We start from the raw sequence: 72,089 nt of genomic DNA on the forward strand, positions 1-72,089 counted from the left end.
GTAATGTGCTCTAAGGAGGTGTGATTTCTAAAGCACACTAATGTGTTGCACATTAATTGGTCACTGTAGACTCTTCTGGTGTACTTTTAACATAGTGCTGTTTGAAACAATACTATATTAAAGTGCATATGGGAGCCTTCAGTGCATAGCATAAGGTCTACATGGACGATTAATGCACAACACATTAGTGCACTTTAGAAATCACCCCCTCCCCCTCACACACTGTACAGACAGGCCCTGAGATTTGTTCTGTCCTTCACGGTACTCCCTCCCTCTGCTGATATGCCAAATCTGTAATGGGTTTTTAGCATGTCTAGTGGACCAGTATCCTGATCATCTCAATATTGACATATTCTACAATAATACATCACAACACTTCACTGAATATTATTATATTATGGACTGTATCATAAAAACTATCTGTTTCATGGAATCTTGCCAGATTTTAGCCTCCTTAGGTCAGAAACACCCCTAACTTCATAGCTCTCCTGTGAGTATAAGGAAGCCTCATAATGCAGATGATTGGACAGTAGCCATGCCAGTTGCCTGTCCTTTTGGTATAGATGCGCTCCTTAGTCCAGTATGCCTTTGCTGATATCCCTGAAATAGATTTGGCAGGATGTCCATGAAGGTAAGGGAGTATGTTGAGAATAGAACACATCTAGAATCAAATTTGGTTCAGTATTTGGAATTAAATTTGGACCAATTTACCCTTTTCTAATATAATATTCCATGTTTCTGTACTGTTTTTCGGATTGGCTCTTTGTACTTCTGATTGGCTTTTTGTAACATTTCATTTCCTAGGGGAAGAAAGAAGAGATGCTTACAGATTCTTATACCAACACAGTCCATTTGCTAGAACACCATCTGTTACTTAATTATAGAAAAACACAAGATGTAACAAATGGAGGAAAAAGCTTCCATGGACTTGCCTGAATCTCCTCACTGAATTTTAGTAGCTTATGCTCTTTGTTTCCTCCCCTCCTCCCCCTTCTTAATATCTCCACTGCAGCTCTGAAGACTGTTGAAAGCCACCTATTCTGTGGCTTCTGATGTATGCGAGATGTTCACATCCACTCTGGCCCCTGTACACTTGGAAAGGGGGTCAGATGAGCGTAAAGCCTATAAGCTACCTGCAGAAGACCCCTCTCAAAAGTCCTGGTGTAGGGGATATGTCAGGGGGACAGAACAAGGAACAATAGCACTACTGAGATTTTAGCAGTGCTGCTGCCCACTGGATGGCTGGGGAGGATGATATAACTTAGACATTCCCCCAAGCCTGTCTAAATTGCTTGGGATTGGGAGAGCACCATACACAACTATAACCTGCCACTCCAACCACCCCTCCCCGGGCTTTAAATTCTGTGCTGCGCCTCTCATCCCTAGGTTTCAAGGCCAGAAGGGGTTATTATGATCATTTAATTTGATCTCTCACAAGCACAGACCATAAAATTTCAACCAGTAATTCCCGCATCAAGACCATAACTACTTCTTAAGCTACAGCATGTCTTTAGGAAAGAGAGTATTGTAGTATCTAGTACGTCTGCTTGCCCATTGTTGATCTCTTTTCAAATCTCACATGGAAATATACTTTCCCTAGCTTTAATTGTTTCTCTTTCTTTCCTATTACTAACCTTTGAACATTCTACTGTACCTTCTTCTATTGGATTTCACAGAAGATTGCAATTTACTGTTGTCTTTTACATCTGAAGGTGAGCCCCACCCACATCCCATTTCTCTATTTAAGCAGATTGGAAAAATGGTCAGAGAATAAGATGGGATTCAAAATGCAGGCTAATGCATGTGCGGTAAATAATACTAAACACACATCCTCAGTGGGATAGAGAAAGCTAGGAGCAGACACGGCTAAAGACACCTGAGTGATAGAGGACAGCAACTTAAACATGAGTTTGCACTGCAGTGGGACAGCTAAAATAGGCCATTCAGTTTGAAGCATCATAAAACAGGGAGTTACAGAACCTGTTTTTACAGCTCTGATGTGACCACACTTAAAATACCCTACTATGAGAAAGTATTAACAAATTTAAGGGAGTTCAGAGAAAAGCAACAAAAATAATCAGAGGCCGAAGGACTGACTTATGAGGAAAGGTTAAATAGAGCTAAGGACATATACTGGCAGCTTCATTAAGGAAGAAGAATATGTAAGATGTCTACAAATATTGTATTGGTGTTATGAGTACTCTGAAGTGAGCAGAACATTTAGGGTGCTACAAGGGCTATCTAGATAAGAGTAATGGGAAGAAATTAAGAAAGGGGAAATTTAGAGTGAATATAAAGAAAATCTTCCTGTCAATAAGATTTATTAGGCTGTGTCATAGTCTCCCAAGAGAAGTGATGAAAACTCCATCACCTGGGACAATTAAAGGAAGGGGAGAAAACATTATAAAATGTACCATAGGGAAATCTTGACTTTGCAGGGGCTGGACTGGATAATACAGTAGGTCTTTTCCATGTCTAACATTTAAGATTCAGATTGGCAGGCTTATACTTAGGTATTTGCCTCCTTCCTCATTCACCACTGAAGCTATTTTTACTTCTTCTTTCCTGCCATTTCTTTCCTCTAGATTATTTTTCTTTCCAGCCATTAGGCCTATTTTTATGTCTTTCATACTTGTGTTTCAGTTGAATCTCTGCTCCCTTTATGCCATAACTATTGGTAGATTAGCTTGATTATTCGTTTGCTCACTAGCAGCCCATGTGAGATTGAGAGCTATAATAAATTACATTTTGTGCAGCACCTTTCATCCAAAGATGACTCTGTCCTAAATAAGGGAATGTTGTTTTGGTAGAGCTATATCTACATTCATAGGGTATGTATATGTTGGCAATCCCTTTCCTTCTCTTTTAACATCTTCCTTGTCTTGCTCCAACTCTATCTCCCCGAGTTACAGAACTATAGTTCCCTTACTCTGCACACCCTCTTGCTGTCCTCAGCTCTCTCCCCTTTGGCTTAGATTTTGTTTTCTGTACCCAGGGGGTATTGTAACTCCATAAAGTCAAAATGTTGCCCCTATTCCCCCTTACTCTGCAAGAAGAGAAAGTTACATCATCCCTTTTCATGGAGCGGCTTCATTGCTCCATCCCGGTGCACCCTGGGAGTGACTCTGGTTGACAAGTAAGGCATGAAGAGTGTTATATCCTTGGGGGCAGCCGGTTTAGGAAGAAATCACTTGAGGCCAGACAGCAGACAGCTAACAAACCACCATTTTATTTACAGACTCAGAGAGCTCACCCAGCCGGCTGAAGCTGGCTGAGCTATCCCCTAATAATCTAACTCAGTTACCATAGGAACCAAAAATCATGACAACCAAATACACAACAAAGAGGACCAAAATCTCCTCTCACTCCCCACCTCTTCAACCCATATTTTTTTGGAGCAGAGAATACAGGGTAAATAGTCCCCATTCTCCCTCCTCAGCTAACAGTTGCAATCTGAGGGTTGGTGTATATAGGGCTTCTCTTTACTCCCTAGTTTGGCCAAGTAAGGGCTGTAATAATCTCCCTATCCCAAGCTTTCAGCTCCACCTCTTTCTTCCTCATCCTTTCTCTCTCCGATCAGGTCCCCTCTTTCTTGAAGCTTGACCTCAGACCACCGAAACACATTAATTCATCATACTGCTTATCTGTACTGCACATAGTACTGTTGCCACTGACACTGACAATGCTATTAGCAACGAAATCACTGTCACTTGCCCACTATTTTCTTCTCTTCTGGCTATTAAAAGTTGAGTGACAGGAAGGATTGTCAGCTGCATTTACGTCTATCAAAGTTTCCAAATCTAAACCCCAAGCAGATTCAAAAGCTCCCGAAACTCCACTTTCACAGTGTAAATGTGGGGGTGTGTGTGTGTGCATGTGTGTGTATGTGTGTGTGTGTGTATAGATAGCATAATTTCAAATGAACTTATTTTAAAAATATCAGACAGAGAAAAATCCAATTGGTTCTGGTGTTTGGATTGACTTTTGCTTTCCTCTTTTACTAAGTCAAAAAATCCATTTAAAGCAATGGTTACTGTAGCTGTTTGAGAGTTTAAGAAGCTCAGTGTTTCAAAGGGGATTCAAGTTCTGTTCTAACTTAATCTGAACCTGTTTGAAAATCTCCAAGTTTCAACCATCCACAAGCACAAACATGAAATCTGAACCATAGCCTGGGAATGATTCATTGAATTCCAAAAGGAAATTGGTATTTCTCAATTCTTTCTATTTATGCTTTGCCTTTAACATACAGTCTAGAAAATAATAGATGAGATGTTGTTATTGGACTACATTTTAATAGTTACAGTTTTTGGTTTCCTGTAATAAGAAAAAAGAACATACTTTATAAAAAAAGAGACAATATTTCACAAAGGACTAAAAAGTGTTTTTGGCAAAAGATTTCCTTTTTGGAAACTTTTATTATTTTCCTGAAATGATAGACCTTACTTTCTGTAAAGAAAACACTACCTTTCCGTTGTTTACTTTTGATACTACAGCCTTGAACAATGAACAATATTATTGTGATTATAATGTAAAATAAAAAGTGGCAGTTGATTATCTCAGGCAATAAGAGGGGAAGCATGTCTGAATAGAACAATATACTCTAGGCTCCCAAAGAATGGCCAACACAATGGAGCTGATCAGAAGCCTTTGGATCAGGCCCCACTGCAGGATGTGCCCACACAATTGCTTCATGGTCCCTCCCCACCCTTTTAATGCCTTGCATTATTGAAAGAACTCGTCAAGTTGATGAGCTCTACAAATGAGAAAAAAATCTTCTTACATGAGCCTTTATTCATTTGGGTTAACCTCTTCTTATGGCAATAACCTGAAACAAATGACAGATTGACAGGAGTATGAAATGGTTCTTTAATGAACTCTTGCAACTCATTTACAATCTCGACCTTCAGGCTACTGACATATAAATCCCTTTTATACTGTCTGAGCAATTATAGTGGATATGTGACTGATAACTGACTGCTGTGGATTAATGTCTTAGCTTGTAATGTGGGCTGACTCAGGCTTTACCAAGGCTGAATCCATTACACATTGCCTTCCTCTGATTACAGCTGTTTCTCTTGATAGTAGTTTTTAGGATCAAATTCATGAGTTAGCCATCCTTCAGACCTCATCAACACTCACAATTCCTGCTTATGTGATGGCAACATTCTAATCATAATATTTATTCCAATTTGCCTATTTATTAAACTTTACTTTATTGAATTAGTGGTAGAGTCTGACTAGTCCTAACACAGTTACACAGAGGGTTATGCAGCGGTACAGCCCCACTCCCAGCCACTTAAGGGCTACCCATATCTTGGAAGCAGATCTTGTGTGGAGTGCAGGGGCTATGCTCCATGTTGGGAACAAGAAGGCAGGGAGAAGTCAGAGAGGGGTGGGGAGAGAGCTAGGCGTTGGCTCCACCTCCCTGTTCTTTGCTCAGCAGATCTGGATGGATGCACAAAGGTAAGTAAGCTATCTCCTTTTAAGGGCATCAGTAAATAACAGAGCAAGATAGGAGCAAAGTATTGCCCCTGGCAGATGCAATGGCACACACTTCTTATTGGGAACAAAAAGCACAGTCCCCAAAATAAGCAGGCAAAGATAGAAAGAAAGAAGTTTCTCCTGCTCTAAAAGTTAACTTAAAATATGCCTGGCACATAGAAAAAGCTTTGAAATGCTTCAGAATATGTTTGCACCACCACCGAAAACATAGGTTTAAGTTTGTGTTTATTCAAAAATGAAATACATTTACTTATCTCAAGGTTGTGGTGGCATTTTGTCCACATCACAAAATTACTAAACAGTTGAGCGTTATCCGTTAGTGTCTGTTTAGGGGACAGCTATTATGTTCACAGCGCATACACAGAGAAATTACATAAAAATGGAAAATACTCTTTCTGGAATGTTGCAATGCAATATTACTTTATTTCTTTGAAGGCAGAACCCTAACACACAGGAACCAAAAACAGACAGACAAAGCAGGCTGCTCCCTAAGGCAGAAAGGTGTAACTTGCTCCTGGCTGGCTTCATTGCAAACTGACTACAGAAGATCCATATCACACACTTCTCTAGTCCACAAGCAGGATTGGGAAATGCCTTGTAACTGAAAATGATTGTTATTTTAACAGTTTTCAATACACCACAATGGCCAAACTAGGAATAGCAGAGGTATTGCAAGTCAGGGCTGTAGGAGATCGTATGCACTCATTTTGAATGCCAGTGGCAACAGCAGTGTGACGGGGTGAATTCACGCCACACTGGAGGGGGAAGGGTTAACTCCTCACTGTGGGCAGAGAAAGCCATGGCCCCAGATCCCTACCAGGCATGCTCCAGATATAGCAGTGGTATAAGAGGGAGCAGCCTGGCTCAGTCTGGGCTGACCGCTGGAGAGAAAGGATGCTTCTTGCTGGCTCCTGCTCAGGAACCACTGGAGACCTGGACCTCAGAAGCAAGAGGTGCCGAAACCCACACAGATGGCCAACTACCTATGGACACCTCAGGGAGATCAGAGCTACAGGAAGTTGCACCAGCTGAAGAACTCGGAGACCTCATAGATGCTCAGATCGCTGACTGGAGTGACAAGGTAGGAAGTAGTCCGAGGGAGACAAGCCATTGTCTCGAGGCCGGTCAGCGTGTTGTGGATGGATCCCTGCTGACCCAGTGGCAGACACTGTCGCCACTGCAAGGGCTCTGGGATGGGATGTAGCAGAGCAGGGAGGCCCCAGGTCCTCCTACCTGGTCACCACCCTCCTCCCGCCCCCAGGTGGCAGCCAACACCTATCCCCCCAAGAGGCCAATTGGAAGGCAACTTTACTGATTCTGGCTTTAATGATACAGCCCCACCCAGAGGGCTACCCTATTGACTCTGGTGGCTAGGCCTTACAGCCACATCCGGAAGATGACCCTGTTGGCTCTAGCTGCTAGGGCATACAGCCCCACCCAGACTGCAACTTTATTGACTCTCATCACTAGGCCATATAGCCACAACCGGAGGGATATCCCCATTGACTCTGGCCATTAGGCAATACAGCTGCACCCAGAAAGTGACCCTATTGGCTCCAGCTGCTAAGCCATACAGCCCCGCCCAGAGGGTGACTTTATGGACTCTGGCCACTTGGCCATACAACCACACCCGGAGGGGTATCTCCATAAATGATCTGGAGAAAGGGGTAAAAAGTGAGGTGGCAAAGTTTGCAGATACACTAAACTGCTCAAGATAGTTAAGGCCAAAGCAGACTGTGAAGAACGTCAAAGAGATCTCACAAAACTAAGTGATTGGGCAACAAAATGGCAAATGAAATTTAATGTGGATAAATGTAAAGTAATGCACATTGGAAAAAAATAACCCCAACTATACATACAATATGATGGGGGCTAATTTAGCTACAACAAATCAGGAAAAAGATCCTGGAGTCATTGTGCATAGTTCCCTGAAGATGTCCATGCAGTGTGCCGAGGCAGTCAAAAAAGCAAACAGGATGTTAGGAATCATAAAAAAGGGGATAGAGAATAAGAAGGAGATATATTATTGCTGTTATATAAATCCATGGTACGCCCACATCTTGAATACTGTGTACAGATGTCATCTCCTCATCTCAAAAAAGATATACTGGCACTAGGAAAGATTCAGAGAAGGGCAACTAAAATGATTAGGGGTTTGGAGAGGGTCCCATATGAGGAGAGATTAAAGAGGCTAGGACTTTTCAGCTTGGAAAAGAGGAGACTAAGAGGGGGATATGATAGAGGTATATACAATTATGAGTGATGTGGAGAAAGTGGATAAGGAAAAGTTATTTACTTATTCCCATAATACAAGAACTAGGGGTCACCAAATGAAATTAATAGGCAGCAGGTTTAAAACAAATACAAGGAAGTTCTTCTTTACACAGCGCACAGTCAACTTGTAGAACTCCTTACCTGAGGAGGTTGTGAAGGCTAGGACTATAACAGCGTTTAAAAGAGAACTGGATAAATTCATGGCAGGGCAGTCCATTAATGGCTATTAGCCAGGATGGGGTAAGGCCTCTGTTTGTCAGAGGATGGAGATGGATGGATGGCAGGAGAGAGATCACTTGATTATTACCTGTTAGATTCACTCCCTCTGGGGCACCTGGCATTGGCCACTGTTGGTAGACAGGATACTGGGCTAGATGGACCTTTGGTCTGACCCAGTATGGCCATTCTTATGTTCTTATGTTCATTGATTCTGGCTGCTAGGCAAGGCTGCCAGCAACCCCAGAGTATCATTAATGACTTTGGCTGCTAGACCTTACTGCCCTGTAGACCCAGGATAGCTTTACTGACTTTGACCATTGGACCTTACTGCCTTGCAAACCCCAGGGTGCCCCTATGGACTCTGGCCACTAGGCCTTAATGCCCAGCAGAGAAGGGCTACCCCCCCCAAACATTGATCATGTGACCCTATTGCCATGTGGAGCAAGACAATTCCATAGACTCCGGCCATCGGACCTTAAAGCCCTGCAGATCAGGGCATCTCTATGGATTCCTGCCCTTAGGTCTCAGAGCCTGGAGACAGAGGGTAGCTTGAAGGATGGGGTGAGTTCACCCCACATTGGACCAGGTCTCCTCATCCCATCACAGGCAGAATTATTTAGAAAATTTGGGACAAAAGGAGATTGGCTAAGATCTTGGATATATTTGAAAAAAATATAATTATGGAATGGCTATTATAATTCATATATATTAAAATCAAATTAAGGGGAAAATGTAAAAACAGGATCAAATGTGCCTTTCAGTTACCCCAGTGCAACACATTGACTTCAGTGGGATTGCTCAGCTTTTGCCGAGAACATAATTTGGCCATGTGTATTTAAGAGAATTTGTTTGAGATAGAAGTACATCCATAGAATATCTTTTTTTCCTTATCTGTCTCATTGTGATGAGTTGTTTTGTACTACATAATCTAACTTCAGTGGTGTTACACAGGTCATACAATTTAGCCAATCATATGCCGACAATGCCAAATATTAGTTTCATGACAAAACAATCTGCCATTATATAGCACCTTTCTCACTATGCATTCCCAATACATTTTACAACCCAGAAAAACCTACCTAAAAACCAAAACCTATGTTTAACTTGATTTAATATTTCATTAATGCAAGGCACTTCAACTGGACTGGTAGTTTTGAAGAAAAATGAAAAATGTATGAGGCCTCCGTTTTAGATGAACATTTTTAGCACTGTTCATAGTTTTTCTGGATGACACAGTTTTAAATGCTATGTGGAAAGTGTACTGTGATTACAACTGGCATCTTCCAGAGGGCAGAAAGAAACGCACAGTAACCGTACAAAAGAGTCATTTCTGAGTGAAGGGGAGGTTGTCACAGCTGAGATTTCTAAGAACCCGATCCAGCAGAGCACTGAACAGTGTGCTTAACTTTAAGTATGGGAATAGTCCAATTGGAAACATAGAACTGAAAACTGCTCCCATGCTCCAAGGTAAGCTCTTGCTTAAGTGCTCTGCTGGAGCAGAACTCAGATATTCTGCTGTTCAGGGCACTATTGATTTTCAAAGAGCAGTAATATGTTTTTTAAAATAGAGGTTAAAATAATCATTCTACTGAAATAATTCTTGAAAGGCTACTTGAATACCCAAATCATTTAAACTGAGATCTTCCTAGAGGTGTCTGGGCATATAAATATGCAATTGTAACAACTGAAGTTTTACTTCTGTCAACATCAACTCCTCGTGGCTTGCAGGTTGATTCTTCAGGGTCAGCTCCCTCTCCCCCTGAGAAATGCAAGGTTTCTCAGTGGAGCGACGTGTAATTCCTGTGCTGCCAAGATGATGAGGTGAGAGATTTATGCTATACGATAACCGGATACACATTTTTGACTTTTGAATCCAGAAAGTAATTGGTTTTCATCTTCAGATAAGCAAACTTTCCTTACTTCAATTATGTAAACTCCCATTGAAGATGGCTGCAATCCCTTCACTTGGGGCAGATCTTCAGATGGTGTAAATTGTCATAGTTCCATTCAAGCCCCCACAAACAAATCCAGTCTTTGATTCAGCTAGAACTTCCTTTTATTCCATGTAGGTTACATGTTATTCTTCTGTTAAAAGCAATTTCTAAGATTTCCCCCCACACTTATCTTTCATCACACCAAACTGAAATATTCCCAAACAGAAAATTAAACTGGGATCTTGAACATGTGATTATGGAAGACAACTGGTCTTTTTTACATAGCTATTGTGTAGTGAGTTGTGTGTGCCATGAGTAAGGATACGATTCCGTGACTTTCCGGGACCTCTGTGACTTCTGGGGCAGGGCTAGAGCAGCTGTCAGCTCTGGGGCTGCCAGAGTGATGACTTCTAGAACAACTGACTGTTGGCCAGCCCTGGGGCTGCTGAATAGTTGACCAGTGGTCAGCCCTAGGGCTGCCAGAATAGTTGACAGGATGCCAGCCCTGGAGTAGCAGAACAGTGGTCCCTAGAAAAGCAGCAGTCCTGGGGCCCCCAGAGCAGTGGCCAGCCCCACAGTAGTGCCCCCAAGAACAGCTGACCAGTGGCCAGCTCTGACCTGCTGAAAGAGCAGTCCCCAGCCTGCCAAAGCAATGGATGGGTCAGCCACCCTGAGGCTGGAACAGCAGCGGTGAGCCTCTGCTGCAGGAGAAGCCACAAGGCTGGAGCAGCTGCAAGCCCCTGCAGTGCTCTGTTTAGTAAAAGTCAGGGACAGGTTGCAGGCTTCTATTAATTTTTGTTTATTGCTGTGACCTGCCCCTGTTTTTTTCTAAAAATACCTGTGAAAGAATCTTAACCTTTGCCATGCACTTGAAGGCAAGCATTGTAGGTGCTTCAGACACTAGTTTCTACAGCCTTGTTGGGTTTTAAATAACTATCCCCATCCTGATGCCTATCAGTGCTGCTGCCAGCAAAAGTGATAGAACATCCACTTGAAACCACTGTTACTGTAAGGAAGAATTGTCAGATAGGGAAGCTATTAAGAGGAGCCTCCATGAGGTGCTGGGGAGAGTGAAGCATGTTGGATTGACAGCTACTGGGCAAGGAGTTATAACGGATCTTTTGTGGCGGGTGGGGAGGAAAAGTGTATTTGACTGATATATGTGTGATGGTGGGGAACACTATGGAATTTGTGCAATAATTAATAGACAGCAGGTTTAAAACAAACAAAAGGAAGTATTTCTTCACACAACACAAGTCAATCTGTGGATCTCCTTCACATAGAATGTTGTGAAGTCCAAGACTATAACAGGGATCAATAAAGCACTAGATAAATTCATGGAGGATAGGTCCATCAATGGCTATTAGCCAGGATGGGCAGGGATGGTGTCCCTCGCCTCTGTTTGCCAGAAGCTGGGAATGGGCGACAGGGGATGGATCACTTGATGATTACCTGTTCTGTTCATTCCCTCTGAGGGACCCAGCAATGACCACTGTCAGAAAACAGGATACTGGGCTAGATGGATATTTGGTCTGACCCAGTATGGTCGTTCTTATGTTGTTATGTTCTTAGGCGTCCTAAAGCACCTGTTTTGGTGGGTAACAGATTATAATAATCCAAAAATTTCAAAATTTGCCAGAGATTTTATATGGGTTCAAGAATACGTTTGATAAAAATATTGGATCAGTTCATATCTAAAATTTGTTTGCCCCTTCATACTCTCTTTGGGAGAATGAAAATATGACAGAGGATCAGTCTTCAAGCAGAGATTAATAATTATTGAAACATTCTGGGCCACTCATGTTGATTACCTTACTTGAGTAGAAGTCAATGAAAATATTTGTAAAGTAAAATACTACGCAGCGTGAATAAAAGTATTAGAATGTGGTTTTCTATAATATCAGAACATACATTATATTGATCACCTAAGGCTTTTTGTCATCATGGCTATTACATGTTGAAATGATCAGAGTAAGCATACAAAGAAAAGTCATGGATGTTCATGCTTAAAACAAAACATCAGAAGTGATATGTCTTCCACACTCCAAGAAATACAATAAGCATAGGCCTGGCTGCTCCCAGTCTTTAGCCCACCAATAGCCTAAATCTTTCAGTGATCTGCTTGTGGAATATTTCTTAGCATAATTCAAAGGCAAAACTGCAGCAAACAAGATAAAAGACATTAGAAATATCGTACACATCAGGATTTTTATTAATCAGTATGTCAGGTATTTCCTAGTGTAAAACTGCATCCACAAAAATGACCACCAGGCTAAAAATCTGGTCATTTACCTACCATTATTTTGTTATAGTATGGAATAGTTGTCTTCCTTTAAAAATAATGCTACTGTTAAGTGTTTTATTACTTTAGTGTGTGATCCTGGAAACATTTATGATGTGATTCATTTTGTCCATGTGAGTAGCTCTTGCACAGGACTTTCCCATTCATCTCATCTGACTATCGACCTTGAAACTGAATTTTAACCACTTCTACTCCAGTATGCCTAAATATTCGATCAGACAGTGTTTTGATTATTCAGATAATTCAGATGCTTGCTGTGTTGTTCTTGAAATTCAGGGGAAATGGCACCTATATTGCCGTTAGCAAAAAAGAGTTGGATTCCTGTAGTGCAGCTTGGGGGATTTTGCGGTTTTGGAATAAAAAGTTGGTCCAGCAGCAGTGAAGGTAGTTCATTTTAATAACCTAATAAATATTTCTGAATGACTCTCAGTGATAATCTACTCTTAAAATTCAAGAATAGGGCCAAGTAGAAAGTAAAATCAAAACAAACTCCCCCCCAGAAATTCCACAGAAAGGCCCTTTCCTCCCCAACAATTTCTATTGTCCCTGCTCATAAATCCTTGCAAAGCCATTTATTATCCAGTTGGGGGTAATATATTATTTCTGGAGTCTTATCACATTTTTTTTGCTTGTTAATTATTGCAATAATAATAACAACATATTAATGTATATCTTTGGAAACAATGTAGATACCACAGTGTATTCTCATAGGAATTCCAGTACAGTAATGCTTATTAAAGCATGGAAGTGGAGTATTACTGTTTTTCTTGAATGAGACTTCAGGGATGTTCTAGCAACAAGCCTCTTAAACTCATTGCAATTATTAATATATCTTAAATTAACCTTGCTCGCTGTACTACTAAATGTGATTTGTTGTATTTGCAGAGGCAGCTTGAAAAGTTTTATTTAACATCCAGATTAGCAACCAAATTAGTTCAGCGTAATTCATTCTAAGAACATGAAAGCATTAAATATTTATCAGGCATTGGTTGAAGAAAGTCACCAAGTTTTATTCCCCCCGCCCCACTTCCATAAAATAATCTTGAACACAGGCCCAGCTGTGCCATGCAGTTGCTCTGCTTATGGAACTCCTTTTGCCTTGAGGAGCAGGCCCACTTTGCAGGAAATTGTGGGCAGTGAGAATGGGCTAGAATTAAATTTGAATGAATGATATGTGTATTCTGCAAACTGAAGTTTCTCAGTATGAAGATCCCTACCTGATATAAATTGCAATAGCTGCTTTGAGTTCAGTGATTTATACCATTTGAAAAGCAGGCCAAATCAGAACTCTGATCCATCCTTATTCAGCAAAGCACTTAATCACATGCTTATCTTTAAGCATGTGTTTAAATCTCATTACTGTCAATGGGACTAGCTTGTGCTTAAGTACTTTGCTGAATAGGGAAGAATTTAAGCACGTGCTTGCATTCTCTGCTGAAATGGCTCTTATGTAGAAGCCTCCCAGAAATATTCCCATTGCCATGCAGTAGATAGTCTGATTGCAGTTTACATTGTAATTAACTGATATTCTATACTTACTGAAAGCCTGTATTGTACATAACCTTTTATCTATCTACAGGAATCTGAACTGCTAGATTGTCAAATATAGTCTACTATAGCAGTAAGTACTACTACAGGAAAGCAGGAATTCTGGCTATAGATCAATAGCAATAGTGCCAATTGTTATTCACAGCACTCATGCCCCTGGGAAGCCTTGATTCTAGAAGCACTAATTTCAGGAATCATGGTACATGTAGAAATGCAGTAACATTGTCCCATACATACAATCAGTTTAGCACCCATTCACACTGATGAAGAGTCAGTGGAATTTTTCTAGTTTTACATAAAAGTGAGATCACACTCTGGCCTACAGCTGGAAAAATGCTAAGCCTCTGAACATTATATTATTTAAAGGGTCTCAAATGTGGTTGTTCCATCTCTAAACTTCCCAGTAATCTGGGAAGTTTGTGAACACTATCCCTGGGCACCTCTAAGAGGCAATACTTCCCCACTCGCAAGCACTGAGTCCCTGTATAACAAAAGAAAATGTTTATTAAAAGAAGTTAACAAAGCATTAATTTGGGAAAACGCTGCGACAATGACTTGAAAGTATGCAACCAATAAGTGGAACATCCATCCCCCAGTATTATGATCAGTGTCCTTTTTCTCAGTTTCCCACCTTGTGGTGTGAAAATCCAAGGCGTAAATGTCTCTTTAACATGCCAGTCCCCTTTTCCCTCCTCTGTACCCTACTCAGAGTGTCTTGTCTGAGGTCAGCAACATCCACAGAATCCGGGTATGCACTTGGGTGGGTTCATCTCCCACCTCTGAGGGGAGATGCTGGTTGAATATTGCCTCCACCTATGCTCCTCAATGTATCTGCAGTCTCTACCACTGTTTGTCATTTCTTGTTCCTTGTCACTGCTGCTGTCATTGCCATCTTCACTGTCATTTTACTGTGACACTGTGTTCTGAGGTTCCACCACTCAGCCCAGTTCTCAGTGATTTCAGCTCTTTAGTGATTTCACTGGACAGTAGGGAACCTTTCTGATACTATCTCTTGTGTGTTGTCTTTTCACTGCAACACAGTTCTACAACAGGCCTGAAGTTCAGCCCTCTTGGATCAACTTATCTGTGAGTTCTTCTTTAGTGATCACTGACAAAGAACCAAGATTTTCAAATTAGTTTAATCAACACTGGAGGGAGATGGGTCAAATATCTTCTAGGACCCTTTAAACATGACCACCCACACATAGGATTATCTATTCTCACCCCATCTGACTCTTACCTGGATTTGCCATCATGACACCCTGCTTAGTGAGTGAGGTTCATATTATGGGGACCCCTGAATCAGGACATGCTAAGTACAGTCCTGCTGCCCTTTACTCATACAATAAGGATTACGACACCACTCCTTTCAATATTAAAATGAATTTTAGCCCCGAAGAGCCAAAACTGATCACTTTGGCAACGCAGGTCTGTCTGCTGATCCCCTAAGTGGAGTAGGTGTGTCTATGCAAATACATTCTGCTCCTGAGGTCTTTTCCCCCAGTACATCACTAGTTCTCAGTGAGAGTTCATTCAGACCTGACTTATAAATCCATAAATAATTACTTATACTTTGTAGTTTTATAGGCACAAATCATGCCACTGCTATTTACAGGCACATAGGACTGAAGCATATTCAAGTTCGTTAGAGCAGGATAATTTTTTTTAGACAAAGAGCTTTTTGGCCAAAAAATGCAGTTTCAGTCCAACTGAAACTATTTGCAAAGTTGACATGAATTCACAAATAGATTCCACTCAGGAGGACAAGCTGATCTTATACCTTCTACAATGCTGCCATTGGTTGGTGGGTATTTTGGGGCAGGCCTCTCTCAGTATCTCCCGCTGAAACTATTCCACTCTGTACAAAATACGCGAATAGTCATTGGGCCAGAGAGATAGAATTACTCTAACGTTGTGATTAGGGCACAAACTGGGGTGCAGGGGTGGGTGTGTCCCTACACCCATGAATACTTAATATATACACCTCCAATTTTGATGCAGGAAATCTACTATCAACCCTCAAAGCACAGCACAGTCTGGGCATTTTCAAGAAAATCACCTGGCAAACAATCCCTGATATCCACTTCCGACCAAGGTAATCACAAAACAAACTAAGAGTCATCTAACCCACTGTCAGTACACAGGGCCCCTCCCGATTGGCTTTCACACAAGTTCACATAACAGAGACAAAATACTCACTGCTCATTGGCCCACGATGCCAGCCTCCATCACATAGCAGTTTAATTTAACATCTTCATACTTTCTCCTAAACTGCCCCCATACTTGGGAACAGCTCCCCACAATCATCAGCAAAGCTACTTCATTATCCTCCTTCAGAACCCTCATTAAAACTCTCCTTTGCCCTGATGGCAAACTTGACAATGGCTAAGCTGCTGGTGTTCAGAGATCCCTACGTATCATGCCAACCAATCTCATCTCATTATTTCCTTTTACTCCCCTATCTATCTGTTGTCTCTTGTCTTATAGTTAAATTGTGAGCTTCTTGGGGCAGGTACTGTCATTTTGTCCTGTGTTGGTATGGTGCCTTGAACAACAGGTCCACGACTAGGGCTTCCAGTGCTGCAGTAATACAAATAATAATAATGATAATGGAAGACGTTACCCCATAATAATGGAGGACTTAGCCATGGTGATCTATGCCTATGTGGCCTCCGGTTTGGACTACTGCAACTCCATATATTTAAGTATGAGCATAGTGCTTAAAAAGCTTCAAGTAGTCCAGTATCTAGTAGCCTGATGTTGCACCTTCCTGCAGTAAAAGGGGTGAATCAAGCCCATTTAAGAATTAACATGTCATAACTCCTTGTGAGATAGGTACGTACTAGTATCCTCATTTTACAGATGGGGATCCTAAATAAAAATTAAAAAATAAAATAAAATAAAACAGTGATTATCCCAAGGTTACAAAGAGAGGGAGGATCTGAACTGGGATTACAACTCGAAGTGATCTTGGCTCCAAATCCCATGTTCAGACCGCTAGACCAGTATAATTGCAGAGTCTTCTATGTTATTTACACACCAACATTATGGAGGACTGCTTATTTATTATTGAGCTACATTTACAAGTTCAACACCCTATTCCCAGCAAAGTGACATAAATCTTCAAGTCCCTTAACCATTTTAATGTGTCCTGGAAACAGGAGGCTTAGCCTTTGAAGGTGAAAATAAACTAACTGTAGTCTGAGCAGCCCAAGGGATGATTTAGAGTCACAAAAAATAAACTGTGATTTAACAGCCTTGTCTGATCTTGTGTGAAAGAGCTACAGTGCTTAGATATGTCTGGGCAAGATGCCGTCTTATAATTATGCATGAGAAACCCACATATTTCCGCTTAATCCATGCAGTACTAATGCCTCCTTCAGCATGCTCCACTGTTTAAAATGTTCATTTTTGGTGATAAAGCTAATGAGTATAAATGTACTTCTAATCTAGCCAAAATGATGTTACTGGGATAGCATTATGAGCTGCAAGTCATGAAGACAGTCTGAGGCAATCAGCACTGAAGTGAGGTCCTAGAAGGTGTGATGGCTAAAAGTGTGAATAGTAAAACAAAATGCTAAAGATGTGCAGAAATATTCTGATGCTGGCAAATCTTCTCACTCATAAGAAAGGGAATACTTTGTTTTACTTCTTCTTTTAGAACTCTGAAGGATCCACACATGATATCATAAATTTCCTTGGGAAATTGAAACATAATCACATTCCATGGGTGAGATATTCTGTAACTCTGCAGGGATTTATTTTAGGTTATGGTGAATTAAAGTGTTTAAGATCATTAGTATTTTCTGTTAAAATATGAGAAGGATCTATATTAACCAGGGCTTCAAAGCGATTTGAAAGTTAAGGGTAAAAAAATCACTCAACTTGCTAGAAATTTGACTCATTAAAATTTGCAAAAGTTTCAGAATGGAATTCCATGCTCGACTCATTGGCACAGGTGGACCAGACATGAGAAAGAGTATATATCGTGTCTGTATCTATGGCGATAGATAGATAGTACATCTTAAATAAGAAATAATATACACACATGTATATAGAATTAAGGAAGTAGGTTGTACTGAGAAGTAAAACATCCCATAAACTGAAAAAATCAACAGTGTCACTGTCGTGCACTGGAGGGCCATTTTTCACTATAAACTAGAATTTTGAATCCATATACTGCCTACTTTATTACAACCTTAAAAATACAGAAGCGGGAACATGCTAGTTGTACATCCCAGTGAGATGATGTATGTTGGCAGAGCTGAATGATTATAAAATCTATCAGCCTATATAGCATTATGCACTTACGCTGTGTTAATGAGGGGTTAGAATTATTGTCATGGTTCTGGGTAGTAAAACAAATTGATTAGTGTGACCAAATCCAAGAAAAACCCTTCTTGTGTTCTACACTGGCAGATGAAGGGTATGCACACAAACCATCTATCACACCCATTTTCATTCTTTGGCTAATATGAGAAGTCAGTGAACCACTTGGCTTGGCATGGCATAACATTTCCAGTGAATATATTTGAAAGGCTGCAGCTTTCTAAAATCTATCACAGGAAAGCTAGTTATCCATAAACTTTTCTTTGAAAACAGTTTGTGTTTTAGCCAGGGAGATGGTACTTATTTCCTGGTATCTGCCTTGGCTGGTAGGCTAGTGACACTTCCCCTGTTGCAAAAAAAGCAAACATAATTCTGGGACGTATTAGCAGGAGTATTGTAAGCAAGACACAAGAAGTAATTCTTCCATGCTACTCTGCACTGATATGGCTTCAACTGGAGCATTGTGTCCAGTTCTGGGCACCACATTTGAGGAACGATGTGGACAAATTGGAGAAAGTCCAGAGGAGAGCAACAAAAATGATTAAAAGGCTAGAAAACATGACCCATGAGGGGTGATTGAAAAAAAACGGGCTTGTTTAGTCTGGAGAAGAGGAGGCTGAGAGGGGACATGATAAGTTTTCAAGTATATAAAAGGTTGTTACAAGGAGGATGGAGAAGAAATGTTCTCTTTAACCTCTGAGGATAGGACAAGTAATGGGTTTAAATTGCAGCAAAGTTTGGACATTAGGAAAAACTTCCTAACTGTCAGGGTGGTTAAGCACTGGAAAAAATTGCTTAGGGAGGTTGTGGAATCTCCATCATTGGAGATTTTAAGAGCAGTTTAGGCAAACATCTGTCAGGGATGGTCTAGATAATACTTAGTTCTGTCATGAGTGCACGGGACTGAACTTGATGACTTCTTGAAGTCCCTTTCAGTTCTGTGATTATGGTCAGTGGGCTGGCTTATGCATTTAAGACTATTGTTGATCAATAGCTGCATCCCCACTAATGCTAATGAGAAGTTTGTGTAAAGAGCAAGGGTAGAACCTAGCCTGTATGTGTAACTAAAACGTTCAGTTGTCATTATTTATTTAGCACCTTATTATCACTGAATGATACCAAATGTGACAAAATATGCTTACCTTTAGACCACTATTTGATGCCATTTGATTCTCTTCCTTCTCCATCCTGCTGTAGGCCTGACTTCACATGAGTAATTGGACATGGGTGTTGCCTTATTTTCTGGGAGAAAGGATTTGGGAGGCAAATAGATCAGCAGGCTGGAAACAAAATGACTCTTCCTAGCTAAGAAAAAGGGAAACACCCAGGGAACCATTTATAATAGACAAGATAACAATGGATAAGATAAGTCAGGAATGGACAGTGAGTGGACAGAGCATGCTGCACAGGGATTGTTTTCTACAAAGTGTCTAAGCCAATACCAAAATGTCTAATGCAATGTAAAGTAAATTCAATGAGATATGTAAACGTATATAAAGGAAAAGGTTTGCTGTGTAATTTTGGATGTGTGATACACCCTATAGCCACCCTTTACACTTGAGTCTGATCAACTCAGCTTTGTTGTATGCCAAATAAAGGAACCTGAATGATTAGTTAAACTTGGGGAACAGAATGGAAGAGGTCTTGGGTGAACCTCGACATAGTGGTGCTGTGATTTGGATCTGCTTGGCTAAAGCAGATGGTTGTATGCTTTAAAAGTGCAAACCAACCCAGCACCATGAAAAATCAGCGAATTAAAAGTAAAGCCCAACCACCAAATCCTATTTGAAAGTGTCATCCAAATTTTGTTTTAATGGGTTATTAATTATAAATAATAAAGCTACTTTGAATGGTGTAGTGGCCATTCAAAAAACTTCAAAACCTCCAACCATTAAAATCCTATCCAAAAGGTCTGTTTACCTGTGGTGTAAATAAATGTTACTAAGGCCATAAAAACAAAAACTTTATGGTGGAGTTCTGTAAATAAAAAAAAGAGAGAGATTTAAATGTCCTACACTGAAAACAGGTCCAAATGGTTTAGCATTATAACCTATTAAAATATTGTACAAAAATGTTCAGTTTATTTATTTCAGTATAACTGAATTTTACCAATCTGCAGTTAGCTAAATAATTGTGTCCGTTAAAAATTAGTAAGATATAATTAAAAACTGTTTAAAAACTTTCTAAACAAAAAATGTATACTTTAGAACGTATAAGCCAGCCAAGGAGGGAAACAACTACACCAGAAAAAAATTAATAAGATTGGCACAAAAGCTAAATTATTTTAAACTGATATGTTACTTTAAAACCAAGCTAACATAAAAATGCTATAAAAACATGACGAAGTAATTCAACAGAAAGTAGCAGCAAAAATACTGCATCCATTGAATAAAAAAGTCAAAGCCTCATTAATAAAGTTATGTTAATTAAATATAATATAATATTATAATTGTTTTTTTAAGTATACAATTATGTCATTGTGTTCTAATAATAACAACATTTGTAGTATGTCAGGAATACATGCTATGCAAAGTAAAAGAAAACTTGCCCTCTTCTATCATCACAGAAAAGTTAAAAAAATGTTACAAGAGAGGTGACAGCAGTTGCCTCAAGAAAGAAAATTAGCAAGGGTCCACTTCAATACCATGAAGTTAAATGTGAAACCTCTATAACCCATACAGTGTGAAATAAGTTTGCTTTCCCTCCTCAAATATTGTTGTGAGACAATGAAAGGTCTGGAAAGCCCTGAGACTTGTTCTGCTGTTTACACCTGGGTGACACTTGCACACAGAATTGCCAGCATGTGGGTTCACTCTGGGGGGAAAGTCTCCAAATTGCACAGTATGGCTGAGATGCTTGGACACAGATAAAGTAAAAACTGTCCATGCGGGTAATAACTAGTATTGTGTGGTGGCTGAAAAGGACCGCTTCTATCATGTACCCAAGAAATAATATTTTAATTGGCCTATCTTCTGTTTCACACCTAGGTTTCCTGTGGTAATATATAAAAAAAGATTTTTGTACCATTTTTTATACTGTAATTAAAATAAAATAAAAGTTAAAATTACAGAAATTGCTTCTGTGAATGCTAATATAAAAAGGAAAACAAAACTGGTGGAATGTAGTCCTGGCTTGACATGGGTGAGATCTCACTTCTTGGGAGACAGGATTAGGTTCAGTAGGTTTAAAATAGAATGTCTGTGCTAGCTAAGAGAAGAGGAAACACAAGGAACCATGTACAATGGCCAAGATAACAATGGAAGACAAGTTGGGTGAAGTAATATCTTATTGGACCAACTTTGTTGGTAAAAGAGACAAGTTTTCGAGCTTATACAGAGCTGAGGTTAAGAGTAAATTATACATGGACAGTGCATGTACAGAGTATGCTGTACAGGGATTGGTTCCTACAAAGTGACCAACCAAATCCCAGAACATGTGTTGAAACATATAGTAAATGCAATGTGATATGTATTTAAAGAAGAAATTTGCTGTGTAACTTTGGATGTGTGGTATGCCCTATACCCACCCCATTATTCTTGAGTCTGATCAACTCAGCATAACTTTGGAACCTGAGTGATGAGACTGGAGTCAATCTGAGTTCTTGGGGAATTGAATAGAAGAGGTCCCAGGGGAAACCCAACACCTCCTATCTATGTTTCTGTCTGTACTCCATGTTTTTGTGCATTTTCTCAGCTCTTCTTTCTGCATTTCCTTCTATGAAGCAACTCCCAATGCCTACCTCTCCATTTATATAAATGTACTTATACAGTGGAGCAGACAGTTAGTTTGTACAACCTTGCTGGATTCAAATAATATCTGAACTAGTTATACCCTGCCTTAATAAAATCATTCTGTGATTATAAGAATGATTAGTGATAAATTAGGTTTCTTTATGAATAAAGTGATACAATGGAATATGAATAAAACTAAAACTTATCATTAAGGCTGTCAAGCGATTAAAAAATTAATCGCATGATTAATTGTGGTATTAAGCAATAATGGAATACCATTTAATTAAATAGTATTTACACTGAAAAAAACCAAAATAAATAGCTTTTTCAATTCACCTAATACAAGTACTATAATACAATCTCTTTATCTTAAAAGTTAAACTTACAAATGCCTGTTCTCAATTTCAGGTGACAACATTGTAAACAAGAAACAGGCAGCGTTATCTCCTGTAAACATAAACAAACTTGTTTGTCTAATCGATTGCCTGAACAAGAAGTAGGACTGAGTGGACTTGTTGGGTCTAAAGTTTTACATTGTTTTGTTTTTGAGTGCAGTTATGTACAAAAAAAATCTGCATTTGTAAATTGCACTTTCACAATAAAGAGATTGTACTTGTATGAGGTGTATTGAAAAATACTATTTTGTTTATAATTTTTGCAGTGCAAATATCTGTAATCAAAAATATATATTAAGTGAGCACTGTATGCTTTGTATTCTGTGTTGTAATTGAAATAAATGTATTTTAAAATGTAGAAAATCATCCGAAATATTTATTAAATATCAAGTGGTATTCTATTGTTTAACAGTGTAATTAAAACTGCAATTAATCATGATTAATTTTTTTGAGTTAATTGCATGTTAATTGTGATTAATCGACAGCCCTACTTATAATACATTCCAATAATTACTTAAAGAAATACAAATATACTGTCCCAAATATCCCAGGTGGTCTCCAGTCTTTGGCCATGGTTCACTGCTCCAGGTCAATGGGAGCTGCTGGAAGCAGCGGCCAGTACGTCCCTCGGCCCGCGCCACTTCCAGCAGCTCCCATTGGCCTGGAGTGAAGAACCGCGGCCAGTGGGAGCCGTGATCAGCCAGACCTGCAGACATGGAAGGTAAACAAACTGGCCCAACCCGCCAGCGGCATCCCAAGTTTGGGAAACACTGCCCTAGACTCATGACCCTCCAGAACGGAACATGACTATAAGCTGTAGGTGCGCGCACTGGAGGTATTTTTAGGCCTGCTAAGGAGGAGGAGGTGGGAATTGAGAATATGGAATAGGGAATGGGGAGGTGCAAATGGGGACACAGGCAAGGTTATGCGGCGTCAGAGCTGGGAATGGAACATTGGGAAACAGACTCTGCCGGCGTGTAGAGCTATGGATATGCTTGTTTGGAACTAACCCTAACAGACATCAAATTTCTTGCACTTTGGACTTCGGGGAGAGGGTGAAGGGAAAGCCCTCTAACAGTCACACCAATTTTAATAGCAGCAAAGAGTCCTGTGGCACCTTATAGACTAACAGACGTATTGGAGCATGAGTTTTCGTGGGTGAATACCCACTTCGTCAGATGCATCGTCGGTATTCATCCACGAAAGCTCATGCTCCAATACGTCTGTTAGTCTATAAGGTGCCACAGGACTCTTTGCTGCTTTTACAGATCCAGACTAACACAGCTACCCCTCTGATACTTGACACCAATTTTAATGGACTTTGGATCAGGCCCTATATGACTGTAAGTAAGAAACTGGAAGTTAAACACAATGAGCAATCTGGAACTGAACATGAAACCATGCATATGCCAGTACATCTATCTCTTATTTTAAACATACATTTAAAGGAAAAACCCAACAACCCACCACATTTTAACTAAATCCAGGGAACATCAAAATTGTTTCTTGAAAAGAAAAAGTAGTGTTCAGAAAATCTTACTTTAGCAGTACATTTTTATATAAAACATATACTAGAAGCTTAATTCTGGATGTTAAATATCTATTCTGAAATTGAAATATTTATCAGATTAGCTGTCACTTATAATCCCTTTTGTGCTTTTATCTCCCAAATCAGATATTTTATTAAAAAACCCAAGTACACTGAAGATTTAAAACTGGAAACTTGGGACAACCTGCAGCTTGGCTCTAAGAAGCATTCATTGTACTTGGATATATTGGTTAATGGGGCAAAGTTAGCTATCCAGTGTGACAACCAGTGACTGATGGTCAGCCAAAAAATCTTTGTATATTTATTGGATCAGTTAAGACATTGCAAAGTACTGAAAAACTATCTGCAGACACTGTTTTCATAAGATTTCTACCCCATATGCATCCGACGAAGTGGGTATTCACCCATGAAAGCTCATGCTCCAATACGTCTGTTAGTCTATAAGGTGCCACAGAACTCTTTGCTGTTTTTACAGATCCAGACTAACACGGCTACCCCTCTGATACCCTACCCCTAATGTTTGTTCATGATAAGTTTGGGTAAAAAAATGTTTGAATGTTTAGTTGTTTGTCCACACCAAATCTCCTTGTCCTTTTGAAGTTTGTTCAACTGAAATGGCAGCTATTTCCCTTTTCTAATATAGTCTAATGTACTCAGAACAATAATAGAATTTTTTGAGGTCCAGCCATTCCATCTGGTTACTCCTAGGTCTACAAGTAAAAGTTCTAATATAGACTCCTCCATAACTTGGAGATTATATAAATATTTTTTAAAAAAATCCTGTGGTGGGGAAAAGCTCTAGAAACTTCTTGCATCTGTCAGTGCGGGAGCTGCTGGAGCCTTTCCCCACTGCCAGAGCCTTTTCCCACTGCTGGAGCCTTTCTGAATGGTAGGAAAAGGCTTTTGCAGCACAGAGGAAGCAGGATACTACACTGCTAAATATAACAATGTGTATGGGGAATGTTCTACTTGGGTTCATAGACAGCTAGGTAGGGTACATACCCTAAGGGTTAAGGCATGTCTTTACTTGTGTAAGCCATGCCTCACCATCTACACTGCTGTTTATACCCATGCTGAGAGTGGAGGTATGCAGTGAATGTACTGTACTCACATGCCATAAAAAGTGTTGAGTGTGGACATACCGTATATAGAACTGATTAAACTATTCATTGCAAATAATTTATTCACTGTATTCTACATGCTCTTTTCTGTTTGCAAATGGTCTGTGAATTGATCCTGGGTTTTTTTACAAATGTTTATTCAATAAATAATTTTATGAGCATATTTAGCCTATTGATTTTGTGAGCTGTTTGCAGTGAATGCTCACTTGTATATTCAATATTAAGAATTTGATTTGCAATCTGTATGACTGGTCACCCATGCCAGATCATATGGTTTCTCTTGTCTCTGATTTAACACTTATAAACAGCGGAAGTGTCTCACAAAATCATTGTGGTAGTGAACCTTTTTCAGGGAGAAGCAAGGAGCACTGGAGAGGATGGCTTTTTTAAACTCTATCATTCTCAACTTGCTTTTCATAGCTTGCTGGTGAGTGCAATTCAGATAAAGCATAGATCTCCATGTTCAGGTGTTTCAACTACTTGATGAGAAGGATGGCTTTAGTTGTTCCAGACTATGTTCAGACATCCCAGGCACCAATTTTACAGTTGCAACAAACACACGATACACTGGAATGGCCCTTTTGAAAGGTTTCAATGGTCATTTTTGCCTCAGTGACAGAGATACTCTTGGCCATTTCAGCTACAAGGACAATTGACCAGATTGTCACAAGTGGTCAACTTCAGTATAAACACCCTCAGAGAGTGAATGTATACACCCCCAACATGGGTGCATCATCATAGACAGTGCTGGAAGATGCTCGAAAGATGTGATCTCTCATATAGCAGTAGCTGCTGCCATAGGCACCGACTCCGTGGGTGCTCCTGGGCTGGAGCACCCACAGGGAAAAATAGTCGGTGCTCTGTACCCACAGGCAGCCAAGCTCCCCTCACGTGCCTCCTTCTCCCCCACCCGAGCATGCTGTGTCCCCACTCCTCACCCTCCCTCCCAGTGCTTCCCGCTGCCCCGCTGCTTAACAGCTGTTTAGCAGTGCTTATGACATTCTGGGAGGGAGGGGGAGGAGAGGGGACATGGCACACTCAGGGGATGAGGTGGAGAAGAAGCAGAGCAGGAGCGAGGACTTGAGGGAAGGGGGTGGAATGGGAGCGGGGACTTTGGGGAAAGGTGGGAATGGGACTGGGGTGAGGATGGTGCATGGGTGGAGCCAGGGGCGGGGAGGGGGGAGGGGGGAGGCGGGGTCGAGCAGCCACCAGGAAGAGGGGAAGTCAGCATCTATGGCTGCTGCCATGTTTTGGGCTTTTCATCAGCTTCTGTGGGGAAGTCATGACATCAAGCTTGCTACAAAGTTGTGTCTTTTTAGAACCTCTGTTATACAAACTCTGGTGTATGGAAGAGAAAGGCTGAAGAACATCAGCTTCTCAATGTCTTCATCAGGTTCTCCATATCTAAAGGCAATACAAGATCAGAAATGAGGATATTTGAAACCAAACCAAGCAACTGCCTCCTTCAGCCCTCGTACAATATCAGAAGCGTTCTTGGTTTGGAGTATTGGTTTGGTATTTTAAGAATGGAAGACCAACAAATTCCAAAGCTTGTGTACCAAGGAATGTTGCTGTACGGTCAGGGATCACATGGGCACTAAAAGCTTCAGTGTTGTGACAAGATTACCAATGATGGACATAAACTGAATATGCAAACAGCATCTTGCCAGAGATTGATCCGGGGGTGTTTGATTTGCCATCAGTCTACACATGCAAAACCTACTAAAGCCACATTTTATATCTGACTATTTCCTCATGTTAACAAACCCTGATCACCATAACATATTGATTTTGCATTCAGATTGTTCCACCAAGATATGAAATCTTTGTTCAATGTTATTATTTGCATTGTCTGTGAAATCCCAAAACATATTAGCTTAGCGCAGTTTTAATTTTAGCTTGTGTACTTTGTGTTCATGTACATTTTAGTAGCAATTAATTACTGACACCATTTTACATGCATTTGCATTAGTACTTTTTATTCCTTAAGGTTTAGCTTGTCATAATGAACTATAACAGCACTGTTTTTCCAAAGTGATCTCAAATCTGCACCATGTATTCTCTGACAGTAAATATTTAGAAAGAGGAATGGAAAGTTCTTAATTATCTTTTCTCCTGTTTTTCTCTTCCTTGTAAATCTTTGAATTTCTAAGTCCTGTTATGCTATTGGGGAATTGAAATTGTTCTGGTGGCCCTCCAGCTATCAAGAGACTAAGAAAGGGAATGCTGCAGAATACTTTTGTTGCTTTTTAGAGCATTGGTCAATCCTCTATTTGGAAAGTATACTCTTTTGTATTTTTTCAGTTGTTTATTGCAAGAGATTGTAAAATCAAATGTTCCTATTATATTAATAAAAAAAACCTTTGTTGTCAAGCAGTTCGGATTGCTATATGCACAAAATAACTGGCACACACCACAAAAGCAAGGAAATGAAGACATAGGCGACCCAACCGTATATAGCCCCTTCTCCTCCATCCACAGGCAAACACCATGGCTACTATCCATCACAGACCATTTACTGTAACCCTAACTCTGACTACTTTTTGCCCTTTTACACACACTCCTTTAATAGATTTCTCTTGCCCAGCACTAGTAGTTGTGGATGTTAGGGGTTGTAGTTGATGTGTTGTGAGGGAATAGTTTGGTAAAGGTTTGTGTTTAGAAGACCTGTTAAAAAGATAACAATCAATCCTTAGTTAGGATTGTGGTTCCTGTTATATTGTGTATGGTAGTTTTAGCCATGGTTAAATGTGTCTCTGGGTGAAGGAGAAGATGGTATATACTATTAGGTGGCTTAACTTTTGATTTTTTTGCATGTATGGGTGTATGTTGTGTGTTGTGCAACCCTAACTGCTTCATAATGAATATTTGTATATTAGCTTTCTTTGTTTTGTTTTTTTAGTGTTTAATCAGGAGTGGACATGATGAGGTGGGAAGGTGCAGACCTGCTGGAGGTAGAAACACAACAGCGAATAGAGACTATTTTGTCAGCCACTGAACAGAACACCTTTGCTGTAGTAGGATAAAATCTGACAGAAAAATTTAGTTCCTGAGAGAGAAGGATTTTTCTCTTCTCATCCCTAGTCAACCAATCAGGCTTTTGTGTTCCCAGCCCCAACAACCCAGTTCACATGTGCCTGTCCCCAGTCAGTCAGGATTATATGCATCTGACCCTATCAATCAAATTTAGACATAGAGTGCATAATGTGAAAAATGGCTAAAAATGACCATAAATCTGACATAAAGAAACAAACAAGCTCCCTCTTTTACCAGTTCTCAGGTTTCACCCCAGTACTGAGTTTTGTATAGATAGATATGGTTTTTAAGGGATATAAGTCAGCAATGTAAAGTAGGACTGCCATTGACAAATTTCAGTCAAATTTTCAAAGTCTTCTAATTAAAAATGTGTGAGAGGAAATGACACCAAAACTAAACAGAAAATTCAAAGGGAACCAAAACAAACCCTGTATAAAATTTCACACCAGTTGGCCATCAACCCTTAGACACAAATTCATGAACCATTTTAAGCCCATTTTGGATTATAGCTAGAGTTATTGGTAGCGTTAGCAGAATTTAATTTGTATATTTTATCATTTTGATAGATAACATCAATGTGTATTTTTGAGTATTTTATTTAGGTTTTGATCTATTTAAATTTTCACAATTACAGGAGTTTATGGGCATATCAGACAGTATTATTACTATTTAATGGCAGTAGACACTGAAATTCACAACATTGAAGCTTAGAAATCATTAAAACACAAATGGTCTATACATATTAAAAACAGAATGTAAATATCCTTAAAGAAACAAATCAGACTTGTTTTTACTATTCATTCACTAGTCAATTTGTTAGAAGGCTAATTCCTAAGTCCAAATCACTGGATTTTGACGCTAATAAATTTTCAAGCAGCATTTTTCTTACTTTACCTTTCTGTAAATTTAGATTATTATCAATGGAAATATTTTTCATCAGTCTGTATGTGTATGATGAAATTGAGGTTTACTAACATTTGCTGATAAATATTTAATCTTTCCATGCCTAGCTACAGAGATGATAACAGATGTCCCCATAATTATAAAAACATCTTAAAACACAGCAAATATCATTGCATGGCTGTATTTTAATATCTCAATTCTGAATTTTCTCATGATTTCTGGTGCTTTTAATATAGCTGAACAATCTCATTAGAGTACTTCAAATAAATTAAGACATTAGAGGAGATCTGCTACATTAAACCAACCATTCAACTAAAATGTGAAAATTAATGCTTAAAAAGCATTTATAAAACATATTTAGTGATATAATTGAATAATGCTTAGGCTATTAACTATTATAAAACTTGAAGTAATTACAGCCCATTACATTTTGCTATTAGTGACTTTTTTTAAAAAAGTGAAATTAAACTTTCACTAATTATTGTGCTCCACTAAAAAATTAATAACAATGTTGAAGTTCAAAAGAGTTAGGTTTTGTGTATGTAACTTTTTGTATCCACTGTCCCTTGTCTTGAGTTTCCCATACCTAATAAAGCCCCGGGAATTGTTTTAGCTATTTCATTATTGTCTGCTCTGACTGACACTCCAGATTGTGTGTTAAATATTTTCCCAAAGGAAAGGACGGTCTGTGTTCTCTGCACTAGAAGGGGTTTCCTTGGGTCGAGACACCAGGCACCCTTATAGGGGAATCCATAACCCTGAGGAGAAGAGAGAGATAGCTACAGCCTTGCCTCAGGGCTGGGTTTACGGGGGTATAAAGATGTCACTTCTTGGCATTCTTGTGCAAACCAAAAAGGTTCTGTTTTACTTTTCAGGTCTATTTCATGGGCATGATGGTAGACATGATGGCCAAATACTTTTGGAAAATACCTGGATTTCAATTCACAGCAACACACACATTAGATTGCAATATGATATTGATGTGGTGTCAAGGTTTTATCTGCGTGAATTTGGGACGGTTGGATTAGTTTCAAGATGTAAAATAAAAAAAAATAAATGATGTAATACATCCCAAACAATTGCCAATAAAATGTTTATGCCACATGACACCATGAGGTATTCTGTAAACCACATTTTACATAGAAACCATTTTAAAATGTTTATGAGTTTTAAATATTTTTATTTGTATTGTTTTTGTACCCTCCTGTCTGTAAACCCAGGCACCTTTATTTTATCAGACCAAATGTTCAGGACAGGAGAGAGAAGAAAAAAAATTATTGATGTTTTATAAACCAGTAAAATATTTTTCCATATGTACCTTAGAGGTGGGTGGAAAATGTATTTTCCACCCCCATGTGGAAAGTTTTGACTTTGATAAAATATTTTGGCTTAATGTCAAAAATTTCAAATCAAAGTGCTAGCATAGTGTCTCATGGGAGTTGTAGTTCAAATACCTCATTCCCTGATTCTCCTCTAAGGAACATACTTCCTGGACAAACTACATTTCACATGATACATCACCCCTCCCCCTTTTGCTGAGGCGCTGTAGTACATCATAGGATTCCCTGCCTGGGAAATGTAGTTGGCCTGGGGAACAATTCAGCCCATAGAAGAGAATGAGGCACTTAATCTATGACTTTCCTGCAGTGACATTTCTGAATCAAAATTTCATTGTTTGTGTGTTTGGCTTTTCAATAAGTTGAAATTTTCCATGGAATGCAGACATGAAACGTTGTTTAGCTGAAAACCTAATTTTTCTTTAAAAAAAAAGGAATTTTGAAGGAATACTTTTAAGCAGCCCTAATAATAATGATATTTAATATGTGCTCTCACAATTTTAAAAGGGCCACACACAAAAAATATTTATTCCCTCATCTCATTTTGTGAAAAAGTCTTTTTTTCTAGTTGAAGTAGGGTTAAAGTCAAAAGCCCATTTCTTCCTTTCTAATGAGATGATGCTTCTATTTCTAGCACAGATATGTCATAGGATACCAAACTTTATAAGACTCACTTGTTCAGGACTCAATATTGCTTTTCCTGAACCTCAGATTGTTGTTATTTTGTGAGGAAATTTCAGAGTTTGGAGCAGGAGGAGAGTTAAAAAGTGTCTAGCTGAGGTGTTTTTTTATTTGTTTTCAAATGGCAGCTCTTTAAAGGTGCTCACAGACTTGAAATATTAGAAGTAATCTCAGGAGGAGAAGGATTAGTGGTCAAGATGCAGGTGAAGCAATCAAAGATAGTTAATACCAATAAATCAATCAATTTAATACATTGTTCTGCAGTTCCTCCTCGGGAGATACCTACTACATGGAATTACAAAAATGTAGGGATGGAAGAGATCTTGAGAAATCATCTCATCCATTCCCCTGCACTGAGACAGGATTTTTAGTTGTTCTCCTCTGGGCTCTCCAATTTGATCACATCTTTCTTAAAGTCTGGTGTGCAAAACTGGACACAGTACTCCAGCTGAGACCTCATCAGTGCCAGACAGAGCAGGACAATTAACATTAATTGTGTTAAGCAGGTGGTCATAATGATCCTTTTTAATGAAGACTGAAGCAAAATAGGCATTATACACTTCAGCCATTTTGCTAGCCTTCTCCTTCCCTGCTAAGTAATCGACCTACACTTTCTTTTGTCCTTTGCTTGTTCAATGCATGAATAGAAGCTCTTATTGCTTTTGTCATTTGCTAATTGTAACTCATTTTGCTCTTTAGACTTTCTGATTTTGTCCCTACATGATTGAGCTATTCTTTTATACTCATCTTTTGCAATTTGTCCATGTTTCTACTTTTTATAGGATTCCTTTTTGATTTTTAGGTCATTAAAGAGCTCCTGATGCAGCCATATTGAGCTCTTCCCTCCCTCCCTATCTTTCTTTCTTAAAGATTAATTTGTCAATGTGCCTTTAATATTGTCTCTTTGAGAAACTGTCAGCTCTCCTGAACTCCCATATACCTTAGATTTTCTTCCCATGGGACCTTATGTACTTCCTCTCTTCCTCTTCAATGCTTAGCCAGACAGTCCGCTGTAGGGACCATTCATCATTTGGTCCATTCTTGATGGCCAGAGTGTCCAAAATCAGAACAGACTTGATGACCCCATGTAATAGGTGGTCGGCCTCTGGGCTGCCTCCATCTTTTGATTGGTGGAACCTTATCTACCATTTTTCTGAAATTGTTAAAGTCTATTTGATTGGAAGTCCACTTTCAACCATCTCTGTTTATGGTGCAAAAATTCCTAAATATTCAAGACTCAAGACATCAAAGTGACCCTAACAGTCTTGTTTGGCAAGGGCAACACAAGCTGTTGCCACTGCCCTTTTCTTTCTCTGGGACACTGATGGATCAGTGTCCAGCTCTATCATGGCCTAACATTCAAATCTATTGCAAACTGCTCTGATAACTTTATATGAGTCATTGTAGTTCTGTGGACATTTGGAGACTCACGTCAGAAGGTTCAGGTGACAGCAATCATTGGATAAAACAATATTGGACAAAACAATATTGGATACTTGGGAGATAAAGGTAATTACACTGGACCCCTATGTCTAGATTGTGTCTTTAGGGGATGGCCCTGTGTTGAGAGTGGCGTGGAACTACATCAACTAGGGGAGGAGATATTCCTCAAGGAGGCATCATCATCATCATTCTTTAGCTCCTTAGTGGGTACAGAAAGCAGTGCTATCCCTTAGGTCATGACCTTGCGTCTTCCATCGTGCCTTTTTTGGATACTATGTGACACCAGTAAACATTCCTGTGCTTGTCAGAACACAGCGACAGCAACTATCATGGTTCTTCATATAGGCCACATAATTGGCAGCTCCCAACCCTTTTCCCCTTGTGCATTCAGCTGGGAGACAGACACCCTGAACCACTGTGACATTCCCCAGGGTGAAATCTGTACTGTTGAACAGATCTGTCCCCTCAATTCTCCAACCTGGATGCCTTTTACACTGCTTTCCAGTAAGAGCCTCTACTCCTGGTCCTGCTCACACACAGCCTCCAGCATGCAAAATCACTCCCAGCGGAATTATAGAAATGTTTCTAGCAAGCCATTTCTGAATTACACTGCAGAACAATATCAACCAACTCTCAGACCAGATTTGTCTCCAGAAATGTGTGTCTTGTACTGACCAGCACCCTCCTGGACAGTACAAGCTCATAGAAAGTTTGTCACTTCACCAAAGAAAAATTATATGCCCAGGCCCTGTTATCTCAAATGAAGATTCCCAACACTCCAGTACAGACACCCATTGGTTTAGATAAAACAATAAAACAATTTTTTTAACTACAGAAAGATAGATTTTAAGTGATTACAAGAAATGAGGCATACAAGTCAAAATTGGTTACAAAGAAAATAAAAAGATAAACCACAATCTAGTGCATGACTTAATAAGCTAAGTGAATTTAAAAGCAAAAAGGTTTCTTTCACAATAAGTTTACAGCAGTCTGGCTAGATTGCTTCAGCCAGGACCTCCCCTTCCCAGTTCAATGATACTACTTCTGTCTTTCAAGTATTGTTGATGTCGTGAATAGCAATGAGGGGAGAGATGTGGTGTGTCTTGTGTGTGTTCTCTATTCGTATATCATTTTCCCTTCTTTGAGGATTATCTCCAGCTTTTTAATTGCCAATATGTAAAGCTTTCTCTCATACCCTCCTTCTGCCAAGAAAAGTTGCTTATCTAAGTGATAGCCCACTTGATATTTTTGACATCTGGCTGGGAATTCAGTTGTGTCTTTTGTCTCTGGTTTGGGTCTGCCTTTTTAACTTGAAGCATGTTACAGAAATGTTATACAGCAGACTCTTATAATTTTATATACAATTTTGCCACACGTATTTTACCAGTACAATAATGCAGGTTATGAGTTTTCAAATGATATTTCACAAGGCATACTCTGTACAAAATTTATCATAGTCTGGTAAAAATGGTAAACATAATGGTATAGACCAGGGATCAGCAACCTTTGGCACACGGCATGGTAGGGTAAGCCCCCTGGCAGGCCGGGCTGGTTTATTTAACTGTTGTGTCCGCAGGATTTGCCGATCACGGATCCCACTGGCCGTGGTTCACCATCCCAGGCCAATGGGGGCGGCGGGAAGCAGCGTGGGATGAGGGATGTACTGGCCGCCGCTTCCCATCACCCCCATAGGCCTGGAGTGGTGAACCATGGCCAGTAGGAGCCACGATCAGACGAATCTGTGGACGCGGCAAGTAAACAAACTGGCCTGGCCTGCCAGCATGCTTGTCCTGGTGGGCCGCGTGCCAAAGGTTGCCAATCCCTGGTATAAACTCTCACAACTACAGAATTTACTCAGGCTTAAATTTCTCAGCCAGCCTCCTATTTATCAATTTTTACATTAAGGACACTGTCATAAGTAGTTAGTTAAGGGTTAAGTTCTACCTGTAAAGGGTTAACACAGACCTGGTGAAACACCTGACCAAAGGACCAATCAGGGAAGAGAATTTGAAAATCCCAGAGAGCAGGAACTTGGGTCTCTGTGTTCTTTGTTCTGTGTTCTTAGCCGTCTGGAACTACACCAGCCCAGACGCTTAATCAAGTCTGCTCATCTTTCTGAACTAATTTCTTCTATTCAAGCTAGTGAGTATTAGAAGTACTGGGTAATTTCATATAAGAATCCTGTGTCTGCAATTCTGTGTGTTTGTATTGATTATTCGTAATTTTGCCTGTATTGTTTGTACTGAGGAAAAGGGAGAAATTTCTCCAGGGATTAATAAGACTAGACCCTATGAATGTCTGTCTTGGATTCATAGAGATTGTGTATTTTTTTTTCTTTTAATAAACTCTTTTAGGTTCAGGACTTGGTTAAGTTCCTTACCTGTGGATTCAGGGGAAGGAAGCTAGGCGCCACTCTGTGGAGACAAGGGTTGTCTCCAAGCAGAGAAAGCAGGGAAGGGAGAGGGAAGTGAAAGGAATCTTTCTCCCTCTGTGATTTGATCTGTGCTTCCCCAGGAAAGTCTCTGGAAGGAGGAGGGGGGAACAGAGGGGTGTCTCGATTCACCGAATAAATCGAGTGGTGGCAGCGAGAAGGAAACCTACCCTAAGGGTTAGGGTGGGGGGAGAATACCTGCGGGTCCCCATCTTTGAACTCACAAGCTCAAAGTGGGGGTGAGACCCTAGGACAGACACAATTCCAGAAAGTGCTGGAGCTGAAGAAGAAGTGGGCCTCTTCAGATTAGGCCCCATAAAGTCTACAACACCTTTTTCTTCCTGCTTATAAATACCTACCCCCACTCTATCCATGCTACCAGCCAGGCATAATTCAACAAAAGTAGAGTTGGCAGAGTGTGGAAGACCAAAGAGGATAATATTAGCCTTCTAAAACTGTGGTAGTAACAAAATTCCTCCAAAACCACACTTACGAATGTTCTATGAAAATCATATGTTGCTAACAAATCTGCAATTTTATTGGCAGCAGATCTTTGGTTTTATTGTGCTGACATTAATAAGTGAACCCATATATTATGTAATAATTGGACTGTTGCTAGTTATAATAATTATATTGAACCAAACAATAACATTGTTTAATTACAATCATTAAGTGCTCTGGGTTTGAAGCATTCCTGCCACAATTCTAACTTGTCTTGTACTAACTAGAAACTCAGGACTTTAAGAAATTCAATCTAAAATTCTTAAGGGAAGATTCAGTCAAAAATGTCTTTATGGTACAGCTGGTGGAACTATACTGGAAGCGAATAAACACACTGCATTTGACTATCCCATCTTTATAGAGCAAGCACCTTGCCTGGTTCACCTCTATTAGGCTCCTACAATCCAGATCTTTTTATTATTTTCTTACCTCATCTTATCTTACTTCCTTATTTATTCATTATTATGGCTACTATTGTTCTTGTCTTATCAGTGGAGGGGAGATCATACTAGCATCTAGACATGACCAACAATCATATGTTCTTTTTGATACCACCTATTCATCTTTATTTTCCAAAGAAAACTCTTTCCATTTCCCCACTAGTCATCATAGCGCTTTTCCTTTCACCAGGAGGTTGGGCAATATATGGACTCCTTCAAGGCTTCCATCAATGACAATCCATGAATTTGCCTAGAAGAATTGTTCACTTGTGACTCTTCAATCTAGAAAAAATGTGCATCATGTCTATGATGTAGCAGGAGTGTGCAGCCTACAGAATTCTCCTGGTTGCTAACCTAATACCACCTACAGAGAGCATACTTTTCAACGCCCTGTTCTGTTCATTCTCTCTGAAGCACCTGGCACTGTCGGAAGACAGGATACGGGGTTACATGGACTTTTGGTCTGACCCAGTATGGCCGTTCTTATGTTCTTATGCTCTAAAACAAGCAGCGAGCTGAACTAACTCTTTGATGTCCAAAGAATCGAGGGAATGCAAAGATGATTAAGGCCATCTTTGTTCCCTTCTTCTCTGGTCCAGAGCACATGCGTTTTGTGTCCATCATTTTATTATGGATCAGCATATTTTCTGTTGAAATCTTCACTTCTTCCTTATACACAAGCCACAGCAACAAGGTGTTCTGTGCAGCTATACAGATTAAGCAGATAGCTAGCTTAAAAATTTTATATTTCCCAAATTACAACACTTCTTTTGCAAGAATGTTTTCTGTTTTTGACTGGCTTATAAAGAAGTCAAAATTTTCAAAACTTCAAATTTCAAACATTTTTTTCCTGAAAAACAGTGCACATTTTTCAACAGCTCCATGAAGAACTAAGCAGGTCTGATTCACCACTACAGTTTTATGCTGGTGTTATTTCATTGATTTCAACTAATTTGTACCAGCATAACCTTGGAGTAAGTTAGTGGTGATTTAGGCCCCAATTGCCTTTTGAAACTGTAATGCCAAGCTAAACCACTTGTGATAGGGTTGCATAAGTTATGCAATATGCATTTCTATTCATGCTTTATTTTTCACACACACACACACACACACACACACACACACACACACACACAATTACTGGGGTTTTCCTGTTAGTTAAAAATTAGAACAGAATTTTGCCTGTAATCATGGATCAGAATCTATAGAATAAACATTCTCAGTTGAAAGATGATTTGTGATGCGGCCAATATGAAATGAGATACAGGTTCTATTGTTATTCTCTTTTGTTACATGCTGTTCTCTCATTGTCTTTTAATTTTAATTTTTCCTGGTTAAGGAGATTTTTATCTCCACGTCCCATAGTTTAGTTGTAGAAGAGCCTTAGACACACCAGAAATTTATTATTGAATTTCTAAAGCTGAGGAGAAAAAACACCTGTTCATTTTATTGTCAAATCAGCATTTGATGGAAGTTTGAGGTTTGATTCTGTGTGTGGCAAATGGCTCATATTCAAGAAAATAAATGATTGCATTTGAAAAAAATATATAATTAAAACCATATGCTACCTTCTCTTACAGTACCTCAGTTTTTTGGCATAATACATTGCTCATTCTCATAGTGTACAGTATCAAAATCTGGTATTCTAATTTTATCATAAATAATATCTCACCTGACTATTACTAGTTACATTAAAAGAGGGGTGCCACCACCTTTAAAATGTTTGGGAAATGCATATAAAGGAATGGAACTCGTACCAAAGAACAATGATTGTCCGAATTCTGCTCTCAGCTCCACAAGCATAACTTGGACACTAAAGTCAATATCTCCACTGTATGTGTGTTTGTTCCTGAAAAGAGAACAAATGTGTTGAATGGAGATACAAAATAAAGCTGCAACATATCAATACCATATAATTCTTAGTCTCATCTGAGCACTAAATAATTATCATCACTGTCATAGCCCAGTGATCCAGACATATACAATTGGATAATCATAACAGACAAAATAAAGATACAAATATTTTTCCTAAATACCTACTGTAGGATGCATTACCCATTGAAATGTCACTACAATCCTGGTAATTAGTTATTTTAAAAGAGTTTTGGCTCAGTCTCATATTTTCTGTGCTTCATCCTACAGTGAATCCATAATGCTGCATTTGTCAGAGAATGTCAGTTCCATGACAGACTGATGTCACAAACCCAGGATTATGATTTCAGTACAGGAGGACAAGCTGACCCACATGTGAAGAATCTCTTATTAAAGCAGTAATATTAAAAGGGACATAAAAGGGAACTGAGGAGAGTACTGGGCAGGGAGGCATTTAGTTGTTTCATATTTGCACTGGAAAACAAATGCCACTTTAACTAGTGCACAGGGATTTCCTTTTTCACCCTGTTAATATAGTTGCCTTTGAAATTAATCTGATAGTTCCCCTCTATAGGGCAACATTTTGATTCCATTAGGGATTTGCATTTTGCTTCAATGATATGAGGATCTGCCTCAAATTCACTTATATCTGAAATTTATACATGCAAAGGTAATATTAGGGGACACACATCCAGACCTTTGTCCTTGGGTCTGGTTGAATTGAGCTACCTGGACTTTAGCCTGTACTGGTAGAATCCTTGTGTAGCAAGCTAAACTGTCTCTGTACTCAGAGTAGTGCAAAGCAGCTATCAGTGGGCCCAAATCTGGCACTATAAATCACGGAATGTGCTTGCTAACTACCAAGGATCAGACAATGACATTTTAAGACCATAAGAACATAAGAAGAGCCATACTAGTCAGACCAAATGTCCATCTAGCCCAGTATCCTGTCTTCCAACAGTGGCCAATGCCCAGGGCCGGCTCTAGACCCCAGCGCGCCAAGCACGCGCTTGGGGCTGCATGCCGCCGGGAGGGCGGCAGGCGGCTCCGGTGGACCTCCCGCAGGCGTGCCTGCAGAGGGTCCGGTCGTCCGGCGGCTCTTGTGGACCTGCCGCAGGCATGCCTGCGGAGGGTCCACTGGTCCCGTGGCTCGGGTGGACCTCCCGCAGGCATGCCTGCGGATGCTCCACCGGAGCCGTGGGACCAGCGGATCCTCCGCAGGCATGTCTGCAGGAGGTCCACCTGAGCCGCAGGACTGGCAACCACCAGAGCGCCCCCCGCGGCGTGCCGCCCTGCTTGGGGCGGCGCAATTGCTAGAGCCACCTCTGCCAATGCCAGGTGCCCTAGAGGGAATGAACAGAACAGGTAATCATCAAGTGATCCATCCTGTGTCACCCATTCCAGCTTCTGGCAGACAGAGGCTAGGGACACCATCCCTGCCCATCCTGGCCAACAGCCATTGATGGACCTATCCTCCATGAACTTATCTAGTTCTTTTTTGAACCCTGTTATAGTCTTGGCCTTTACAATATCCTTTGGCAAGGAGTTCCACACGTTGACTGTGCGTTGTATGAAAAAAATAGTTCCTTTTGTTTATTTTAAACCTGCTGCCTATTAATTTCATTTGGTGACTCCTAGTTATTGTGTTATTAGAAGGAATAAATAACACTTCCTTATTTATTTTCTCCACACCAGTCATGATTTTATAGATCTCTATCATAATTCACTTTAGTTGATTCTTTTCAAAGCTGAAAAGTCCCAGTCTTATTAATCTCTCCTTATATGGCAGCCTTTCCATACCCTTAATCATTTTTGTTGCCCTTTTCTGAACCTTTTCCAATTCCAGTATACCTTTTTTGAGATGGGATGACCACATCTGCATGCAGTATTCAGGATGTGGATGTACAATGGATTTATATAGAGGCAATATGATATGTTCTGTCTTATTATCTATCCCTTTCTTAATAATTCCCAACATTCTGTTCACTTTTTTGACTGCTGTTGCACATTCAGTGGATGTTTTCAGAGAACTATCCACAATGACTCTAAGATCTCTTTCTTGAGTGGTAACAGCTAATTTAGACCCCATCATTTTACAGGTATAGTTGGGATTATGTTTTCCAATGTGGATTACTTTGCATTTTTCAACACTGAATTTCATCTGCCATTTTGTTGCCCAGTCATCCAGTTTTACGAGATCCTTTTGTAGCTCTTTGCAGTCTGCTTGGGACTTAACTATCTTGAGTAATTTTGTATCATCTGTAAATTTTGCCACTTCACTGTTTATCCTTTTTTTCCAGATCATTTATGAATATGTTAAATAGGACTGGTCCCAGTACAGACCCCTGGGGGACACCACTATTTATCTCTCTCCATTCTGAAAACTGACCATTTATTCCTACCCTTTGTTTCCTATCTTTTAACCAGTTACCAATACATGAGTGGACCTTCCCTCTTATCCCATGACAGCTTATTTTGCTTAAGAGCCTTTGTGTTTCAAAGGCTTTATGAAAATCTAAATACACTATATCCACTGGATCCCCCTTGTCCACATGCTTGTTTGTGGCCCTCAAAGAATTCTAATAGATTGGTGAGCCTTCTTCAACCTTCTATTCATATCTTCTTGACAACTTCATAATCACTGAATTGATGTGCAAATCTGTCTGTCATCATTTATACCTCCTCCAGAGTTAGCAAGTGGGAAGGAAAAAGACAAAGAATATCTGAAAACAGAATTTATAGCATATTTTTTAATCATTCTTGCTTGCCAACTGTGCCTGCCTTCTATATCATGCATCCTCTACAATCCTCTTTAGCCTTCTCTACATAGATTTAACCAGATAAGTTGCAGTGGTGAAGTGCATCTGCCCTGTTTTGGTTGCATATCATTACCTTACTTCTGCAACACCATTTGCAAATGTTGTAATTGCACCGCAAAGTGGGTATCTATGCCACAGCTATTTACAGCAGGTGCATAACTGACAGCTGCATAATGTAATGCACGTATACAAAATCAGACATTTTAAGTAGCATCTGCTAAGTAGGAGATGTAAAACTGAATCTCATCAGCATATTTTTCCCAGTAGCATCCTATGATTATCCCCAGAAGTTTCAAATACATGTAAATAACTGTTCCCCAAGGAATGCCACATTTGATGGCTTTGAGGAAAAGGAGTAGCTATCTATCCCCATTCTTTGGGTATATTTTAGGGGAATAACTGAAGTCAGTAGTGTTACGCATTCCACTGCTGCTAGGATTTAATGAGCCACATAACTAACTCTGTTAAGGCCTGATCTTTTTAGCAAATTAAGATGAGAGTTCTTCACTGCAAGCAGCACTGGAATATAAAATCTGGTAGAAGCAATTAAAGTTGACTGACTGACTACTCTGAATGGATCCTTTGGTCATAATTTTGCAAATGCTATGACAGAGAGGTTTTCTTGTTTTTTCTCCAGAGTAGTACATCTCCATACATCAAAGAGATTGTTAAGGGTTGTATGCCACAAACATTCTAGTTTCTAGTCTTCACATTTCATCTGGCAGAATCTGTTGGTGAGTTCAGGTGTCCTGCGTGGTTGGAGAAGGGAGATGGGGGACAGGGAAGTGTTAGTACCATTATACAAGGCATCAAGGAGACATTATCTGCAATCCTAGGATGCATCAGGTGAGGTATTTCCAATAGAAATAAGGAACTGTTATTACCACTATACAAGGCACTGGTGAGACCTCATCTTGAATACTGTGTGCAATTCTGATCTTCCATATTTAAGAAAGATTAATTCAAATTGGAACAGGTGCAGAGGAGGGTACTAGAATGATCCAAGGAATGGACAATGTACCTTACAAGAGGAGACTCAAAGAGCTTGGCATATTTAGCCTAACCAAAAGAAGGTTGAGAGAGATATACTGCTCTCTATAAATACATCAGAGGGATAACTACATGGGAGGGGGAGGAGTTATTTATGCTAAGTGCCAATGTTGACACAAGAACAAATGGATATAAACTGGATATCTACAAATGTAGACTTTAAATTAGATGAAAGTTTCTAACCAACAGAAGAGTGAAGTTCTGGAATAGCCTCCCAAGGGGCGCAGTAGAGGCAAAAACCTAACTTGTTTCAAGACTGACTTGATAAGTTTATGGAGGGGATTGTATGATGGGACTGCCTACAAAAGGCATGTGGCCTATCTGTGACTGCTAAAAGCAAAAATCCCCAGCTGCCGGAGATGGGACACTAGAGGGGTAGGGCTCTGAGTTACTACAGAGAATTCTTTCCCAGGTGTCTGGCTGGTGGGCCTTGCTGACATGCTCATGGTTCAATTGATCACCATATTTGGGGTTGGGAAGGAATTTTTCCCAGGGTCAGATTGGCAGAGTCCCTGAAGGGTTTTGACCTTCCTCTGCAGCATGGTCACTTGCTGGTTAAAGTAGAGTAAATGGAGGATTCTCTGTAATGTGAAATCTTTAAATCATGATTTGATGACTTTCAGGAAATCTGCCAGAGGTTAGTGGTCTATTACAGCAGTGGATGTGTGAGATTCAGTGGCCTGCAATGTGCAGGAGGTCAGACTAGATGATCTTGATGCCTCCTTCTGACCTTAAAGTTTATGAGTCTAACTTTGGAGTCTGAAGGCTAGCACATAGTTGTATTGCTTCACCAGATTGTTGGTGCATTGGTCCTGCACCTGGATTACTCATTTGTAGAACACCTTAGAAATTTGAAACATGAGGCTCTATGAGGGAAGGAGGTTGGTAAATTAGTCTTTCAGGGGAAGGATAGGAAAGTAATGACGTCTGCTTTGAGGAAGTGGCAGCTCATCTGGGAAAAGGTATGTTTTCTGTTTAGGCAACGTGCATACCACTAGGAAGGGTATCAAGTTCAGTATGCATCCACTACAGTTTATAGGTCCAAAGATTGCCTGGAAAAAGCCCATGAGTTCCATGCTAGACAAGACATTTTAGGGCTAGACTAGATGTCAGAAGTGTCTTCTCCATGGGTGTTCTAGTCTCCAGAAAACAACAGTCTGATGTTGATGTCATAGATCTGAATCAGGCTCCAAGAATTGACAGACTAGCCCCTTATGTATTACTGTTTTGGAGTGAGGTTTTTTTCAAGATATATCAGTTTTATTAATGTCAGGATTTGCCAATAAACTGTCTCCAGATCTGAAAAATCAGGATAAAAGGGGGGGGGAGGGGGAAGAGGGGGAAGTTTTATATATGTAATACACCCTATGCATTCTCTTCTATGGTTTAAACTACTATAATAATACATCTGTTTAATATCATGGAGTTTTTAAAAATTCCGAGCAAGGATTCTTCCAACAGTTTTCCACAAAGCCTTATTCATTTGCTTCTATTGTTACTTGTTTCAATGTTTTTTGTAAATAACCAAAGCTGTGTTCAATATTTTTTTTTTGCCTTCTGTTAGGGTGTTTAGAGATCAGTTTTCCCTACTTTTGTTTTGACTACCTGATTTCCTGAACACCACTACCTTGAATGTCACTGGAAAGCAGCATGCAGCATTTTGGGGAGTTCTGTTTAGCTGAAATTATAATGTTTTCTCCACAACAGCTGCCTTCTGGCAGTGATAGTCCAGGGTCATGATCTCAGGCCAGTACACCCTACTCAACTTCAACTTCACATTAATAGCGAACTTTGGAAAATTAGCAAGCAAAGTGTGTCAACAACCAGGAACATTTGTTGCAAAAATGTTAACATCTCTCCCCACCTTTAAAAAAAAAATTGAAAATGTGATTACATTTTTAATCAGGATTTTGCAATTTCAAAAAAATTCAATTTGATAGCTGGCAGAAATTTTCTAAATTTAAAAATCTGAACAATACTTTGTCCAAATTTCAAACTAAGTGAAAAAAAATAATGAATTTTGCATTATCCTCCTCCCAAAAATCAAACTATCTTATGTTTTTCATTAAAAATCAAAATGTTGAAACAATTTTCCTTAAAATCAGATTTGGGAAAATTTTAACTAATTGTAATAAAAAGTCAGATGTGCAACCTTCTCCTCCAATCAGAAATCAAAACTCATCACTAATCCTAGTGGTAAAGTTCTAATTTCTTTGTGCAATAGCTAGACAGACTATCTCGGACTGCTTTTGATAAAGGATACCTATTACAAAAGTAGGTTAACACTGTGCTTGATCTAATGTGCAGTATCTTTCCTCATATAACACTCTTAAAATCCTCCTTTCACCATTGCCTCAATGCCTGTTTTTTTGAGACTGGAGTTAAACAAATCATTCAGAATGCATGAGCAATGCTAGCGGCCATAAAGTATAAAAGAGACCCACGCAGCTATATATAATTAGGTCATGGCTCACAAACTGAGTACACACACCTCACAAAAAAATGACTGACTTCCCAACTGATGTCTCTTTGGGACACACAATTGGAACCAGATTAATGGCTCTTTACCAAAACCAAAGAAGCAAAATAGTTGACTAAATCAATTAGAAAGTTAGGAACAAATGTTTCAAGACAGACAGGCCTCTAATAATTTTAACTCTTTCAGTGTGACTAGGGAAAGCTGCTCTTGTAAGCACTGGATAAGATATTGTTCCCTTCTTCTGATACCAGTGTAATCTTCTGATACCAGCATCCCTCCTTTATGTCCAGCTGTCACCAATGTCCAGAGCCTTGCAAGTCATGATTTCCAGAAATCTCAGCCCAACCCCAATGCTTAGTTCTCAGACAGCAACTGTTCCTGAAGAACTGACTCTAATTAGAGCCAAAGGCAGAGCACAAACTCTCTTGCTCCTTACGCAATTCCTCTCTCCCACAGCTGCCTCTATACAAAAACAAAACAAACAAAAACCTTGTATAGCCCCAAACTAACAACACAGTTCATCTTCCCAAGGGTCAAAACGTCTTCGCTTGCTAAGAAAAAGAAGTTGGAAGACTGTGTAACAGCACCACCAGGTAACACTTTCCCTAACAATATTCATTTGATATTCACTAAATCACTAATATTTTTATATTTAATAACAGATAATTGAAAACTACTCTAGAAAGAGGAGGCAGCTCTTTCCACCACAGAGAGGTGCCAGCAGGAAACAATGTTTTTTTCTGGTTTCTGTTACAGCTACCATCTTGCCCATGTGGTGACATTTGCAACAGCAAAAGTTCTACCCAACAGATGAATTAATGGAAAAAGTCTAGATGGAAATTAATGTAATGGTTATAAAGTAAATTTCACTATTAAAATATATGTTATTACTTGTAAACCAGTTTATTCTATGCAACACATCCTTATTTTATACATTGATGTCAACCTGGAAGTTTTTAAGACAACAAAAATATCTCCATCTCTCCAGACCAGAGGTGGGCAAACTACAGCCTGTGGGCCACATCCGGCCCACGGGACCCTCCTGCCCGGCCCCTGAGCTCCTGCCCCGGGAGGCTAGCCCCCGGCCCCTCCCCTGCTGTTTTCCCTCCCCCACAGCCTCAGCTTGCTTGCTCAGCCGCCGGAGGGGTCATGTGATTTCCTGGGCAATAGCGGTAAGAGGGCAGGGAACAAGGGGGTTGAATGGGGGCAGAGGTCCTGGGGGGCAGTCAGTAAGGAGAGAGGGGGTTGAATGGGGCGGTGGGGGACAGTCAGGTAACAGGGAGAAGAGGTGGTTGAATGGGGCAAGGGTCCCGGGTGGGGCAGTCAGGAAGGAGAGGGAGGGTTGGATGGGGTGGCTGGGGGTGGGGGGCCAGGGGCTGCAAGAGGCCAGGGAACAGGGGGGTTGGATGGGGCAGGAGTCCCAGGGGGGGCTGTCAGGGGCTGAGAAGCTGGGGCGGGTCAGATAGAGGGTAGGGGCCAGGACACGCCTGGCTGTTTGGGGAGGCACAGCCTCCCCTAACCAGCCCTCCATACAATTTTAGAAACTGGATGTGGCCCTCAGGCCAAAAAGTTTGCCCGCCCCTGCTCTAAACTTTCAATATTTTACCTGTTCTTTTCCTTACAAATTCATCCTCATTTTTCATCTCCTGTGGACAACCCTTTTTAAAATTATAACACAGCCATGCAGCTCTTACACGTGTATTTCCTTGTGATTCTGGCTTGATGTTTGACTTGAAATTTGACTTGCAAAACATCAAGAAAGGGTTGGCTTGTTAACCCAATGAATTTACAGGTAGCAATTTGAATAAACTGACATCTCACTTTTTAAAATGTATGTATGTACTGAGAGAAACTTCACAGTAATGGGCATGTCAATCCAGCTTGGATATTTTTCTGAAAAAAAAAATGGTTTTACATACCAAAAAAAATAGGTTCTATCACATTACAGTTAGGAAACTGATAATAGTTTTTCATGTAGCCATTTTCAAAGTTTGTTTGTGCTAAATGCTCTAATGTTTCATAGCAAATCATTAAAGTTTTACAGACAGAACTTTAACCAACAGACTCATTGGTTCCACATGGAACCATGAAGGAATCATTAATTAATGGAACTCAAATAATTGGATTTCATATGAAACCATGAATTATGTGTGAGCTTTTTTGGTTTATCCCTTTGGAAAAATTATTGCAAGATCCAATCTTGACAATTAAAGTTACTGGTTTATAAAGCAAACAAACGTAATAAACAAATTATCCAAAAGAAAAACAGAATTGCAGAGTAGCATTTCTTAGGAAAAGATTGAGAGATAATCAAATAGAAACTGAAGCTATTTATCTCTAGATAGCCACAATCTGATAGACTCCTTCACACCTGAGTTAGGCTTTTATAGTAATGGACTGAGTGGTCATACTGGAGAAGAGAACTTCTCCAAGTTCTGCCCATGGAATAAATTGTTCCTGCATGAGTCGACAATCACAGATTATGCGGACAACAAAATTATGATCACGCATGTTCTCTAGGCTTCTTCAGCTTGGATTCCTCTTAGGAGGTCCAAATACACACCTGGCCTGTGCTGGGCTCCTCATGTTTGGCTTCCTCTTTGTGAGGCTCATATACCCACTCTGAGCTTCTTGAGCTTGGGATGGGGAGGGAGAAGAAAGAGACTGAGATACTCTGCAGGGCCTTGATAGGCTGCTTAGATTTGCCCTGTCATCCCCATGGGGTGAATCAGGCACCTCATTTATGTCATGTGATTTCCTGGGCAATAGCAGTCCTATGATCCAGTCCTGGGGCATGGGGTATAGCAGTCCAGCAGTAACTCATAGCACATCTGACCTCTTTCAAGGGAATGAAGCAAGGAAGAATTCCACACAACAAGGAAAATAGTTCCAGGGTCCACAACGAGCCAGCCTCCCCACCCCCCTCCCACACACACAGAGGAGAGGAAGCACTCTTTCAGGCTCCACCAGAAGTCTCAGCTCTCAACCTCCTGTGTGGCCAAAGACTAAGAGTTAGTCCTGGGCATTTCAACAAAGGCAACAAACCAATCCATCTTCTTTCCTCAGGGCTTTGTCTATCTGTGCTCTCAAGCTGCTCATCAGCACATAGCCAGTGCTCAGGCCTGAGATCTCTAGCTCTGCTTTCTTCAGAGTGCCACCCGAACTGTGCTGATTTCCTCCCTTTGAAAGGCGTACCTCCAGGCCTGGCAAGACACATGGGTGTGGCTGATGATGGCTGATGGCAACAACAGGAAGAAAGAAGTGGTGGTACTCTCCCAAGCCCCTTCAGACATGGTGCCAAAAATGGGCAGTAGATTGTGCATAATATGATCCTCCCTCTCTTTTTTTGTTTATTTGATGAGGAGTGAAATATTTTTAAATGTCGATTGTCATTATCTGAGTTAGTAGTTATTGAAATAAATGGGAGAGTTCAGACCTATCGGAGCTATTATCTGAGATTCTGTAAATGCAAACAGACATCCCTGCAGCAGTTTCACTGGACACACATTTTTGACACTTTATCAGCAACCATAACAAATAGTGCCTTTATTTAAATCAAAGCGTAGGCTATGGCTACACTACAGCTTAAGTCGACATAAGTTTTGTTGCTTAGGGGTGTGAATTAGCCACCCCCCTGACTGACATAATTTACTCTGATCTAAGCACCAGTGTGGACAGCGCTATGTCAGAGGGAGAGCTTCTCCCACCAACATAGTTACCACCCCTCGTGGGGGCTGGAGTAATCCAGTAGAAATCTCTCTCCTTGGCTTAGAACGGCTATAGTAGAAAGCTTACAGATGTGCCACTGTAAGCTCTCTAGTGTAGCCATAGCCTTAGTGTTGTGGAGAACAATGAGGCAGCATGAAAGATCTGCTGTTACAATGTACCAACTGAATCCAAGCCCTGCACTGATTACACCTCTACCCTGATATAACGTTGTCCTCGGGAGCCAAAAAAAATTACTGCTTTATAGGTGAAACTGCATTATATCAAACTTGCTTTGATCCACCAGAGTGCGCAGCCCTGCCCCCCCTGAGCACTGCTTTACCACGTTATATCCAAATTCGTATTATATCGGGTTGCATTATATCAAGATAGAGGTGTACTTCTTTTTCTGTCAATCATTGCTTCAGTCAAAGAGAAAGAAAAATATACATTAACCAAAGCTGATGCATCATGCTCCTATGTGGAACTTCTATATAAATCTGCTACTTCGGGCTGCATTTACTTTTGAACTAAATCTGAACCTTATTGAATTTTACCCTGAAATAAAAACATTGGTAAGTGTGAAAATCTGTCTCCTTTTCCCCTCAACTTTCTCATAGTTTGGATAAGGACTAATGATTAACTGAAGGGAAAACAGTAAAGAAGATGTTCACTCTCATAAGCCCTTATCCAGCAAAGCACTTAAGCACCTGCCTAAATTTAAAGGGTATGTCTATACTGAATCTAGGAGTGAGCGTCCCAGCCTGCCTGCACAGACTCATGCTAGTGGGGCTCTCCTTAGCTGATTAGATGATGCTTTGATGTTGCAGCCCAAGCTCCAGCCTACACAACTACTTTTATCACACTAGCAGAGACTTGCTATCACAAGTCTGTGGACCTTGACTGAGAGGCTCACTCCTAGATGCAGTTTAGACATACTTAAGGGGCCCACTCACATCCTTAGAGTTAGGCATGGACAGGGGCCATAGGATGTTTATTATCATATGATCACTTCATCTCAAAAAATTGAAGGTATACGCCTCTTCTCCCCAATATAGGGGCGTGAATCCCAACAGCCAGAATCAAGGATCTTTAGCTGCCTTGCTCTCAGAAAAACAAAAGCAAAACCACCAAAGAAACCAGCTCTTAGCATAACCCAAACACATTAACTGGAGAGTGAATGCTTTAGAAACGTTTGTACTGAAATCTAAATCTCTCTCTGGATTTTGGATCAACTCCACCTCCAGTAAGTCCTTTACAAACTGGTGATTGAATATTGTATGTTAAACATGTTTTTAAAAATTACAATATATTTTTTTAAATGTTAATACGTCTTTGAGATGTTAGATTATTGTAACCATAAGCTATCAGCTATCTGGGTAAAATTCTCTTCCCAGTTCTCAACGATCAGATAGGTATTAGATGAACAAATTGAAGTTAGGCCACAAAACTCCTCACAGATGCATTTATTGCCAATTTCCTTCATAGGTTCTTTAAGCAACATGTCATGAGATAAGGTTCCATTCATGTACAGAACACAGAAGTAGAGACTTTGCTATGCCAATCGAATTAACCTGGAAAACACACACATACTGTGGTGATTGGCACAGTACAACCCTTAAAACAGAAAGAACTCTTTTGTCCCCCTAAGACCTTGATCCTGTAAACACTTACATATGTGAGTGACTTGACACACTTGAATAGTCTCAGTGCATTCAATGGAACTAATCCTATACATAAAGTTACTTATTTGTATAAGTATTTGTAAGATCCGGGTCTAAGAGTATATTATATAAAAATTGCCTTAGAATTCAGGATTTCACATATTTTAGTTAACATTTATATCTTTTTTGTTTCAAAAGTAGGACAAAATAATTCTATTTATCTTTAATGAGAGTTACATGTTCACATGGCAAGGAGAATATACTCCTAACTATAAGGAGTTTAGCTCTTGATTGTATGAAAAGATCTCAAAAGGATGGGAGAATGGCACCCAGAGGTAGGGCCAAGAAGTATTTCAAAATCTATTCAATGACAGGATTTAAAAAAAAATTCATATTTTACAAATGGTGCAGGATTCACACTAACAGTTGATATTTCTGTGCTGCTGTAAAACTAGATTATTATAGCACAAGTAGAAGTGATCTCTACAATTAAGGTTAGGAATACATACCATTGTCAGCCCTTGTTTATAACTGCTTATAATTTTCTGAAACTTCTAACTTTTGGTCTTATAGTTTCCTGGCTTGGACTCTGTACAATGGAAAATTTAATTTGAAAGTTTGGGCAAAAACAGTTTGGCCATTTTTGAACATGAAGGCCAAAAATGTATTTTACACATTATGAAAATATTCTTGTAACTTTTTTTAGAACAGCTGTAGAGCACAGGAATAGCCTTCACTGAGAAGTAACTAGGATGACCAGGTAGCAACTGTGAAAAAACGGGACGAGGGTAGAGGGTAGTAGGCGCCTATATAAGAAAAAGTCCCAAAAAACAGGACTGTTCCTTTAAAAACGGGACATCTGGTCACCCTAGAAGTAACCCAACTGTGACCCTACCAAATATGCATATGTTGTGCACACAGTGTTCACTGGTACAGGATTTTTCACTACGTTACTCAAGTGTTCCACTAAGGAAGGCTTTGTGGTGAATCTATGGCTAATTACCCAGTGACAAATGTACTGAAGGTGTCCATACATTGAGGCAAGTGCTCTACAATACCCCTTTCTCAGTCTCTGAAGATGTTCTCAAGTTCAGAGTAGTTACAGACATTGCTGTGCACTTCAGAAGATCACAGAAGTGGGGCTCCCCCTTGCACGCATCCTAAAAATCCTAATCCAAAACCCACCGGGCTCAATGGAAAGACCCACAGTGACTTTGATTCATTCTCAGCATGAATAATAGAGAGTGTTCCAGGTGTGTAACCAGATAGTTCCACATAGTGTAATTTCCATAATCTACTGCCAATATTTTTGTAAACCAGCAGAAATTGTCATATTCCATAACATTATTTTAATCTGCCCAGGAAAGCACATTTTAAAGTCTTACCATCCTAATATATGGTAAGCCTGTGAGAAAATGTGCCTTTTTCAAAACAAATGTGATACACTCATAGGGCTGAATCTTCTTCTCACTTGCACCAGTGTAAATCAGGAGTAACCTCACTGAAATCAATGGAATAACACTGGTGTAAAATCTTGATAGGAAAAAGGAGAATCAGGTCCACACAGTCTGCTCTGAGGAGCATGTTCAATTTCCTGTAGATCAGTTGCTTGTTATATAAGAGCTAAGTATTATTATTATTTATTGTAAAGGTGACTACCACTGGGTGTACAGTACCTTCTGCAGAAAATTTACCACTCTGACATTGTTTTGTTTTGTTTTTGTTTTAATAGCTATTATATCTATGAGTCAAAACCCATGTCTCTCAATACTTTGTCCTTATGGTCCTCTATCAACAACCAATGGTATATTTACTATGTAAAGCAATGTGATTTTTTTCTGTGATCTATCACGCCAATCTAGTGTAGGATTTTCTGTACAGCACCCATCATAATACATTCTGAGTGCTTGCATTCACATCCCCCCTCATAGTTTTCCCATCTACTTAAATAACTAATTATTAAATTGATAACTGAATTTATGATTTTTTCTATTATAGCCTTTAAACTATATAGAATGGACCTTGTATCTCCTCTCATGCTGGTGTAAAGATGTTCACATTGATTGTCTTTTATCAGTGTAAAACCAGATTAAATAAGAGAAGAATAAAACTCAAAATATGTCCTTTCTTCCCTTTCTGTCATCCCTGCTTTGTTTTCTATAGCAAAATAAAAATATACTTTAAACAGTAAAAACTAACAGCAAATTAAGCAAAAATAGCTTCTTATTTTAAAGCACAAGATGAAAGGACAATGTTTGCAAAATAGGACCATCCAAAATTAGTTGGGTAAGATATAGTATCTCCCAAAATGTCATAAAGATTATTACCAATTAGAAAGTATAAGAAAAAATGCTAGTAAGATGATTGAGAACTTGAAATATTTGGGGGCCCGTGAGAAAAAAAATGTCTAGCTTAACATTTTATGCATAAATGTTATTTCTGTTTTTTTCATAATGAAATAGTTTGAAATACTCCCATACTAAATAAGAAGCTCAGTCACACAGTTGTACATACAAGCCAAGAAGACAATATAGGGCATGTCAGTGCAGAAGGATCAAGAAGAACATACAGCTGGTAACCACAAATGCCATGGTACACTCAATGATGGGAGAAAGCAAAGTTCAAATCAAACTGCCATACAAAATTATTCTAGTCCACATGAACAAATCCAGATCTGAAGTCATCCCCAAACTGTTCCCAGATGGCTTCATTCTAGTTGTACATTTTGTTGTAAAATCATGCTCTGAGCCTTTCCAGGAACACTCTGTCCCTTGACTGTTTTATTCAGTATTCCAGTAAGGGAGATAGATGACTTCGAAAAAAGAACAGGAGTACTTGTGACACCTAAGAGACTAACAAATTTATTTGAGCATAAGCTTTCATGGGCTACAGCCCACTTCATTAGATGCATAGAATGGAACATACACGAGTATGTCTGGCTGCATGAATTAAATGTTGAGCCTGTCAGAATATGCACAAATTTTCCAGTTTCGATCACAGCAAAGTAAAGACTATCTCCAGATAAAAGATGATGTTTAGGGATTTGTGTACTCAGGATCTGGTTTCAAAAGCTTTAAATTACATTATTTACCTACCTAGGTGGATAACATGAAATATCTTATCCACAAGTTGGTCGTGTGCTGTGGATATATGCCAAGGAAAAAATACTGGCGTATGTAATGCAAAACAGTTATTAGCAGCTGTTATGTGACACCAAATATGATGCTGTTCTTTGCAAGTCAGATCTACTCAATAAATTCATGTTCCATTTTCCTTCAAATGGCTCAGCATCCCTTGACTTAACCTGCTTCATAGTTTCATAGAGTGTAAGGCCAGAAGGGACACATTAGATCATTTAGCCTGACCTCCTGTATATCACAGGGCATTAAATTTCACCCAGATACCTATATTGAGCCCAATGACTTGAGTTAGACCAAAGCATCCGAGTCCAAAGAAGACAAAACTGTTGGGATCCACAGGCAGAGGACAGGAGAGCCAGAGATGCCATAAATGCCCGAGGCCCCTGCAGTGGCAGGGAATTGATTAGGTGAGGTATGCCTAGATGATCCCAGCAGGTGATCTATGCCCCATGCTTCAGAGGAAGGCACTCTCCCTTCTCCTGCTCAAAATTACTGCCAATCTGAGCTGGGAGAAAATTCCTTCTGGACCTCAAATCTGGTGATCAGTGTGACTCTGAGCATGTATGCAACACATCTAAAAAGACCTGGTGCCCCATCTCCAGCTCTGGCCAATTTCTGATGCTTCAGAGGAAGGCAGGAGAAACAAAACAGCCTTCCAACAATACATCTGGACAATTGTGCACTGGGTGAAAAAAATCCTTCCTGAACCCTGCAGGTGACTGGCTGAAGCATGAGATTTGATTATAACCATTGCCTAATGCAGACATGCAACTCTTATGAGCACACTGAGGGCAATTCAGAGCTTCCTGTTCAATCCATGGCACCCTGAAGGAAGGAAATGACCAGAGGGATACACAGATTCAAAGGCCAGAAGGAACCATCATGAACATCCAGGCTGACCACACCTCCACCAACCCATTTCTCGCCACACAGCACATAGAATTTCTCATAGAAAGTGGATTAAAACGTATTTTTAGAAAGATATCTAATCTCACTTTAAAGACTTCAAGAATTAGTGAATCCACTACCTTTAATTATCCTCACTACTAGGAAATTGTGTCTTAGTTAAAGACTAAAGTTTTCTAACTTGTCGATGGCTAATACTAAAATCACTTTGAGATTTCTTAAGAGTAGAAAGAGGGTTTGATTAAAATCTTACTCATCTCACAGGTTTTGATAATAAAACCCCCTGGAAAATGTCTGAGCTATAGGTACTGGAGAAGAAAGCTTTGGCAGAAGGATTAAAGGACCTGAAATTTTAATTCTGATTTTTTAAATGTCTTCAGATACTTTTAAAATAATATCTATGGAGGGTGATAGCCACTCCATCTACACAAGCTACTATTCCAGCCTGTATATTGGGACAATAGCTATAACTTCTCCACACAAAGTTCACTTAGGCCGTTGGTTCTCTTCAATGCGGATTTGTATCTCTACCCCAGGTTTTCCCTTAATGTTGTCTACCATGCTAGACTACGTATGGTGTGCGTGGAAACCTGTTCTGCATTGTGCAGGGGTGGACAGGCACTCCTGCTGGCCACTGCACCACGAAACTTCAAGTGTAACCCCAAAGCAGGACTTAAGTGATACAGAGAACCTTGCCCACAATATGGGTGAATGGAATTTTACACATAGTGATTTCCTTCTTTTCTGTCCATGGGCAAATGTCTCCTCAAATGTGAAAGGAAAAAGCTGGAGTTAAACTACAATGGGCATATCTCACATTCTCAATACCACAAGAATGTTCAGCAAAAGCCTATGAAATGTATAGGTCTTTGAGATTGTATTTAATGCAAAACAAACTAGCCAAAGGTAAATGAGGGGAAACTAGGAATCCTGACTGATCCAAAATGCATGCCACTCCTTATCAGATTGATCAGAAAAATTAGAAATAACAGTCCTGTGATTAATCAATAAAGTGGGCATTCCAAGCCCCATACAACCCTAGTAACTTACCAATTATACTATCCTTGGTTGAACTTTGAGGATGAAAAAAAAATATTTAACAATTCATGTTTACACTCTGATTCTGCTGAATATTGGAGTGATTCTGAAGCATCCAAACCTAGGAAAGAAAACTAAAAAATATATCATATACATATCCCTAAGAGGATGTCAAATCAAATGTTTGCTTAGTCAATTATTTGCATAAACTTCACGAGCAATGCAAGATTAAAATCACCAAGAAGATTTGTATATTATATTTTATTTTCTATGTATTTCCAGTGTGTGTGTGTGTGTGTGTGTGTGTGTGTGTGAGAGAGAGAGAGAGAGAGAGAGAAGAGACAGTGGGTATTTGATACCTAAAAATTATTCTGATTGTTGCTTTAAATAAAGAAAATTAGAACTATTTCCCCTCTATTTAGAGTGGCAATCAGAATAATTTTTAGGTATCACATATCCACTGTGCCTCAAATACAATGCCATTTATTTGCACATGATAACACAGTGAGTGTTACACTCCCAGCAATGCTGTCCCCTTTGACCTCATCTCCTTAAAAGGGACAGGGTACAGGTAAATATAACCCTGACATTCCCTTCTGAGTGCTACATGTGCACCATTAAATACTCAATGTTTTTCACTTCAGAGTGATTATGGTATCTCCTCTTTTAAGTAAAGAAGAATATCATGATTAGTGCTGGTAATGAATGTTTACGTTTAATGGCATCCACTTTCTGTGCAGACAGGAAACTTAAACAAATAAACTAGTCAGGAATAAAAGTATCAATGAGATCCTGTCTTTTCAAAGTAGCTGCTTTTACCTCTAAGCACCTGTGTATCAATGGGGTATACCTAAGCAACAGCACTGTGGTGTTAAAATGAGCGAGGACACTTGTGGAAATCTATAAATATATGAGTTTGTGATTACATGTGGCTGCTAAATGCTAACTGTTAATCTACTTGTTCTGTTGTTGAGATCCCATATGATTCAAGTGGCCAAAATACTACCCATTCATTATAGTACTTGTTTGCTACCAATAAGGATATTACATATCATACATATCTTTGTTAAAACTGGCTCCATGATAAAGGTTGCCTTTTGGAGAGAAAAATATGACCTAGTGGTCCAAAATTATGCCTAGGAGTCAGGAAGTCCTTAATCTCAGCTCTGATGCTCAGTCCCTTGGTAGTCATGGGCAAGACACTTAACCTGTATGTTTGCAGAATGGGGATATTAATACTCCTCCTCTCACAGAGGGGTTATGCAGATTAATTACTTACTATTTGTGAAGAGCTATGAAGTGGAAAATCACCCTATAATGGCTAAGTATTATTTGATAGCTCTTTTATAGTCAAGCATTTCCTTTTGAATTACCCTGATTGATGTTTCATGAAAATGACATCATGCTCACTTGCAAATTAGAATGGCATGGCACGTGCATGGCAACATAATGAAGTATGAAGAATTATAGACCTCAGATACCTCACAAAATAAATCAGTTTTCAAGGCGTTATCATTACTGGGATCAGAATATGGGTGCTAGCTTCTTATATCCATGACATTGTACATGGATGAGTTTTGTTTTGCTTCTATATATAAAGTGTAATTGGAAGACGCAGTTTTTAGCAGTGCTGTCTAGGGTTTTTTTTCCTATCTGAATTACGATACAGGATGATTTTAAAATTGCCTGATTGGAATTGTCTCTAAAGTACATGCACATCTCTGCTGTAATAGCACACAAGAGAAAGCAAGAGAAAATTACAAGGAAGAAAACAATATCCCGAAGCTACTCTGGATTTACAGGAATATAAATGCGAACTGACTTTCATCCCAATATTCTAAGCGCTACTGAAATAGAATGGATGTGTTCTGTACTCACTGTGCTGACTCCAACCTATACAAGAGGGTTCTAATTGCACTGTGGTTTCAGTGGCACTGTAATACCTATAGATCCAGCACTGTGATTCATTGCCCCCCTCAAAACTCACTCACTCCACATCCAAAATGGCTGTGCTACTTCTTGATTCAGCTATTTATTTTAAACTGGTCAATCTTATCTTCAATCTTTAAAAAAAGAACATTATTTTAAGCCATCTATGCCTCTATAATATTTAAACAGATATCTGAGAATAATAACTCGATTGCTTACCATTATGAGGTATTAACCATATACTGGATTAATAATCTCCTGAAATCCCAGGAATTTGGGGATTCTATCACAAAGATTACTCGAAAACAACTGGGACTAAGGAGAATGCAAAAGCAATATTGTATTACACATGATAACATCAAATGATTGAAGAATAAAAAAGAGGCACGGTGCAAATGGATACACTGGAAGGTTACAGTTGAGAAAGTGAGGAGAGGAGGAAAATAAATGTCTTGAATGAGCAGTTCCTAAGGCCTGTTGGCATGATTGTAATCAATGGTGGTACAGTATGATGCAGTGCATTGAGGAAGCCTCTGAAAGACATGACCCGAAATGTGCGTTTGAAACTTTGAAGGTCCCAATTACACATCAATTCTCAAAGTTTATGCCAATTAAGGACAAAAATGGAGCATACTGCCAGGATACTGATGCACAACTTAAGCACTGGTGTGAGCATGTTTGTGAATAGATGAACAGATCCCCACCAAGATGTGAACTACAACTTTATACAAAAATGAGCCCAGCAGAAAATTGACTGGTGACATTTGACCACAAGCATCACCTCTTCTAACAATTACAAAACAATAAAGCACCTACATAGTCTTGCCAATATTTCATGAGAACTGCTAAAGACTGGAGGCCTGGATTTATTTCATTGGCTTCACAGAGTTGTCTTAAAAGTTTGGGAAATCAGTCACATTTCAGAAGATTGGGAAAGGGGCTGCATCTTCCCTTTTTTCAAAAAAAGTAGAGTGATCCGTTTACTCAGATTATGGGGGAATAACTCTGCTGTCTGTCCCAAGGAAGTTGTTTCTAATCATACTACTGAACAGACTGAAATACCACCTAAGCTCAAAAATGAGACATAACCACTGTGGTTTCAGTACAGATTCATCCACAATCCATGCTATGTATCCTCTCTGGAATGTTACTGAAAAATTGTGAAAGTGACAAATGGAAGTTAAAATTGTGCTTGCAGACTTTGCAGCTGCTTTTGACTCAGTGCATTGATTAGCATTGTGTATCCTGGTATGCCAGTATGGGATGCCTGAACACTTAGGATGCCTAGTGGAGGAGCTGTATTATGGTTCATATATTTGTGTGAGTGCCAATGGTTGTATCAAAGACAGTGTTGCTGGAACTAGGGGTGATGTTGCACCCTCTGGCTAGAAGTAGTAATAACAAACACCAAATACATGGTTTCCATGGTTTCCATCAGCAGCACCCCCACTATAAACATTGTTACAGCACCCCTGGTCACAGATGGGTTTTCAGTGGAATCAGGGGTGTGAAGTCTTTCACTTACATTACCTAATGTTCTAATAGATTATCTGATAACAAAGCTGACTGAGACCCAAGTAGGAAGTCTGAAATGTCAAAGTTCATCTTTAAAGGATCTCAAATATGTGGATGATATTGCGTTATTCAGAGAGTACTGACCAACTATAATGGTGAAAGAGCTGTGAAAAACTGCAGAATCTATGGGACTTAAGATCAGTGGTGATAAAACCAAAGCTATGTATGCCTCCGATAAAACAGAAACGAATGACCTGCTGACCCTGAATGTAGTTAGCAATGACATTGAATGGGTGAAGAGTTTTATCTGTCTGAATAGTTGGTTGAAAGCAAGAGATTCTATAACCAAGAAGTAATATGTCAGATTAGTCTTTTGTCAGTGGCAAATATTATGGTGTATCCTTAACATCCATTGGTATGATTTTGTCACAAATAAGGAGATACTTGGGTGACCTTGGCAAGTTGCAGTCTTGCACCAGTTGAAAACCAGATGACTGCAATGGAGGGGTCATGTCCAATGTGCAGACAAAGATATATTTTTATTTTTAAGGTTTATAGAACTGAGGTACAAGGAAGTACAGCACAAGGATAACCATAAAGGAGATTGTAAGATGCATTTCTGAGGGATTTAAGAAGCATAACCCCTACCACACTGACTCTTCCTGAAGGAAGAGAACTTGGAAGGGATGGTTCAAGAGCGAAGTCCAATCTGTGTGCTACCATGGCTGCAACATAGCCATGTGAATCTGCTGTTGCTATGATTCTGGACTAATAAACACCCTGGTTATTAGCCTCTGAGTGTATTAGTTCTTGAAATAGAATTAGGCTAATAAGCAGGAAGTTCCTTCAAGTCACCATCTAAATAATGTGGATTCTTATAAATTATTGTTACACTAAGAAGCTTTCAGGAAAGATATTGCTCAAAAGCATACCACATGCCTCTGCATTCTTCACTAACTTTTCCATCCATTCCATCATAGCTATTATGTACAATGGACCAAGAGAGTAGTTGTTAATGCCTGTACTCTCAGCTTAGTGGAATAGCAAGTGAAATAACTTATATTTGGTTGAAAAGGCACATTTCTTAATATTTTGGATCTGAACTCCCCAAACAAAGATCAATATTCAAGAGACGCACATAGATAGCAACACTTAATGTGCTGGAGAGCAGAATGTCACTAAATGCTTTATGGCAGCAGTGAAGTGGGAAAATGTCTGGATGCATTAGTTTCTGAATCACTTTTACTTGTGAAAGAATAACTCCAATTTCACATCTTCCTTTTTTTAGTTTACTGGCTGCTCTATTAAATGTAGACAGACTCTGACACCTACCTTGATTTACTGGCATATAATTATGTTTAAAGGAGAAAATGAAACTTAATTAAAGGTTTCCTGGTAAATTAAAAATTAGAAGAGTTTCTCGTGACTCACTGTATTACAGTATGTCTGATGCACACATTTCCTTTATTATAGTCCATATTAATTCTTCCCAGTTAGGTGTTAATGAAAACCGACTAGAGACCAAATGCAAAATGGAACAGGCCAGGAAAACTATGAGAACTAATAAAGGAAAATTCTTGTTTCTTCTGCATTGCTAAAATTTGATACTGGTGGCATGTACAAACAAATGGATGTAATTGGTCTCTTCTGGCATAGAAATTCACATTCAGCTTGTGATAGTTAAATTGCAATCTTCAAACCACTCTGGCAATATGAGCTTTCACTTTTCTTACTTGTAACAAAGTAACAAAGAAGTGGGGGAAAAAACTTTCTGTCCTTTTTTAAATGTTGAAAACTTACACTATCCATATTCTTTACCATAATTTCTAATCCATGGAAGGCCCAAAGAATCTGAAAATAAAAAGTTTCAGCAGCATTTCTTCATAGCCAAGAAAATCCCCAAAATGAGGCATGTCAACCTTACAAAGAAGAAACACCTTCTCTTTGGCCAGTCTCCAAGCCAGTCTCCTTGACCATGTAGATTAGAATCTGAAAAAAACAACCCACCTTTTATCCTATGTTACTCCTTGTTATGCCATATTAAGCAGAAAGTGAGGAAATAAATCTGATACAAATCAACTTCTTCCTTATATTTCAGTTTTTCTGTATTAGTGAATCCATCTTAGTTCCATTTTTAAAGGCTATCATATATCATTTATTGTCTATACTACGAAATTAGGTCAAATTTATAGAAGTCGTTTTTTTAGAAATCATTTTTATACAGTCGATTGTGTGTGTCCCCACACAAAATGCTCTAAGTGCATTAAGTCAGCGGACTGCCTCCACAGTACCGAGGCTATCATTAACTTCCGGAGCATTGCACTGTGGGTAGCTGTGAATCTCTATCCCACAGTTCCCGTAGTCTCCACTGCCGGTTGGGATTCTGGGTTGAGATCCCAATGCCTGATGGGGCAAAAACAGTGTTGCGGGTGGTTCTGGGTACATGTCATCACGCCCTCCTCTCCCTCCCTCCCTCCTTCCCTCCCTCCATGAAAGCAACGGCAGACAATCATTTCACGCCTTTTTTCCTGGGTTACCTGAGCAGATGCCATACCACGGCAAGCATGGAGCCCGCTCAGCTCATCGTCACCGTACATCTCCTGGGTGCTGGCAGACATGGGACTGCATTGCTAAACAGCAGCAGCTCATTGACTTTTGGCAGCAGATGGTGCATTACAATTGGTAGCCATCGTCGTCATATTCCTGGGTGCTCTTTTAGACGACCTCGGTGAGGTCGGTCAGGGGTGCCTGGGTAGACATGGGAGTGACTCAGCTAGGTCATTCCCATCTTCTGCCGAGCACCCAGGAGATGACAATGGCTAGCAGTCCTACTGCACCATCTTCTGGTGAGCAGCCAGGAGATGAAGATGGCTAGCAATCGTAATGCAGCATCTTTTGCCGAGCACTTAGGAGATGACGATGGCTTGCAGTCGTATTGCACTGTCTGCTGACAGCCTAAGATGTAAAAGATAGATGGATCAAAACAAGAAATTGACCTGATTTGTTTTGTGAAATCAACGGCCTGCTAAACCCAGGGTTTTGAGTTCAGTCCTTGAGGGGGCCATTCTGTGGGACAGGTGTTTGTGTTTCTCCTTGATGCAAAGCCCCTCCTTTTGTTGATTTTAATTCCCTGTAAGCCATGTCGTCAGTCGCCCCTCCCTCCATCAGAGCAACGGCAGACAATTGTTTCACGCAAAACTAGGCAAGGATGCGATGGCAGCGCAGTGACGAGAGGGACATGGTCATAGACTTCTCACAAAGTATGGGCCGGGCAATGTGCACATCATGCTGATGAGCTCTGCATGAGCTCTGCAAACATGCTGGCCAAACAGGAAATGAAATTCAAAAGTTCACGGGACTTTTCCTGTCTACCTGGTCAGTGCATCTGAGTTAAGAGTGCTCTCCAGAGCAGTCACAATGGAGCACTCTGGGATAGCTCCTGGAGGCCAATACCATCGAATTGTGTTCACACTATCCCAAATTCGACCCGGCAAGGCTGATTTCAGCGCTAATCCCTTCATCAGAGGTGGAGTAAAGAAATCAATTTAAAGAGCCCTTTAAGTCGAAAAAAAGGGCTTCGTTGTGTAGACGGGTCCAGGGTTAAATCGAGGTAATGCTGCTAAATTTGACCTAAAGTCGTAGTGTAGACCAGGCCTTAGGTTGTAACTTCTACCAACATATCTTAGTGTTCAGAAGCTACCTTCAAAAATCTTTGTGAAACCAAGAACAAATGAGGAAATGATCTGAGAGAATGAACAAATTAATAAGCTCCTAATTGGTTCCCAAATGCTGTCTTACCTTTCTCACCTCAAGTATTGTGATTTCTTGACGTTTAATGTAAAGATCAGCATACTTTTAAAATATAGGAAATTTTTGCAAGTTTTGTGATTGCCCCCACTTTTTTCTATAGCTCTCATATTGAGCCTCTAACTGCACAAAGACATGTGCTTTTATATCTACCCATCAAGCTACAGGCACTGAGCCAGGCAAGATCAGAAACCAGCCCAGCAAGCTGCATTGTGGGGTAAATGGATTCACAGCAGCTTGTCCCTTGACATCAGTTTAGCAAACTAGAGATACTGTGCCAGTTACGACACTGAAACCTCTTCACTGATATCAGATTTGTAAAATAAAAGTGGTGAGCTATCAGCTCACAAAGTCCTATGCCCTGACATCAGACCCGTAAGCTAAAGCTCTCAGCCAGCGATGTCACAGAGGTCAGTCTCTTGATGTGAGACCAGCAAGCCAGAGACACTGACACAGTAACCACGCAGTGGCCTGTGCATTTACTTCAGGCTGAAGCTTCTGAACCAGTAATGTCATAAATGACTGGACTCGGCCATTTAACAGACTGGCTATAAAATATCAGGTATGTGTGTTTTCTGCTGTGAGTGGATTTTTCTATCCGACACAGAACTTCTTTTTTTTTGTCAAATATAAAAGGGAAGGTTATATTTGCCCCATGCCAACATACTTCCTGTGGCCTCTGAAGCTGCCCAAGTAGCTCCGCTCGTTCATGCAACACAGGAAGGGAGAGCAGGGAGCCCCACCTCCCAACCACAAACAAATTCTTTGTGCTTTCAAGGGGTGTGGCCTTGCCATGGGATGACCACTGTACAGTTGGATAACCCAGGGTGAGATGTCTCCCCATTGGCTAGAGTACCTTTGTAAGGAGGGGGCACATGAAAGGCCAGCTTCCTAAGAAGGGATCAGTTTTATTTCCATTTCTTCTTTTAAAAAAAATCAGTGTTCTCCTCCTCCAGGCCGTTTAATATACTGTAGATTTATAGTCTGTCTTTCTTTTGAATAATTTGTTGGAACCCAACATATGCACTCACGATAAATAGGATGTATATTCATTATGGTGAATCTTAAATGTTTACTTTTTAAAACTTTTTTGTTATGGATCTTAGAACAGAAAATACATTTTGTTTCTTAATAAAATAGTTCATATTCCAAAATACCCACACATCAATAATTCAAAATGATTTCAGGCCACGCTTGGCTTAAAAATTAACTTAGAAGAAATTAGTCCCACATTGGAGCAGACTGTGAACTGTAATTCTGACTGACAGTGGGATGAAAAACTAGGGATTTAATCACATGTCACTTTTAAAAGCATTTTATATATGTAAAAATGTTCAACTTGCTGGAAGCATATATAACTCTAAGCTGATATCTGCTTGAATCTATTAATCAGAGCACACACCGAAGTGCCACAAAAAAAGGATAGTATTTGAAAAAATTACTTTGAGATGCCTGTCATTAACTACTGATTCACTGTTATAAGAACAAAAATGCATAATACATTGTGCAAAAAACTGCTATTTCAGAACTGAAATAATTTACTACATAGATCTGGTTAATCAGCTATAATGTCAGGTATATTTCCAGTAGCATTAGAGTTATAGTAGAAAGGACCATACAACCAAGCTGCCATCAATATTTATCAAAACTACATGAATTAAAGAAAAAACAATTTTCAACTTGTTTAACTTTAAATTTCAAAGACTGCTCAAAATGCTGATTTGGATATGCAAAGGGACTTGAAAAGATGAGCATTGCCATATTGGGTATGATTCCTTCTAAAGTATTACACTCCCTTTGGTAACCTAGATTCAAATGTTTATAACATGGGGAAAGGGATAGAGATTAAAAATTTGTTTGGGGTTAATAGTTTAAAGTGAATGGTTGCATTCTTTCCAAACCAATTTAAAAGATTTGAATCCATTCCAAACCCATTTGATACAAGATAAGCAAAATATTTCTGTCACACATAGATGTGTTTTCAAACATCAGCAACATATCAAGCTGCATTAGTGCTGCTTCAGAATTGCAGTTTCCTCTGACTCACCCTAAACTGGAATTTTGTGGGATACAAACTCTTATTTAAAGAAAAAAAGGGAAAAACAGCAACAACAAAAACAAATGTAGAGGGTCAGATCTATAGCTGGTGTAAACTGGTTTATTGTTATTTAAGTTCTGATATATGCCAGTCAAAGGTTTGGCCCAGCTTACCTTGGATGATTAGATAATTTTGTTTATTTGAGGTGCACTACAAATATTATTTTTACAATTGAGTTATTTCCCCAAACTTTTAAAGTGATGCCAGGTGAAGCAAAGTAAAATCAACGTCTCTCATGCCCAATATTTTAATGCTCTCCTTTTGTGTAGGTGGCCTTATCTCAACCGGCCACTAACTTCTGAGGGCAACAGATACATTAAGAACAGAGTCTAAGGACAGGACTAAATTACAAAGTTTTGCTAGTATAGCTATGTTGGTTGCAGATGTAAAGAGTTGTGTTCCATGACTGACATAGCTGGGCCAGTAGAGATCCCTAGTGTAGAACCAGCTATTCTGGCCAAAGTGCAATTTTGCTGTATAAACAGCATGCACCTGAGGTGTGTTTTGCTGCAATAGTATACTATATATACTGCTGCTATACTATACTATATACTGGTAGAGCTGTTCTGGCAAAGCACTCCTAGTGTAGATATGGCCACTATGCAAACACAGAAGTTTAATTTCCCAAGCAGTTCAGATGGATGATTAAGCGTGGAAGAAATACATTAAATGTAATTTTCTTCATCAAGACAATATAACTTTTATCAGTAGAAAAAGGAATCATCCAACAATAAGATGCAGATAAAAGTGCTTCCCATAAAACAAGGATTTCAGTAGAAACTGCTGAGTGCTCAGCACTTTTGAAAATCAAGCCATTTATTTAGGTGGCTAAGTATAAATTTAGAACCCTAATTTTAGACTTCCATTTCTGAAAATTTTGGCCGTTGTTTTCAAATTTACAAGTCTGAACTGACGCGTGACATCTGGTGAAGACCTATCAAATTAAATTTGTAAAAGAGGTAGAGAATAAATACCTTAAGGTTGATAGGGCTTGGGATAAAAAGGAGAATGCTACAAAATATGTACAATTCTTGCTAAGAGAAGATTTGGGAAAGACAGCAAAATATCCTGTGTTTACAGAGCACACCATGCACCTGTGGCTTTGGGGATCTGATTGTCCAGCTGCACTATTGTCAGGAATGAGAATGAGGATCACTTAGAGCTGACCTGCAAAGTGGAAAAAAATTCCTCTGAAGATGTGTAAGGAAGGCCTGAAAGTTTGTTCCCCTGCAAAAGAGAAAAAAGAAAAAAAAAACATGCATTTTTCCTGTTCTCCTCTCCCTTCCCCACCACCTTTTATTGCATTAGTATTTCATCTTGTGTCTAACCTGGCAAACATAATGATTCCTGGAGATCAAATGTAAATTATGCCATTGTAAGACACAAGGGAGAGAAAGTAAAGCAACAGTGGATTTGGCTAAAAAGTCCATTCTGGTTTTAGAGATATCACAGGTTCCAGTAATACTCTGGGGAATACCAGCTATTGCAGTTTCCGGCAATATTTCTTATACTTATAATGGAGACTACAAGAAATATCTCTAACCCAATAATTACTTTTTAGGTCTGCGCACTGTATTAAGAGAAGGAGGGACTATTAGTTAGGCTGTTTAAAACGTATTTAGTATAACTGTATAGAACTATTTTTGACGTCCATTTAATTTCAATTATGTTGTGTATTTGGTTGTCATGGTTTTGTTGCTATGGCAACTGAGTTAGATTATTATGGGTTAGCTCAACCGGTTTCAACCGGCTGAGGAGCTCTCTGTATATATGTAAATAAAATGGAGGTTTTGGTTAGCTGCCTGCTCTCTGGCCTCAAGTGATTGCTTCCTACACCGACTGCCCCAAGGATATAACACTGGCGATGAGGGTGAGACTCCGGTGCTGCTCCAGTAACAGAAGGAAGTAGAAGTTAAGGTAAAGACCAAACAAACAAAAAAGCTGCTTGTTTGCACTGACTGTGAAAGTGAAACTAAAGACCTCTTCGCAGGCCTGGCTGGGGGACAAAAGTTCAGTAAGATTGATCTGAGTCAAGCATATTTACAGATGCACGTCGATGAAAAATCCCAAGAGCTGTTGACTATTGTGACTCATATGCTCCCGCCCTGTTCCAGAGGGCTATGGACCAGATCTTGTGTGGCTTGTCAGGAGTTCAGTGCTATCTGGATGATATCCTGGTCACTGGAAGAAATGAAGAGGATCACTTAAAGAATTTAGAGGCTACCCTACAAAGACTGGAAGAGTATGGCCTACGAGTTCGCAAAGACAAGTGTGAATTCTTCAAGCCCTCTGTTGAATATTTGGGACATATCATTGATTCTGCAGGCCCCTGCAAAAGTTAAAGCTATTGTGGAGGCTCCTTTCTAGGACTCCTGAACTATTATGAAGTGATTGCTTCCTACACCGGCTGCCCCAAGGATATAACAAATTACTAATTAATATTAACATAATTAACAGCCTCACTATATTAAGAGAACATAGTAAATATCCTCATGCTTCTCAGTGATCATTCAACAAAATTTGGGAAAGATCAGATTCCTGATATTTCCAAGGCAAAAAAACAAACAGAAAAACATTAATAAGAAACCTTTCAGGCTCTTTAGAGAGCATAATGAAGAAAAAAAGAAAAGAAAAAATACAATCCAATTTAAAAAAAAATTTATAAGTCATCTTTAATGAGCTACATTAGATAACAGCGTGCACCATTGGAAGTGTAAGGAATAAAGAGTGGCTTTTTTTTTTCAAGCTCTCTCCTCACATTAAAAATGAGAAAGGACCTGAGAAGTAGTGTGTCAGGCCAATATCCACACCACTGGGGCTTCCCAGTTAAGCTTTGCTTTCACCATAAAACTCAGGGCAAAAAATCTCTAAGAGCATTGGGATTGTAGACCTCCAAGAGAGACATCAGACTAGCAGATGATTTGCATCAATGTAACAGCAAGTCAAGGCCCACAGGACTCATAACCAGAACAGACATCTTCCAAAGAAAGCATATGGCAAAGAACAGAATGAGGAGAAGAGGGATAAGCAGGAAGGGGCAGATCCTGGCTAAGGGGCTAATCAAAGAGAATAAGCTGTTTCTAAGACATTCATAGTTCTGCAGCTTTTCATTGTATGATTGTTTTATTAGAAGCTGTGTTGGCACATGGACTGTTTTTTATTATGTAAGGTGAAAAGGTTGTAAAAGGGTGTGTTTATTGGATAGAAATAATAGGTTGATGTTTACAAGAGTGCTCTGTGCATAAATATAAGTTGTTAGTTGATAGATAAGGAGTATTCTCTATCTGCCGGCCAGGGATAAGGCAGATGAGGTACTCATCCAAGAGCAAGTTAGGAATAGAATATGGTTTTTGAAATTGCTCTAATTTGAAATTGTCTGTCCCCAGCATTTTGATTGCCAAATAGTCCTGGCAATTGGAGAAACCTCACCTGGTAGAGAACCCTAGCTATTAGATTTGGTCTTTTTTTTTTTTTTTTAACTTTAGAAAGTGAGAATTTGATAACAGTCAGATGAAAAGGAGTAACGACAATAACTTTGTCTACAAGGAGCTATGGTGTCTGAACAAAACATATAGAGTCATAGAATATCAGGGTTGGAAAGGACCTCAGGAGATCATCTAGTCCAATCCCCTGCTCAAAGCAGGACCAATCCCCAGACAGATTTTTGCCCCATATCCCTAAATGGCCCCCTCAAGGTTTGAACTCATAACCCTGGGTTTAGCAGGCCAATGCTCAAACCAAATAATAGCCCTTTAACTCTAGTTAAATATCAGAGGCTTGAGTCATCCCAGGAAGCAAGGAGTGGGTATAAACTTAGGAAAATACATTCAGATAGTTTCTTTGTATAAATGTGAAAGAGCAAATGAATTAACCAATGCATAGTTCAGGCAAGACATTTATGAAACTTGTAGTATCAAAATGGGGATTTTTAGCATAACTGGAGCTAGTTTAAAACTGCTCATTACTTTTTGTTGGGAATTGTAATCTCTTGCCCCACCACTGTAAGGAGCTCAGTACGTTGCCGAGAGGATAGAAGTTGCTGAGTTATACTTCAGTACTTAGTAGTAGCTCAGAAGGTGTCCAGAATGAGCTGAGCTAGGTGCACTCCTAGTCACTCTGAGGCAAGGGGGATGATTCTTACTTCTGAACAAAATGTGAGTGATTGTGTCACTGGTGCAGGGTAGTGGGGTTAGAAGCCTCGTACTCAGTGAGGTCACAAACATTTCAGTTAGTCCACTGCAGCCACATTGCTCTATGGAGGTTGCTACAAGTCTCACCCTTTAACAGTGCTTTGCTGCAGGTGCTCATCAGCAAGGCATAGGCGTTCTGGCAAAACCCACCACTAACAGTACTGACCATAAGCAAAGATAACCACAAAACCCACAAACCCTTGGAACGCACTGCACAAGACATCTCAGATTGGAAAGTGAAGCCATGAGGATCAACATTTCAGACTAAGCAAATCACGTGCTAGTGAGCTGAAGGACCTGAAGGTGCACTGAAGGCTTCTATTAAAGCCAGTAGGAGCAAGTTCAGGCATTACATCTGAGTTAGGCTTCCAGACACTTCAACCATGCTGCCATTGGCTACGTTATCACTCAGTTTGCAGTCTGCTGGGGTAAAGGCAGTGAGTTGTGCTGCCCCTGGAGCAGTCTAGGAGGGAGACTGTCACTTGGGGAGGGAGCAAACTGCAAACATGTATGGACAGGGAACCATATGCTTCCCAACATGCCTGCATAAATATATGCCCACTTGACAAGGTGGGGTGTAATGCCTCTGCAGACCCTGCTTCTCTCCACACCCTGGAAGTGGTGGCATGGTGTGACAATATGAGAAAGTAAAGGTGCACTGTATGCCATCTTACTCCCTTGTGCAAGTGCTTAAGACACAAACTGCCCAGTTGCTGAGCAAGATGGATTAACTTTACCCCAGTTTCTGGGTCTAAAGCAAATAAGAAGCTTCTCAACTTGCACTACGCTAGCCATGTGCAGATCTCTGCAGGACTGAGTCCTAAGGTAATTGATAGATGTGTAATTGACCAATTCCTCATTCTCCTCTGAGGTCATGGACCCAAACAACAGGACTAGTGTGATGTAAGTAGTGGTCAGGATCCAAGAACATAAAAATTCGTGAAGTTCAAAACAAGGATCCAGTCCTGTGTGGGAAAGAAACATATAATCATATGAGAAAAAAGCAGTCCACACTATCTTGTGCAATAGGAGAACAGGATCATAATAGTCCCTTCTGGCCTTGCAATCTATTGAAAAATCTATGAAAAGGAGGAAGAAGGCACAATATCTGACTTTTATGTCTTTTCTGAGGTATTATCTTTTTGTTCTGTGTTAGAGTATAGCACAATGGAGTTCTGGTCCACCTAAGCAACATGGTAACACAAATACATAGAGAATAATAATTAATAACGACATAATGTTTTGGCTTAGGATTGGAATTCTTTCATTTTGCTGTTGCTAGTATCTATATAATCAAAAATGATACATTAAAAAAATTACATTTCAACAAGGAATAAATATGTAACTGGGAATGGGGGAGGCATATCTAAACCTTTCTAAACTTCTCCTGTTGCACAAGATAGTGTGGACTGCTTTTCTCTCATATGATTATATGTTTCTTTCCCACACATGACTGGATCTCTGACTGCATATACCGAAGTTTCCCATCAAGGCATCAGTGCCATGTGGTGTGGCTCAGGTTTCAATTTTGGGAATGAAGAAACACAGGAATTAGTGAGAATCTGAAAGCATTTAGTCAAAATGAAAGATGTGCCCAATGTGGAAATATTTGTGGAGGGGATGTAATGCCATGTGAGAACTAACATTCAGATGATACTAGACATTTTATTCCTAGTTGGGATTCCATTTTTCACTTAGTCTGGGGTATCAAATATCTCAACAGCATATGTTTCTGCTGTAAAATAAGACTTTGAACCCTGACTGATCTGCCATCTTCACCATCATCACAGTGGCCTAGGGCCTGATGCTGCCAGGTGCTGAGCACCTGCAGCAAGGTCACTGGGAGTGTGAAGTTGATGAGAGATTAAATCAGTGCCATGCAGGATAAGCATCTTAACGGGACATACAAAATATTTTTGTACAAGTCCAGATAAGGTCACAACTGGAGAAAACAATGGGCCAGATTAGCAGGGGGTGTAAACAGGCCAAGTTCCATTTTCTTCTCTGACTCTTCTTTCACTGAGTTATGCCATCTGAAAATCTGGCTCAATGTCAAATGATGACACACTTCTCTTTCAATCACTGAGGCTCCCAACAAGGCATTAGTCCATTAATTTTATATTAAGCATGCTATCTGAACTGGTATCCTCCAGATACCAGAGATATGGGGAAATAAACAACCTTCCATTAACCACAATACACAGTTAATAATGTGCCGTAAATAGGACAACTACTATTAATAAATAATTCTGACTCATTGATTTGACTCACTGCTCATTATGTGTTGCTGTAGCAGCATAGTTTTAAAGTGTCCAGTGAAAGTCTGCATAGGCACATCACAGGTTTGGTTGATCCTTTCACTGTATTCCTGCCATTTCTGTATTTCTATCAGGGGGGAGGAGTCTATGTTCTTGTTCATGTGGAAGCCAATAAATAATTAATAAGGATTTGAAGAGATCTTAAATGTATGTTAGTTAAGTTAGCATGAGTTAGCTGTGATCCTAATGATGTGAGATTTGTAGAAGTAAGATAATATAAGACAGAGTGAACTGTGTGAAAGTTATTACGACCTTGCAATATGCAGTCTTGCTTTTTTCTAGTAGTAAGACAAATAAGATAGCAAAGAAGCTTATGTATAAACAAATGCAAATGTTTTCTTTTACTGTCTCCATGATTGCTAGAAATTGTCTGTAACAAAGGTATAAAGGCTTGATGTAATTGTTTACCAGTTGAGAGACCTGTCCGGGACTGGGGTGACCCTGTGTCCTATGGCACTCTCTCCCTCCATTGTAATTACTGGAGAAATAATAAAGTATTTGATTTTGCTGCACCCAAACAAAAAGCGAGAACTAAGTTTTTCTCCGACAATTTGGGGGCTCGTCCGGGATGGCAACGCCCACGGACCCACAGACGGCTACTACGGATCATTCCCCTTCGAACCCCATGGCGCCACATGAGAGGTATGAGACCTTTTGAAATCTCTATTGGGGTATCGGAGGAGGACTGTCCGTGAGGACGTCTGTCTCTGTTGGGCTCACGCCATCTGAACTTATTGACTGTGCAGCAGGATCAAATGCAAAGTGGTATTGGGGAGAGGCCCCAATAAGGTTAGTTTATAGCAGTACTGGGAACTGCTGAGTTGGCCAAGGTAAATGCGTAGGTAAATGCATAAGGTAATGCATAGGTAAATGCATTAGAATGCACCGGTGCTGAGGGGTTTTTACCGCCTCAAGAGGGGTTGTCATACCACCTCATGGTATCGGTCCGGACCAGGTAAAGATGCATCGTGGTTAAAAAAAAGAAAAAAATTTAAAAAGATAAAAAGGTTAAAAAAGGGTTAAAAAAAAAAGGGAAGAAAAGAGGCCTTGGTGTGTGTGTGTGTGTACACCAGTGTGAGTGATCGTTATCGGAAGACGCCCAGAGTACCCTGTGAAGCGGAAGCTAATGATCAGGACTGCTCTAACGCAAGCCCGGTAACTAGTGGATCTTTAGGAGATCCGACCCACGGTGGGCTGACTCAGCCTGGCATAGTCCGGCGAGGAAGCTGCCTGGGTCTAGGAGTGTGTGAACCCATCTTCCCTCCCCTTTCCCTTCTGTGTGGGCTACTGACAATCTGTTTGTCTCACTGGATGCAATTAGAGTAAGCGGCGCCGTCTCCCAGAGACTAGCCGACGCTCTTTGCTGAAGGGAGGTGTAAGAGAGTCGTAGTCTTCCTTGTGAGTCTCTCCTGTGTGAGTACCCTGTAGGGAGAGATCCTTAGATTCTGATCCGCTAGCGCGGACAGGGCACCCCCTCAGTTTGTGTGATTGGAACATGGGGGAGGGACAGTCTAAACTTTCCACCTTACCCCCTAAGGGTACCCCAGCATATTACATGTACGTACATTATGGTCCTATAACCTGCAGGTATTTAGCGAATTGGAATCTTCACACGTGTGAAAATTCATTTAAACAATGCCCATTAGAAGGTACCTTCAATCTAGATAAGATCATATATCTCAGAGGAGCCTTTAATCACCAAAGAAAGCCTCTGACACAGTGTGAGCAATTTGTCTAGGAATGGGTTAATTTGAAATTCAGCTTGGCCCAGAGATAAAGGAGAAGTTATTTGGTGTTCAAGGTCAAGAATCAGTGCGGACTATGCTAAGTGCAAAGAAAAACTGCTTTCAGCCCCAGCTGCTTGTGGAAAATAGAGACAGAGG

General features: G+C 39.8%; 1 long non-coding RNA gene across 1 annotated transcript; it reads right to left on the reverse strand.

Annotated features, from left to right (window-relative positions):
- Positions 1-14,377: 14,377 nt before the first annotated feature.
- Positions 14,378-37,856, reverse strand: LOC123366620. Its single transcript, XR_006578156.1, has 4 exons — positions 37,717-37,856; positions 37,434-37,525; positions 19,251-19,350; positions 14,378-14,887 (listed from the first exon to the last, which is right to left on the reverse strand). It is a non-coding gene; the product is annotated as an uncharacterized LOC123366620 (long non-coding RNA).
- Between the last annotated feature and the right edge of the window lie 34,233 nt (positions 37,857-72,089).

Source organism: Mauremys mutica, chromosome 1, assembly GCF_020497125.1.
Source record: "Mauremys mutica isolate MM-2020 ecotype Southern chromosome 1, ASM2049712v1, whole genome shotgun sequence".
Classification (NCBI taxonomy): Eukaryota; Metazoa; Chordata; order Testudines; family Geoemydidae; genus Mauremys; species Mauremys mutica.